At 44.5% G+C, this 52,031-nt stretch overlaps 1 protein-coding gene across 2 annotated transcripts; it reads left to right on the forward strand.

Moving 5' to 3' along the window:
* The first annotated feature begins 723 nt into the window (after positions 1-723).
* KCNJ1 (potassium inwardly rectifying channel subfamily J member 1) lies at positions 724-30,669 on the forward strand. 2 transcript variants are annotated; one of them, XM_082273502.1, is made up of 2 exons: positions 724-868; positions 29,509-30,669. In XM_082273502.1, the coding sequence occupies exon 2, from the start codon at positions 29,531-29,533 to the stop codon at positions 30,653-30,655; it is 1,125 nt and encodes a 374-aa protein (XP_082129628.1). In that variant the 5' UTR covers positions 724-868; positions 29,509-29,530; the 3' UTR covers positions 30,656-30,669. The 2 variants fall into 2 exon arrangements, with proteins under 2 accessions (XP_082129628.1, XP_082129627.1); XM_082273501.1 differs by lacking the exon at positions 724-868 and adding an exon at positions 3,353-3,483.
* The last annotated feature ends 21,362 nt before the right edge of the window (positions 30,670-52,031 follow it).

Below are 52,031 nucleotides of genomic sequence, written 5' to 3' on the forward strand. Positions count from 1 at the left end.
TTCATCTAATTCACCAACATTTGTTTTGGTAGGTGAGCAGCCTCTAGTGCTTTTAATAAATCACCTATATTGTTTAAATACAGAATCAATAAATGCAACGGGCTGTTTACTTCAATGACAATGGGATAGGAGCAAACCCTTTTGATCGCAAGCTAACAGGACACCTTACACAAAACATGACAACTTGAATTACATAATAGGAATGCAGGCAGTTTTCTCTGTACACTGTGAGCTGTGCCACTCTGCTGGGAAAAGAAATTTAGACTGCTGTATGCTTTGACATTTAAGGCCATCATACAAAAATAGACAGACATGGTTAGAAATTATAATAGGGTCATGTTACGGGCATTATAAATGTAATTAAGGCTTAGAGGTGTTTGACACAAACTTACACTTTCAGTGCCAACATTGGGTGCCCTTTGTGCCACCACCCTATGGGAAGGTAAACAGGACAGTGAACAAGTCTGCAACATATGTTATGATCAAATGTCAGTAAAAAAAAAAACCACAACATTTACCATCGAAACTTTGCAAAGTATCACTAGTGCCAGATTTAATCCACAAAGAAAAGAACATGTGGGAAAACAAGTTGTGCATGCAATGAATACACTTTTTTTTAGCAAAAGATTGTGAGAAAAAAAAAAAAAGTGATACTTCCTTATTTACCCACTGGAGTAATATCCTAATCAAGGCATAATCTATTGTACACAAAGTCAACCAAGGAAAGCTAGACTTAACGATCTGAGAGCAAAGGTGTGATTCAGCCTCTACTTACAAGGCAGAACTCAATGAGCCTTCTCAAGACCTGTTGGTGTCACTTACACGGGCCAGAGGATCTTCTACTGAGGGACAACTTTGGGACTTGCAGGTAAGCACAAAATGATTCTGGTGACACTCAGGGGTATTGGCAACAGTAAAACATCAAAGACTAAATACACTTATTTTCAATGCAGGTCAGATATTGAAAGAATATTGGGGAACATTTAGCAAAACTGGAACAGCTAGAATCTGGAGCAGCTGTTCATGGCAACCAATCTGCTTAGCTTTCATTTTCAAAGCTTAAATGAACAAGCTGTAGACAATTATTGGTTGCCATGCACAGCTGCAGAAGATTCTGGGGGTTTCAGTTTTGGTAAATTCGCACTTATTGTTTTTATCTGCAAACATATAGTTCTTCCTTTTTTAAATATGTCCCAAAATCTAAAGGACATTCACCAACATTAGCAACAACTTTGAATAGCGTTGAAACCCTTCCCCACTCTATACTTAATGCAAAAGCTTTTCACAATTGCTTCAGCTTATTTCAAGGCTGTCTATGAGCCATTAGGCAACTGTAAAGTGCCAAGGACCAAGCACTTTAACCAACACAAAAGAGCCCAGAAATACCAGTCACTGGCTGTATTGTATTAGGTACATTGGCTACCTACAGTCATGGCCAAAAATATTGGCACCCCTGCAGTTTCTGTCAGATATTACAGCACTTCGCCCAGAAAAATGTTGCAATTACAAATGTTTAGGCATTCTCATGTTTATTTCTTTTATATGTATTGGTATGACAAAAAAAGTGGAGAAACAAAAGCCAAATCTGACATATTCTATGCAAAGCTCGAAAAATAACTGAAATCAATGTAAATCCTGTAAACCATTAATGAGTTTCTTACACCTCTCTTTCTCCAACTGCTCCAAGTCGCTCAGATTGGAAGGGTTCCTTTTCCCAACTGCTGTTTTGAGATCACACAGGTGCTCTATGGGATTTAGATCTGGATTCATTGCTGGCCAGTCAAGCACTCTCTAGCACTTTGTCTTAAACTATTTCTGGGTGCTTTTTGACGTGTGCTTCGGGTCATTGTCCTGCTGTAAGATCCATGACCTCTGACAGAGACCCAACTTTCGGACACTGGACCTACATTGCAATGCAGAATTCTTTTGCAGTCTTCAGATTTCATAACGTTATGAATATGGTCAAGACATCCAATGCCCGAAGCAGCAAAGCAACCCCAAAACATCAGTGAACCTCTGCCATGTTTGACTGTAGGAACTATATTATTTTATTTAAAGGTCTCATTTCTTTTTCTGAAAACCAAAAAAACTGTAGAATGTTGAGCTTTACCAAAAAACTGTAATTTTGTTTAGTCTGTCCACAGCATATTCTCCCAAAAGCATTTTGGCTTCCTCAGGTAAGTTTTGGCAAACTCTTGATACATTTTTCTCTTTTGTCCAAGTCCAGGGAGATTAGCTACAGTGCCGTGGGCTGTAAACTTCTTGACAATGATGCACACAGTGGACACAGGAACATTAAGATCTCTGGAGATGGAATTGTATCCTTGAGATTGTCCATGCTTTGCCACACTTTTTGTTCCTAAATTCTCAGACAATGCTTTGCTGCTCTCTCTCTTACCCATGTTCCGTGTGGCACACAGAGACACACAACAGAAAGGTTGAGTACATTTTTCAGTATTTAAACTGGTTGCCGTTGTGATTTCTATATTGTCAGCACCTGTTAATTGATACAAATTAGTTTAATTACAAACTGCAGGAGCATCACAAACTTGGAATGCAATTATTTCTTACAATTTTGAAAAGGTGCCAATATTTTGTCCAGTCCATTTTTGGAGTTTTATGTAGAATATGTCAGATATGGCTTTTTGTTTCTCCACTTTTTTATGTCATACCAATACAAACAAAAGAAATAAACATGAGAATACCTAAACATTTGTAATTGCATCAATTTTCTGGGGGAAGTGCTGCATTATTTGACAGAAATGCAGGGGTGTCAAACTTTTCGCCCATAACTGTAGGTAGCCAACGTACCTATAAAATGCAACCAGTGACTAGTATTTCTGGGCTTTTTCCTGTTGGTTAAAGTGCTTGGTCCTTGGTACTTCACAATTGCCTAATAGCCGACAAGTCCACCCCTGCCTCCACAGGTCTTAAAAATGTGCTACATTATAAATAAAGCAATTCATTTATCAGTAACTTGCCAATCAAGCAGCCGACTAATAATCAAATGTTTCTATTTCAAAATTAAAAAAAACGGTATGTTGTGGTGAGAACTATAGCTCATTACTTCCAGTCTGTGTTTAATAAATATCATGGTGTAATAATGTTCTGCAGACACTAAAAGCACTGGTCCCTTGGAACCTATGGATGGTAAGCAACTGAAAATGACTGTCTAAAAAAACAGTTAAGGTATACATGAAATATATAAACAATATAACATTTCCAAAAGGTAGTATAACCCTATGTAGGTTTGGTAGAATTAAATAGTTAAAGTAAAAGCCATAACATTTGTTAAAGCCCGTCCCCTCCACCCTCTGGTGCTGCCATGGACATCAAGCACAGGCTAGCATATAAAACAGGGTCAGACCTTGTGACACCTGCATAGCAGGCAATCCAGTCTAGCCTGGTGTGAGTAAACCTTACACACCTGAAAAAGCGATCAGAGGGAAGAGGCACAACGATCTGTTCATACTTGGCAAACAGGTATGTGGCTCCACAAAACTTCATCAGATAGCACAAAATGGGTATACACTCATACATTATTTAGAAACAACAGCGCATGATAAAATATGGTTGTTTATTGGTACAAGGCTTTTCAGATCAATACTGTAACACATAAATACACATACTATTTGGAAGGTCATAACCCAGAACACAGAGTTTCTAATGTCAAGCAATAAAAAAAAAAAAAAAAAATGATGAACATTTTTTGTGACATGCTATCTGTTGAGGAATTTGGCTGAAACGTTTTAAGTGTGAAATTAAGTTTCTTCTAAAAATGGTGTGACAAGTGCAGCTGAGCAAGAAGCATCCACAGATTGGCCCACTGTGATCTAAAGACTCCAAAATCACAAAAATCAAATGATGGACCTTTTTATGTTTATGGTGCTTTTAGTTGCATTACTTGAGAGTCATTTGGGAACTTTTCATGGCAAAAAATTGGTTTTGGTTCCATATTGCAATCTAAAATGTCCTCAATGAGTTGATGCTTCTAGTATCTGAACGGGCAAACTACCTCACTCATTGGGCGCAAATTTTTCTGTACTGTGTGGCAGAATCATAGGCATGTCACTGGAGGCAATGAAAGCAATATGTTGGAATAGAAATCTGGCTTTCTAATTTATTTACTATTTTTTTCTAATTTTTTTCTAATTTGTTACAATTACAGCGATTGTAGACATATTATTACAATTGCACCAACACAGTTAGGTATTTGTCTGTGATACTTTATTTACACTAATAGTTATCACGGACAGTACTCAACTGTGTTTTTGAAGGTACAACCTTTGGGACAGACATTTTATCCTTCACCTTGAGCAGATTCGCTGGCCGTACATCCAGTGAAGTCAGGACACCAAATACACACATGTTCCTCCGGCTCAGTGGCATACTTAAATAAGGAAGGATGGATAAGCAAAAATGCCTAAGGCATGCACCTTTTAAATAATGCCAGCCAGGACAGATGCAATCTCTATCCTGACAGATTTTATTCAAGGTTTGTTCACACCATGTCTGTTGAGCAACATTGATCTGCATAGATCAACGCAGGCTCAATTCAAAAGCACATAGAAAATAATTGTTTTTTAGATTTCCTGTTCACAATATACACTATATTTCCAAAAGTATTGGGACTCCTGCCTTTATACGCACATGAACTTTAATGACATTCCAACCCTAGTCTGTAGGATTCAATATTGAGTTGGCCCACCCTTTGCAGCTTTAACAGCTTCAACTCTAGAAAGGCCATCTACAAGGTTTAGGGGTTTGTCTATGGTCAGGTTTGACCATACTTCCAGGAGCGCATTGATGTTGGAAAGAAGGCCTGTCTCGCAGTCTCCGCTCTAATTCATCCCAAAGGTGTTCTATCGGGTTGAGGTCAGGACTCTGTGCAGGCCAGTCAAGTTCCTCCACCCCAAGTTCACTCACCCTTGTCTTTATGAACCTTGCTTTGTGCGCTGGTGTACAGTCATGTTGGAACAGGAACTGTAACCACAAAGTTGGGAGCATGAAATTTCCAAAATGTCTTGGTATGCTGACGCCTTAAGAGTTCCCTTCCTTGGAACTAAGGGGCCAAGCCCAACCCCTGAAAAACAACCCACATCATAATCCCACTCCACTAAATGATATGGACCAGTGCAGAAAGCAAGGATGAGCGGGTTTGTGGTGTAGAAACTTGACTGGCCTGCACAGAATCCTGACCTCAACCCGATCGAACACCTTTGGGATGAATTTGAGTGGAGACAGAGCCAGGCCTTCTTGTCCACATCAGTGCCTGACATCACAAATGCACTTCTGGAAGAATGGTCAAACATCCCCATAGATACATTCCTAAACCTTGTGGACAGACAGTCTTCCTAGAAGAGTTGAAGCTGTTGCAGCAGCAAATTGGGGGGGGACACAATATTGAACCCTATGGACTAAGACTGGGATGCCATTAAAGTTCACGTACGTGTAAAGGCAGGCATCCCAATACTTTTGGGAACACAGTGTATGTGTGTGGTGATGCATGCTATATGAAAATGCAGCATGTATGTTTTTTTTTTTCTTTTAGGCAGTGCAAATCACCACAGCATGTTGCAAAGTGCTGCAGTGAATAGAGTTGAATGAAGGGTCGAAAAAACAAGAAAACAAAAACAAACAGTGTTATGTGTTGCAACAACACCATCACACCACCCCTACACAAGACACAACAGTGTGCACACATTGTAGGCTTTAGTGTGTGGGCTGCTGTGAATGAGCCTCTAACTGTTTGACCTCGGGAAGATTTACCCCTCCTTAAGGACCAGGCCATTTTTTTGCGATACGGCACTGCGTTACGTTAAAGCAGGGCTCCACCCAAAAGGGGAAGTTCCGCTTTAAGGACTCGTCCCCTGCTTCTCTTGCACATTTGGCACTTTTGGAGGAGCAGGGGGGAGAAGGTACCCGATTTTTCCATTGCCGCTGTGATCGGCAATGGAAGTTCTCCTTCCTACCCCTGCAGTCTTCTGGGACTTAGACAGGTCCCAGAAGACTGCATCCACCATTCACAAGGAGTAGCCCGACTCGCGCATGCACAGTGGGCACCCGGCTCTGAAGCCGCAAGCTGTTACAGCCGGGTGCCCAAAGTAAAGATGCCAGCGCAGCCGGGAGAGGACAGAGGATGAAGACAGCTGCACCGCTGGATCCGGGGACAGGCGAGGGGCTGCTTTTTTAAAAGTCAGCAGTTACAGTTTTAGTAGCTACTGACTTATTTTTTTTTTTGACAGGTGGCTGGGACTCCTCTTTAAAGTAGTACTGCAGGCAAAATTATTTTTTAATTTTGGATAGAGCAAGGGAAGACGATGACCTCTGGTCATGTTTTTGTTTTCGCCATCTGTGTCCCACTGCAGAGATTTCCCATAGCCTGGTGCATGGTGGTTGCAACAGTGCCATGTGTGTAGGAAGTTCAATCTACACCTGCCTACATATTGGACTTGCAAAATATTACCCAATATGATTGATAAATTGTTAAATTAAAAACTGTTATTATTAACTATTTGCTAAACAAATATAGTCACCCCTGAAGTCCCTAATCAGGCTACATAGAGTTTAAGGTTTACTCTGTGTTCCGGCACATGTTGACTACATTCCTCAAAACATAGCAGCAGGTTAACTGATATATGATCAAACTGTCCCATGAATATTAGGCCCCTTTCACACATGAGGACCATTTGACTGTTTTTTCATCTTTTGACTGTTGAAAAACAGACATCAATGCATCTCTATGGAAAAACGAATGTAAACTGATTATCATCCATTTACATCCACATCCATCAACATCCTGTATTTTTTAAACCGATCGAAGCCCTATTTTTTCGTAAAAAAAATGGAACGGAATTAAAAAAACGGATGTATACAGACAAACGGTCCTTTTTTTCATCCGTTTGTGCATTGTTAGTGGATGTAAAAAACGGAGGTCAAAACTGTTGAGAAACTGATGAACAGCTGATGAAAAACTGCTTTAAACTTCATCCGTTTTTTCTTTTAAAAATGAAAAGTTATTCTAGCAGGAAAAGATATCAACACCCTACCAACTGTCAGTGACACAAACCACAACCCTCCAAATTTTCACTCGCCTGCTTATATTTGGTGAGCGGAAAAAGACTGAGGGCGAGCGTGGTGCTGCCTCAGGGAAGGGTGGCGAGCGCTGCCCACAGGCCGGGTTAAATGGGAACTGTTCTCACAGCGATTGGCCAGAGGAAGGGAAAGGGCAGGAAGAGGAGAGCCACCGGATCATCACACAGAGCGGGAATCGTCGGGTGTTCACGGCGCTCGCAGTCACACAACGTCCCGCCTCCTGGTGGATCTGCTTCGATGATAGACAGAGCCCTGGTCCAATGCAGGATTGATGAGCACTGTTGAGGTGGCACTGACAAGCAGCACTGAGGATGCTGGACTGATAGGCTGCATTCATGGGCATTGGTGAGCACCAATAGGCTGCATTGATGGCACTGATAAAGTGGTTGTTAATATTTATTTTTGTAACTTAATTCTGCATAAAACATTTAACAGTGTCATTTCATGAGCTAATTTATGAAGGTGTGTTTAGGGGTGGAATTAAGGAGCGGGGCAGGGTAGGGTTTGGGTGGGGGCAACTGGTGGCGAGTAACCCTTAAAGCCTGGCTAGTAGCTCAGGACTTGAAATTTTGAGCCCTACAAACTGCGTTATTTAAGCACAATTAATTAGATCAGTGTTTCTCAACCTTTTTTCAGTTAAGGCACCCATTAAAATTATGGCTCGAGACACCCCATTCTAAAATATAAAAAACAATTTTAATAGCTTTAAACAATGCAGCAACATCCACACATAGGACACCCCCAATGTTAGAGGTGTCTTATTCTTCCAAAGCAAATACACTTTTGCACACTGGTACTGACTAGTATTCCAATATTTCTCTTCTCCCTCAATTTCTCTCCATCAGCTAATGTCTCCCCAGTGCTGAGGGGGAGGGGCTTTGTGTAACTAAAGGGCAGACTTGATATGCTGGCTTGTATACAATTATGGATACATTTTTTGGCATTTTGCTAAGGCACCCCCGAAGAAACCTCAAGGCACCCTGGTTGAAAAAGGCTGAATTAGGTAATAGTAGTTCGCTATAACTGTAATGACTTGTTGGATATTTAATCTCAGATACATACAACAAAATCCTCACTACAACTAACATTCAGATTGTGAAACATAAAGCACACAATGTGTACCATTGGTTGCACTATTTAAGAGCAAATTATGAAAACAACATCCTTGTGTTCCAAAACGTATTTTAAGAAACGGGAACAAATCTTGCAAAACACACTACGGTGTTGTTTGGAGAAAAAGTGTAAATAACATTTTGAGTACAACAATTGCAGAGATTAATGTATCCTTGCATTGAAGCACAACCTTGGCCAGTTCAGGGAGCATCAAACATTAGGGGCTCATAAACATGCAGATTGTCTGACTACGAAGGCATTTTTCTGGATGTAATCCACACAACAGTTCCAAAGTCAGTCAGACACCCCCAGAATCAAGAAGTGGTTATACAATGTGTTAGCATGTACAATCTCTTCCACCGTCTATCAAGTATAGGCGTTTAGTTCCCACCCAACTGCCCATGTGAGTCAAGACTTTATATTTATACAGTTTCCTAGAAGAAAAAAAAAAAAATGGATTTTTGACTTCCCGTAAAATCCTTTTCTCTGAAGTTCGTTGACGCACACAGCTCCATATTCTTCTTGACCATTGGGTTGCGCTCCCCCCTACAGGAGTTGGACACTGAGCAGGAAAAATCTTTACCACAATTATGGGGCAGTCCTTGCAGGCATACACCCACTCACTCTGCTATAGGATTCAGTTTTGTTGCAAGCAGTGTTTAGAAGGAAAAACCCCATCCCACTAAGAAATAGAGGGGCAGGTGCTGCGTCTGTCAATGAACTTTAGAGAAAAGGATTTTAAGGTAAACCAAAAATCCAGTTTTCTCTATCGTTCATTGACAGATGCAGCTCCCTATTCTTCTTGACCATTGGGATGTCCCAAAGCAGTATTTGCATGAGGGGGTGGAAAAGAACGTAATTCCCCAAAAGGCTAAACTTAGCCAACCAGTGAACCTGGAGCTCAACCAGGAGCAACTGGAGCTCACCTAGAAATAATACAATCTCAAAGAGCCTCAAAGAGAATATTTTCTCTTTTAAACAGCAGCCTGCAAAACCTTGTGGCCAAAAGAAGCATCAGAGGATGCCAACACATACTGTATACTCTGTAGAATTTTGTGAATTTGTGCACAGACGACCAAGTTGCTGCCCTGTAAACTTGCATTACCCACGTCTGAGGGCGAAAAGCCCAAGAGGCACTCAGCGCCCTAGTGGAATGCGCCTTCACAAGGAAAGGTGGAACCTGGCCCTTCAGTGAATAGGCCTGTACCACCGTCTGCCTGATCCATCTGGATATGGTCACAGCAGACAGCCAATCCCTTTCGAGGTCCTTCCGTGAGGACAAAAAAGGGAGTCTGATTTCCTGAAAGATTCAGTAGCTGCCCTAATTGCCCGAACCACATCCAAAGAATGCAAGGCAATTTCCTTGGGATGCTTGGGCTTAGGATAGAGGGAAGGCAGCACAATGTCTTTATTTAAATGGAAATAAGAAACCCCCTTAGGAAGAAACGACTGATTGGGTAAAAAGTACCACCTTATCTCTGTGGAAAGTACCACCTTATCCGCCGCCAATTCAGATACTCTGCGAGCAGAGGTAATAGCCACCAAAAAGGCTACCTTCTAAGACCGTGTAAGCAGAGGAATCTTCTAATGTTCTCAAAGGGAGGTTTTTGAAGAACAGACAGTACTAATGTTAAGATCCCACGGACGTAACGGGGATTGTCTCGGAGGAGCCATTTGGCCAACCCCTTGAATAAAAGTGTGAATCAAATCATGCGTAACTAAAGGGCATTGGAAAAACACAGCCAAAAGCCAACACTTGATCTTTTATAGTACCCAAGGCCAACCACTGTTCAACCCCTCTTTGGAGAAAGGTCAAAATCCTAGCCACTGAAAAAAGGAGAAGATGCACATTCAGCGATTCACACCATAAGATGTACGAGTTCCACGTACGATGATAGATCTTCCTGGGAGGTAGATTTTCTAGCCTTCAACAGCGTAGGAATCACTGAGTCAGAAAGACCCCTGTCCTTCAATACCTGGCTTTCAACAGCCACGCCGTTAAAACCAGCGACTGTAAAAGCAGGATGGAAGATCGGCCTTGAGACAGCAGATCTTCCCTGAGAGGAAATCTCCAAAGAGAATGGGCGACCGACCTTACCAGATCTGCGTACCAAGACTGGCGGGGCCAGCCTGGGGCCCCCAGAAGGATCAGAATCCCTTCCACCTCTATTATGTGCAAAAGACCTTGGCAGGAGTTTCAGCGGAGGGAAGGCATAGAGCCGATACTGACCCCAAGGAGTCACCAGTGCGTCTGTGGCATCTGCCAGAGGATCCCGAGTCTCGGCTACAAACCTCTGTACCTTCTTGTTGAGTCGAGAAGCTAACAGGTCATTGTTGGGTGTCCCCAACCAAACACACAGCAGGTTAAACACCTCCGGGTGCAGGGACCATTTCCCCTGATCCAACACCTGTAGACTCAGGTAATCCACCTGCCAGTTCTCCACTCCTGGGATATGCACGGCGGAAAGGGCTGGAACAAAATTTTCTGCCCATTTCAGGATCTCGGCCACTTCCCGGGCTGCCAAGACACTCTTGGTGCCCCCCTGATGATTGACGTAAACCACAGTCGTGGCATTGTCCGATTGGGTCCAAACTGGACAACCCTGCAGAGGATTTGTCCAGTGACTCAGGCAGAGCTTTATCGCTCTGAGTTCCAGGATATTGATCGGTAGTCTGGACTCCTCCACGGTTCAGGAACCCTGGACACACAGCTTCCCAAGCACTCCTCCCCAGCTGGACAGGCTGGCATCCGTGGTTACCACAGTCCAATACTATGGGAGGAAGGACTTGCCCTAGCGTAAGGCCAACGAGCGAAGTCACCACAGAAGAGCACTCTTTGTGCTGTGACTCAACCGAATCATCGTGTCCAAGAATTTTGTATCTTTGTTCCACTTGACAAGAATTTCCCTTTGTAAGGGTCTCGTGTGGAACTGAGCAAACAAAACCCCCTCAAAGGTTGACACCATCAAACTGAAGGCTCGCATGCAAGTCCGCAGAGAGAACAGGTTGCTGGATAACAGCAAACTAATCATCCTCTGCAACTTTTGCAGCTTTTCTGGGGGAAGGAAAAAACTTGCCGAAGCAGAGTCAGGCACAGATTATCCAGTTTTGAAGATGGTACCACAGCAAATTTTTTGAAATTGATGTTCCAACCAAACTCTTGCAGGGTCCGTACAGTGACTGTCAAGTCGCCCAACAGGACTGAATGTGAGTCTGCTCACCAGTACCGCAATCACCCATTGTCGCAGTAATGACAATACGGGAGCCAACACTTTGGCGAAGACCCTGAAAGTGGAGGTGAGACCAAAGGGTAACACCACAAATTAATAATGCTCCTCTCCTACAGTGAAGCGAAGAAAATGCTGGTGTCCAGCCTAAATAGGGTTGTGTAGATATACATCCTTGATATCGATGGAGGCCAAAAAGTCTACTTGGTGTAGGGACACCACTACCGTGCAAATGGACTCCATTTGAAACTTCTGTACCCGCAAAGCGGTTCAGAGCCTTGAGGTCCAGGATTGGACGCACTTTGCCTTCTTTCCTGGGAACAGTGAACAGGTTTGAATAGAACCCCTGAAAGCGTTCCCAAGAGGGAACCGGCACAATCACTCCTTGTGACAGCAGATCTTGTACTGCCTCTTGTAGATCCCTTAACCGATCTGGAGATATGCGTAGATTGGACGGGAAGAATCTGTCCGACGGTCAAGACCTGAATTCGATCATGTAACCCAATAGGATCAGTTCGTGGACCCATTTGTCCTGAATCAAAGAGGTCCATAGTTACGGAAAGAAGCGAAGACCTCCCCCCACCCCACTTACAGATGAGGGCCTCCCTTCATGCAGACAGGGGATTTGTCTGTAGATCTGGATTGGCCTGCTCTCGGCTTACAGGACCATGTCTTCTTGGAACCCACAGAAGACCTAAATGGCTTAGATCCTTTATCCTGCGTGGTAGAGGCACAAAAAAGCCGCCTGTGGGCTGTAAAATAAGACCTCCATCTATTACAACTTGCCCTTGGAGGATTGAGGAAGAGTACTCTTCCCACCTGTAAGACCCTTGATTTAATTCATCTAATGAGGATCCAAACAAACGGTCCCCCCATAAAGGGGAGCTCTGATAGAGCCTTTTTTGAAGCCTGATCCGCATACCAGCTTTTTAGCCACACCATGCGTCTAATAGCTACCCCCACCGCTGATATTCTGGCTACAAGAGGGGTGCATCACAGCGATGCATCACATATATATATATATAGTAGGGCTTGGACCATTTGGTCCGTTAGCTCCCGTTAGCTCTACCAGGCCCGGAGGGAGCTGTTCAGTTTCTAAGTCACTTTTTAGTAACTTTGCCGATATGGTCTGGAACACCAGAGTGGTCAGGAAGATCGGTTTAAGTGTTGAGCCCGCTATCACATGTAAGTGGCGGGAAAGAGACTCAATCCTTCTATCCACAGGGTCTATAAAGACCGGGGACTCCTCCACTTGTACCACAGTAAATTTGTTCAGTCTGGAAACCAGATGGTCCACCTTCGGTGGAACAGTCCATTTTGTGGATACTGCATCCTTGAATGGATAGCGCCTTTTAAAACGCTTTGGCACCACTAACATCTGTTTGAGGAGCCCCCATTGGTCAGAGACAATTTAGTCAAAAAGTTCCGGACAAGGGAAAACCTTGCCTGATTTCTGGGATTTGCGAGTGCCAAATGACAACTGCGTCCCTGACGCTGCAGAATCATCCGCCATTTTTAGAGTTTCCCACACTGACACTATAAGTGCCTCCACCTGTGCGCTTTCCTGCATGGCTGCAGGCAAGGATAGGTCGTCCTTGCCATCTGAGTGCGATGACGCAGAACCCTCAGGGGATACTGGAGAAGCAGGGGAGGGCAAAGGGTGCTTTTTACTAGTGGTATTTTTAAAAACCAAATCCCCTTTTGACACCAGGTTTTCCAAAACCGCTGTTAAGGCAGACAGGTGTTGCGAGGTCCCCGCAACTGCAAGGAGGTGATCTGTAGGTGCAATTTGTTCCTGGGACTCCATATGAACCCTGGAATAGCGGAGGGTCACTTTAAGAAAACTGCTAAAATTGGACCCACACCACTGCACCAGCGGCACTACAAGTCCCAGCCACTAGCACTGTAGATAGCAAGGTGAGAGAGAGAGAGACCTACAGGGAATCCAATAGACATACCACCATTCGTTGTGCAAAGAAAACAATCTTCACAGGAAGAGGAAGTACCTGGGTCATCACTAGAGTAAAGGCCTAGCTGCTCTCTGCTGTCCAGCATTCGCTGACTCAGAGAAAATGGCCGCCCAATGCATTCCTATGGGGAAACCAAAAAAAACATGGCCGCCCATGCATTTCAATGGGAACTTCAGCAAAATGAGGCTGAACAGTCCTACAGTTTAATGGCAGCCCCCTTGGTGCGCCATGCGGTCTCCAGGACCCCCTAAGAGGTCCAAACGATTAGCGGCATCGGGGGTCCCCAGGAATACCCCCCCCAGCAGATCCGCTATAGCAGCATTGGCGCATCCACTCCCCAGGGGACTCCCGTCGCTGGTAGGAACCTCTATGATGGTGGGGAGGGAGGCTTTGGGGGAGCCTGGTACATACAAAGAGGCTAGGGGGAATGAGGGGTACCCGAGGGTCCGACCTTCCCAGGGAAAGGCCAGGTCTGCTCCGAGACTACCAGAGCTATGGGGGACACTACTCACCATACCAACGACATTAGGTGGGTGCCACTCCGGACAGACTACCTCTCCACTCAGGGTGGGGGGTGCTGACGGCCAAGGGGTACGCTGTGACTCAGGCCGAACCAGGTCGTGCGCATCCCGGCGAGGTGTTTCACTCGCGGGCCAGCCCCCGTTTATTGTGGCTCGGCACAGCGCAGGGTTATAACCTGCACACGCTCGCTGGCCGGGCTGGGAGACCTTAAGGATTTAGGATATCCAGTCCGAAACCTAGTCCGGCTGTTGACTCAGGAACAGAACTAGCTAAAAAATTAAAATTTTTTAACAAAGGTTCCCTTTAAAATAAAAAAGACAAGCTAAGACCGAAGTCCCAGCCGGGAACTATGTCCTACTCCTAAACTAGACAGAAACAAACTGAATCCTATATGTGTGGGTGTATGCCTGCAGGGACTGCCCCATAGGTGTGGTAAAGATTTTTCCTGCCTAGTGTGCTACTCCTGTAGGGGGCAGCATAACCCAATGGTCAAGAAGAACATGGAGCTGCGCCTGTCAATGAACGATAAAAATCTAATGTCTTTATCAGTTTAGGCCAATATGTATTCTGCTAACTATGGGAAATAAATAGGCCAATATGTATTCTGCTAACTATGGGAAATAAATATTTATGGAACTATTTTTTTCCTTTCCTAGCAATGGCCGTGATCCGTGACTAATTCTGGCCAAACACTATACGAAAAATCGGCCGAAATTCGGTCATTTGGACAGTTCTTTCATTTTTTCGGCCAGTTAATGGGCACGAATCAGTAATCGGCTGTGATGTTTCTGAGCCGAAAAAAGAAAGGACAAGTTTGGAAATTTTCTGCTGAGCGAACGATAAATTGAAAGGATAATGTGTTCATCATCCAAATTGTTTTCACTAGGTATATGTGAAAAAAACAAACAAAAAAACGGATTAATTTTTTGTCCATTGAACGATTTATCAGTCATTATATGATGACACGATCATTAGCTCTCACGGCCGATTGTTTGTTTTTCAGAAAATAGTTTGAACGATTTTTTATAGAGTATGCCCAGAATTAGGATGGCTATACATGGGTTGAATTTCGAAAGAATTTTCTTTTGAAAATCTTATCTAAGAATTTTTCGTTCGAATTTTGCACCATTAGTCAGCAACGGGTCATTTTTGTGCGGTCATCGAATTTGAGTGATCGAGCATGTTGGATAATTTTTTGTAAAACAATCAATTTTCCAATCAATAATTGCAAGAAAAGAAAATTCCTGGACATGAAAGAAAATTCCCGGAAAGAAAAGAAGATTCCCAGCCCACAAAAATTATTTTCTGTAGCAATAAGAGGTGAAATTGAAGGCTTGGTTGGTCGAATTTCGAAATCAATGGTGGCACAATCGGATAACAAAACGCACAAAATTTCTTATTTTCTTAAGAAAATTATTTTGGAATTCGACCCATGTATGGCCGGCCTTGTAACAGGACTGCGATATTGCAGTGGACTAAAGTTAGATAGTGCAAAATTAGTCACAATTCTGCAGAGAAACCAATAAACTTCTAACAGCTTGTTTATTTAGGCTTTAGCAATAAACCTGGAAGCTGATTGGTTTCTATGCAGAGTTGTGACAAATTTTGCCCTCTCCAGCTTTAGTAAATACACCCCTAGCTAACACTTTTGACACTTTTTTGGGGACCAGTGACACCAATACAGTGATCAGTGGTAAAAATATGCACTGTACTAATGATACTGTCTGGGAAGGGGTTAACATCAGGGGCGATCAAAGGGTTAACTGTGTGCCTAGCCGGTGTTTGTGTACTGTGTGGGAGGTGCTTTTAGTAGGGGAAGGCACGACTCCATGTCCCTGATTTGCAGGAACACAGGATCTATGCCTTTCCTACTGAACGTCAATTTGCCTTGTTTACATAGGCAGACTGCCATTCTGCTTTTAACGATCGATGGGTGCTGATCAGCTCCCACTGTGAATTATCACAGCAGTTGCGAGCGGCCAGCAATGCGCATTTGGGCCCGCTAACTGGAAGTGCAGGATCATGTATATTATATATATACACACATATACACACACACACAAACACATGATTCTGCGCAAAGCAGCCTCCCTGTAGCAGTAAAACTGCTATAAGGTGGTCGTAAAGTGGTTAAGATAAAAAAAACCTTACATGTGAAGCAGACCCCCTCAACCCCCCTACCTGAGCTAGGTTTGGCTACTGAGTCACTGATTCAAATCAGTAAATCAACTCACTACAGAGTTTGAATGAATCAAATTATGAAAGTGAATCTGCTTAAATTCATTGTCAAAGGAGGGGCGTGGCCGGGATGTAGCAGGCGCCGGACGTGTTCTTTTAGAGCTCCTCTCCATCCTGATATTATCCGGCTCCATCCGCGGCCCCTGTGCCTCGGATCACGGCGGTTTTGCCCTCATCCGCATCGGGCACAGGTGGGGCATGAATGCCGGGGAGAAAATCCGGGGTTTCGATACCGACCCAGCGGCCTCAACGATCGGTCCCACCACGAGGCGCGAGAGCGGCCGCCGCCATCTTGCCAGTGCAGGCCTCCTCCTCTCCATCAGCTGCCACAGGCGCCCGAGCCTCCTCAAAGTCGGGGAAGATGTCTGCGGGGGCTGGGAATCCTCCTCTGGAACAGCCTATGGACTCAGGTACAGAGGGGTCATTACTGGGGGCCGCTGGACAGACTGGGGGGTCATCTGGAGGGGGGGGATATCACTGCTCCCATCCTGGCTGCTATAGATGCCTCTAAAACTGCCTTGATGCTCCGGATTGACAACCTGGCCTCTGAATGTACCCTGAACCGACATGATTTGGATAAGATAAGGGGGCGCCTGACTGAAACGGAAAGCCGCATTTCTGAGGTGGAGGATGTCACTGCATCCCATTCGGCGCAACTCATTGCTATGCAGGCCCAGGTGAATGCTATGGCAGACAAAATGGAGGATGCTGAGAATCGGCAGCGTCGCAACAACATCAGGGTGGTCGGATTGCCGGAGAAGGCTGAGAGATCCAATTCTACACTGTTTGCTGAGAAGTTCTTTTGTGATCTGCTCAAACTGCCTCCCCCGACATATGTGGTGGAGAGGGCCCATAGGGTTCCCACTGGGCCTCGCCCGCCCGGGCTCCACCGTGCCCTTTTCTGGTCCGCTTTTTGAACTTCCGTGACAGGGACCGCATTCTCTCTGAAGCCAGGAAACAGGAGGAGCTGCAGTTTGAAAACAGCAAGATAATGTTGTTTCCTGATTTCTCTGTGGAAACGCAGAAAAAACGCAGATCCTTTAATGAGGTGCGCAAACTCCTGAGAACCAAGGGCTTGAAATATGGCATGATGTACTGTGGATTATAAGGGGTCCGTCCTTTTCTTCAACTCGGCTGGGGAGGCTGCGAACTGGTTGGAATCCATTTAATCTCCTCCCGTGACCCTGCTCTCCAGGATTCTCTGGGGCTCTTGGTGTCCTGATCCGCTGTGCCCCCTACTTGGAGCTACTGTCTACTAATTGTTTGGCTCTTCAATTGCTGCTGGGGGGGCCTTTACAGTTCCTACATTGCTGATCCTGCCCTGAAGTTCCCTGGATTGCCCTGGGTTGGATCCTCTGCTTCTTTCCCTGGGGCTGTGGAGTGGCCTACAGTTCATCGGAGCTCTGTATCATACACGTCGTTGAACTTGACTTTTTTTTAAGTTTGACACTCCTTTTTTTTTGCCTTTTCTTCAACCAAGAATTTTTTCTTTTTGTTTGGAGGGTTTTTTTGACTCTGGTTTTTCTTTTTCTCCTTTCCCTTTTTTGGGACTAATGATCAGACGGCCCTTTTTTTAGGGCTGCCTTTGGTGGAGTAACGCCGGCTGCAGTTCTATGTTGCAGCCATGCCTTTGAATTTTTTGCTGGGTTTTGGGATAAGGCTGGATACCCTGTTGTGTTTTTTCTGTTTTCAGTTTTGGGTATCACAGCAGGGACGTTTTTGTTCTTGGCTCCAGGCTCCATCCGGTGGTCAATATTTACTTTACTTATGCATGTGTATTGCTAGATGTATGGATGGAGTCGGCGCCTTTTGTCTGGGTTGCTGGTTCCAGTCTTGGAGGGTGAGGACAGTGCCTTGTTGGACAATGACATCACGTTGAAAGAAATTGAGAAAGCCATCTCGTCCTCCCCCCCCCCCCCCCCAATAAATCCCCGGGCCCTGATGGGTTCCCGGTGGAATGGTATCAGCAATATGCGGACTCCTTGGCTCCCAGGCTCCAGGCTTTGTATGCTGCGTGTTTCAATCAGGGGGCCCTGCCGGGATCCATGCTCGAGGCATATGTTGTTCTCCTGCCCAAACCGGGTAAGGACCACACCCTGTGTTCCTCCTACCACCCCATTGCCTTGCTCAATGTGGATCTCAAGATACTCACGAAGGTCTTGGCTACTAGACTGGCGGTGGTCTTGCCTTCCCTGGTAGATATTAATCAGACCGGATTCATGCCGGGCAAGTCCACGGACACCAACCTTTGACATTTGTTTACACATTTGCAGGTGTCCCATGCCTCTGTTGGCACTAGAGTGGTGGTGTCCCTGGACATTGCCAAGGCCTTCGACACGGTGGATTGGGTGTACATGGGGGTGGTGCTGAGGCGCATGGGGTTTGGTCCTAAATTTTGCAAATGGATTTCCCTCTTGTATTCTTCCCCGCGTATGGCGCTGAAGATTGGATCGTCCCTGTCCCCCTTTTTTGCGGTGGGTAGAGGGACTAGGCAGGGCTGCCCTCTTTCGCCCTGTTCTCCCTGATGATAGAACCCTTGGCTATTGCCTTGCGTGCGTCTCCAGAGGTGGGTGTGCTGGAAGTGGGCTCCATTAAAGAGTGTCTGGCGCTTTATGCGGATGATATGCTTTTATTCTTGAAGGATCCCAATGCTTCCCTGCGGGCGGTCTTCACTATCCTAGATACTTTTGCAAAATTCTCCGGCCTAAGGGTTAATTGGGATAAATCCACCATGCTCCCTATTGATCCCGGTGCTATTGCTGCAGCTGATGGAGCATTGCCATTGAAATGGGTGACGGAGTTTACCTACCTGGGAGTCAGGGTGTCGGCGAGGGTGGCGGATTACCTCACTCTAAATCTTCACCCATTGCTGGATGTCTTTCAACGCAGGGCGGAGGTGTGGCGCAACTTACCTTTGTCGGTTCTGGGGCGCATTAATTTGGTGAAGATGAAACTTCTCCCTGTCTTTCTGTATTTCCTTAGAAATTCTCCGGTGTGGGTCCCACGTTCGTTCTTCCGCCGCGTTCATGGCCTGATAGGTTCCTTTATCTGGGGCAACTCCCCTCCTAGGATTGGTATGCAGGTGCTGCAGGAGCCTTGGGGTCAGGGGGGACTGGCTTTACTCGATCTTTATAAATATTTCCTGGCCGGGCAGGGAGTGGTGGCACGTCGCTGGCTTACGGGGGACGATGGGGATTCTGCCATGGTGCTGGAGGTGGCTGTTTTGGGCTCCTACGAGAGTCTTCGTCTTCTGCTACATTGTGGGGTCCAAGGCTCAATTTTAGCTGACAGGTACGATGCGTTCCACCATCAAAGCCTGGGACCATATGCAGGTGCTGGTGGAGCTGGGAGCAACTGTTGTGTCCCCAGCCTCCCCACTGTGGTGGAACCCCAGGTTTCCTCATTTTGCCTCGATCCCTGATCCTGCCATCTGGGCTGTTAAAGGGGTGAAGTTGCTGGGGGACATTGTCTCCGGTGGGGAGCTGTGCACCTTTGATGCCCTGAAGGCGCGTTATGATCTACCGAATCAGTATTTTTTTTAGATATCTTCAACTCCACCACGCATTTGTGGCGCAGTTCGGTTCCCCCCCGAGTGGTGATTAAAGCCTCGACTCTTGAAACGGCGATACAGGTGGAGGATATGCGGAAGCCCCTCTCGGAGTTGTATAAGGAATTGTTTGCTACCACTCCGCTAGCTGTACGTAGGTGTAGGGAACGCTGGGTGGAGGAGGTGCCTGACCTAGATGGTGATGACTGGGATGATATGTGGAGTTCCCCCTTTGCCTACCTAGTCTCTGCGAGGGACCGCCTGATTCACTTTAAATTTTTACATTGGATCTATTACACGCCGGCGAGGCTGGGACGCATTTATCAGACGGCTTCGGCGGAGTGCTGGCGTTGCTCGCATTCTCCGGCGGACTTCAGCCATGTCTTCTGGAGGTGCCCGGTGGTCAAGGACTATTGGGCATCTGTGTTAGCTTGCATCGTGGTGGTGGTTAAGATCCCGGTCCCCAATTCCGTGGAGGTCTGTCTCTTGGGGTTGGTGGGTGGCTTGGCCCCCACGAGGGCCATTCGTACTCTGGTCAGTCTGCTTCTTTTCTATGCTCGCAAGGCCCTGCTCTTACACTGGAAGAGCCCCTTAGCCCCCACGATCCTCTTTTGGAAGGTTCTGGTTAATAAAGTGACTCCGCTCTACAAGGCTACGTATCTCAGTAGGGGATGTCCTCACAAATTTGATAAAGTGTGGAAAACATGGATAGACTCCCCGGCCTCGACCTCCGTTGAGCAGCCTTAGAGTTTTGTTGTGGTGCTGTTCAGGGTTACCTGGGGGGGGGGGGTGGTCACGACCGTTGATGATATTCTCATGCTCATTATGTGCTAGCTGAATGCTTAGATGCTTCTCCGATTTTTGAATAAGGAATGGGGTTGTTGATTACTGTTTCTGTGCTGGACTAGTCTCTATGTTCTATGACCTTGCTCTTTTTTGCTGGGACGGTATTGAGGGGTATTTATACTACTTCTGGAGGCTTTTGTTTCTGTGCTGGACATACTGGGTGGAGCCTGGGGAGGGAGGGTGGGTGGGTGGGGGGATGTATGGTGGGGGGGGATGTATTATTTGACCTGTTGTCTTGTTTGTGAGTGTTGCCCTGCGTGGCATAGTGTTGTCTGTTATTTTGTGCAAAAAATTTCAATAAATACAAATTTTCAAAAAAAAAATTCATTGTCAAAGATTCTACCCTTTCAGGAAGAGTAAAAGGGAGAGCCTAAAGCGGAGTTCCGCCTCCCCCTCCAAACACTTTAAAGTAAGCAGCTACACATACTGTGTATATAAATATTTTTAATATTAGGACACTTACCTGTCCAGGAGTCCACGCAGTCCTGGAGTTCCCATCGGCTGTCGGGTGCTGCCACCGCCATTGCCGGTAAGGGAACCCGGCAGTGAAGCGGCTTCACGGGCTGGTCCATACTTTGCATGCGCTAAGCGCGCTGTGCATTCCTACTGGCTCGGCAGCGGAGGAGTGGGAAGAGCTTCCGAGGGTTGGCGCCGCTGCGCCATATCCCGGAAGTGGGGAAGGGTACCGGTCAAAAACAGGTACCCGTTCGCTCCCCCCCCCCCCCCGAAAGGTGCCAAATGTGGCACCAGAGGGGGGGAGGAAACAAAAAAGAGCGGAAGTTCCACTTTTGGGTGGAACTCCGCTTTAAAACAGCAGCCTCAGCTCATGGTTTGTAAAATAAGCTATAACATGGTTAGTTGTGTGAGCCAGCAAGACTCCAAGTCTCTGAATATATTACAGAGCACACAATATTCTCTTTTGTATCCTGAGCAGTCTGTGTGTGAGGAAGGCAGCAGCAAGACTGAGTCTGTGAATGACTCAAAAGCTCAGAGAACACACAAGAATCAATCCTGTTTTGTAACATGAGCTGTGCATGTATAAGTCTGCAGCATGACTCTGAGTGTGAATGACTCAGACCACATAAGATTCATGAGCTGTGTGAAGGAACAAGAAGTCTCTGAATAAATCAGAGCACACAATGATTCTGTTTTGTATCAGCTGTGTGCAGTACGGGGACAAGGTCATCCAGCACGCAGGGCAAAGATGACAAAACTACACCACCCCTTAATTTAGCTTTAGAAGGGTAAGAAGTGATGTCACTGTCACTACTCCTGTAAGCTTTGTAACAGAAGCATCTGGCACAGGACGCCCCCATTCCTGCAATAAAGCATTGCGACCAGGGCAGCTGGCCCCTCCTGCCACCCCTTGTCCCGGCCCTGGCCATGTGATGCATCCAGACTCTGAGTCTGTGAATGACTTAGAGCCTAGAGAGCACACAATGATTCTGTTTTGTATCATGAGCTGATGCAGCTAGACATCCAGTCTGTGTGTACTTAGCGTATCACAGGACAGGAGTTCATGATCCTAGCTTAAGCTTAGCTTGGAGGAAAGGAGCCGTGATTCGATTCAGTGATTCAAATAATTTCACTGAACTGATCCAAACTATTCAAATCACTAAAAAGAAATCACTCTACCCAAGGCTAACCTGAGCCCATCCAGCGATGTTGTATGAGAGCCTCTACTGTCCAGGACTCCCTCTTCTGATAGCGGGCGCAGCTGGCTCCCACTGCTAGGAAAGTCAGTGCATCAATGAGGAGAGAGAGGGGGCGAGGCTGAGCCACAGCTCCGTGTCTGAATGGACACAATGAGAAGTGGCTCGGCTCGGATGCCACCATAGCAAGCAGCTTGCTGTGGGGGCAGGGAGCGCTGGCAAAGGACCCAATTAGAGGAGGATCTGGGCTGCTCTGTGAACAGAGCAAGTAAGTATAATATGTTTGTTATTTTTAACTCAAAAAAATAGTTTTTATTTTACTTTATTCGAACACTATCACCCTAGGCCTAATCAAGGAAACCCCATATCAGCACAAAAGTTACACCGCCATGTTAATGTTAACATCAAAGTTATAAGAAACTCTTTACAGAAGAATGGAACACTCCCAAGCCTGAAAAAGAATCCATTGCCCAAATGATTGTGCTGTGAGTCAGTGACCCAGCAAAGTTATGACATGAATTAAAAACCCAATAGAGGAAACCTGCTTGGAGAGAAGCAGCACAATAGGGGCAATTGTGTAGTATGGTTGAATAAAAGGGAAAAAAAAATAAACAAAAAACACACTCACAAAGATAAAATCTTGGGTGGCTTGAGAGTCAAATGTTAAAGGAATTACTATGCTTCTGCTATGGCTAGAATAGAGTTAATGTATGCAGTATGTCACACTGAGGAAGTTTTCAAGTGCTTTGGCACTAAAAAAAAAGCGCCTGAAAAGCTTACAAAAACCTATTCCCATCAAAATCAATTCATTATTTTGCACTGGGGCAGTGTGCTGGCAGGGCGGCGAAAAAAATCCTGCAAGCAGCATCTTTGAACGTTTAAAAAAGCGCCTCAAAAACGCTCCTCTCCATTGAAATGAATTGGAAGTGCCTGAAAATGGTTCTTGAAGCAGTTTGAGTCACGTGTCCTTAAAAGAAGTGGACAGCTAACGCCTCTAAAGCACCTGAAAAGCTCTGCAAAAGCGTTCAACCTTTTTTGGGCAGTTTTCAAGTGCCTCAGTGTGAAAGAGCTCTTAAAGCTGATTTCCAGCTTTATTGTCAATTTAGGTAGTTTGTTTGGGCCAAGCTGGTTAAATTATTCAAATCGTCCTATCACACTTGATAAACTGGCCAAAAAACGCTTAACGCTTTTCAGGAGTTAGCGGTGCCCTTTTGTTTTCAGGACGCGTAACTCAAAAACTGCTTCAAGAACTATTTGAGGCACTTTTGAAGCACTTTTTAGGTGCTTCTCATTCATTTCAATGGAGTTGGGTGTTTTTAAGGTGTTTTTTTTTAGCACTCCAAATGATACTGCCTGCAGGATTTTTTTTCTCCCCCCCCCCCCCCCACCAGTGCACTGCCCTGCCCCAGTGTGAAAGCATTCACTGATTTTAATGGAAATAGGTTTTTGTGAGCTTTTCAGGACATTTTTTTTAGCGCCAAAGCGCCCCAGCGTCAAAGGGCTCTATGAGGAGAAGAAGATTTAGGGCCGGTTCCCATGCTTGGCACTACATTGAAAAATGTTGAAGGGGGAGCGGGGATTTCCACAGCGGCTGCATCTAGCCACTTACAGCCCCAGCAGGAAACTGAAGATTCCTGCCTCTACAATTTGGACCGGCCTAAGTCACCAGTGTGAATGTAGCCTTACAATTTGGCGCTGGAGCTAATATGGCTGGATATACTGTGTTTGAACTGCATGATGCTGTACAAATCTTAATAAAACCCCACAAAATTTCAAGATTTGTTCTACTTTTTAATCTGCTCCAATTCGGAGCTGGGTTAGGGTTTATCAATCTGCACAATCTCAGTTACAATTACTATACTGCACACATAAACAGCACTGAAGGTAAATTGTGCACAGCTTTATTTAGATTAGTGCTGTAATGTTTCTAGCAAAAGGCTAAATACACAAAATCACAAATCACACAGTTCTATCTTTTCTCTACTGTAAAACTTGGCAGTAACATAGTTTGGCCAAGGAAACTGTGCCAAGACAATCTCTGTCTTACTGTAGATATATGTAAATATATAAAAGACACAAGACTGTAAGGCTATTTATTAACCAGAGCAACATTTGGAAAAAAAAAACAACAAAAAAAACTGCTCAGTAATGGTTAGGGGCTCCTAGACTGGAATTTAAGAAGCACCAGAGCCTCTTAGCAGAGGTACTACGTGGGCCCCTAGGATTCCATCTCCAGTAGAGTACAATAGTTCATTCTGCTCTTCAAATTTTCCATGGTAAAATAGAGTTAAACAGAGGTTAGCAAGAAAAACTACGCACCATTAACTGGGTTAATAGTTCACTCTTTGGACTTCCAATTTACCATAATAGTTTTTTTTTGTAGTGATTCTATTTATTGTGTTTATAGTTCTTAAGACCTTAGAGCTGCAATAGTTCTGTAACAAAGATAATTAAAATGTTCCTAAAGGGCAAAACTCACCCTACCCCTCCATTGGATTTTTACAGAACAATTTTCCACCCACCCTTTTTCATCTGTGGAGTCACACAATGAGATAATTTTGGAAAACTGGAATGCTGGGAAAACAGGGCTTTTCCCTGCAGCAACCAGACATTTGGTCTGAACTGGAAAGCTGCATTGGTAAAGTCAATGTTTCCCCCAAAAATACTTAATAAGGGAAAACCAGTTAGCATCCCTGGCACCAAGAGCAGGTGTAGACAGGAATTCAGATTTATTCCTAAGGATTGGGCATGGGAGGCATACAGACACCTCTAGCACTCTACTTACATTAAAGAAAAGGTGATTGGATAAAGCCTTTTCCAACCTGTCCAATCCGCATTCCAACTTTTAATCAGGCATGGCCTGGGACCAACAACAGACAGGAGATTATAAGCACAAAAATGACGGTTCTTGCACCCGTATTGGCACTTTTAGATTGGAAGATTAGGTGTACATCTAGTGAAAAAGGTTTTTTTTAGCTTTGGATGGAGTGGTAAAGGGGTTGGGACCCCTGTCAATTTTTTTCTGCCATCTAGAGCTCCATTAGGGCTCATTTACACTTTTGGTTCAGGATGGGGATGGGAGGAACAAGGTAAAAAATGGCAGCTGAGCTGTGTTTTTATCTCTGCTCCCCTTTAAACTGCAAAGGCAGTGGCCGGGGGTGTTTACATGCCATGGCTGCCAAGCTTTTTTCTTTTCCTTGGCCACAGCAGGAATTATACCCCCTGTTGTTTTTAAGTGAATAGGGCTGCCCTGCTACAATGTGCAGTAGTGTGGCATTTAAGGGGATAAAGGTGCTGGTAAGGAGATGACACATTGATTCCTCAACGCCTGTCAGGCACCTCTCAAAAACAGTTTGATTATGGATCAGTTTTCAGAAGAGCAGCAGTCCTGGCCACAAGTGTATATGAGCCCTTCGAGTGATTTCCCCAGCTGACACTGTTATACTAAACAAGACGTGAGAAAGAACCTGCAATACAGACAAAAATAAAAAGGCTTTTCTTAGAGTTGGAGAAAGTTTGGACCCATGGGGGATTTTTATTTATGTGTCCCGGTTACAGATTATTCTTCACTTCCTAGGTGGGAAATACTTTCTATTGGAGCACCATGTTAATACATTTCATTATTGCTCCTCCCAAATGTAACTTGGATAAAACTGTATATCTCATCTATGAGCAGCCACTGCGACCATCCGAGATGAAGACCATCATCTCGGACAGCCCAGGTTGTGCTGGCTTGTGACAATCATTTTCCCATGTGGAGTATGTATCACAATACACCAGATTTTATATTCCTACACAAGGATGATCTTTTTATGCAAATCTATAATGCAGTTCATTTGTGCCCTTCCCAAAATCATTTCAGATAAAACTGCCTATCTCATCTATGAACAGCCGCCAAGATTAAAGAAAAAAAACCAAAAAAAACCACACACACCCCTTTACCTTAGCCTGCGCAAGCTGTTCTAGCTTCTGATATAACTAGTCGCTGCCAATATTTATATTCAGATATATTCTGCACCAATTTAATTTAAGGAACTGCATTCTCTGCCCAAGGGAAGAACTAATGGGACATATTGTGAAGTTGAACACAAGTTGAAAAAGGAAAATTCTCTTATGGTCTGAAATTAGAAAGGTTTCTTTGTTGATACATTTAAGAACTACTAGATTATTCTTCTAACTTTCAACATGTCTGCTTTCACCCTTCCCTTCCTAAGCCTGTCCAATACATGGGCTTTGCTCATGTCAGAACTGCTTTTTTTCTCCATACAAGCTTATGATAATGATAAAAAGGAGCTTAAAGCAGCTTAGAAGTCAACTGCATGAAGTCAGGGCTACTCAGGAGCTGGTCCACTACGCTATTCTTACCCCAAAGCCCAAAATAGACCAGTACTGTGAGCCTTCCTGCACATGGATGGCAGGTTCGAAACCCCGCTACGCCATACCCCTGGTCCACCATGCACTGGCCCCTTAGTTTCTCTAGGAGCTACTCACTTGCAAAGCTTTGCCCAGTCAGGGCACAGAATGCACTGTGCAGCTCTCAGTGCATTGCAGGGTGTTCATTGGGGTGGACACCCTACAAATTTGGGTATTCAGTGAATGGCCGAACAGGCAAATGTTCGGCCCAAACTCATTCGTCTATCCCTGCTTAGCATTGTCAGCCTGCAACAGGAAGTGCTGTTACTGGCAGGATCTGCAGGAAAGACACTTTGGAAGAGATTCACCAAAAATGATTTGTTTATGAAAACTGTATAGCAAGACATGATGACAAAAATACCTACCGAAAAATAGACTTTGGGTTTGCATATGCTGTAATTCTGCACTTAATGAGAAAATGTGGCAAAATATACTACAATCCATAAAAATACAAGGTTTGTCTTTATTCATATTCAATAAAATCACACGGTCAAATCCAAAAAACACACGATAGGATAGCGGATTACATAAAACCATACAAGGGTTTTGAATTAATTGGATTAAACAGAAATACCCATTCCTCCCAACCCGGGCAGATTTATAACAACATTTTCGTTATGAACTTGAACAGTGAATCCCCAATGATGGGAAGAACCCAATGCATTTAGATTATTGCCACCTGGCCAACAAGATCCACCCAGAAGGGGAAGATACACTAATAATATACTACTAGTATACAATTACTATTAGAATATTTATTGCGCTGTCATCCCAGCAGCAATATAGTACAGCATTGTAATGTGATTTGCCTATAAAGTCCCATGGGAGTTGATTATTTTGTTCATGCATTGAACATGCACAATTAGACCTCTACCACTGATTACAATAGCCCAATAAAAACTAGGAGAGTTATGTTGTCTGTCAGATTACAATGGCTACCTGCCATCTTGTTGAGGTATCTTGGGTGACATATTTCTATCTTTTTAATTTATGCCACTTCAAGTATTTACAGTACATCCGGAAAGTATTTACAGCGCTTCACCTTTTCCACATTTTGTTATGTTACAGCCTTTTCCCAAAATGGATTCATTTCATTATTGTTCCTCAAAACTCTACAAATACCCCATAATGTCATTGAGAAAGAAGTTTGTCTAAAATTTTTGCAAATTTATTAAAAATAAAAAATGACCTCCAAGACAGGATCGTATCAAGGCACAAATCTGGGGAATGGTACAGAATTTTTTGCGGCTCAGTGGCCTCCATGATCCGTAATGGAGGCAGAAGCTTGGAACCACCAGGACTCTTCCTAGAGTGGGCCTCTGGCCAAACTGAGGCAGAAGGGCTTTAGTCAGGGAGGTGACCACCATCCCCATGGTCACTCTGACAGAGCTCGAGCTTTTATCTGTGGAGAGAGGAGAACCTTCCAGAAGAACAACCAACTCTGCAGTGGCCAGATGGAAGCCACTCCTGACTAAAAGGCATATGATAGCCCACCTGGAGTTTGCCAAAAGGCACCTGAAGGACTCCCAGACCATGAGAAACAAAATTCTCTGGTCTGATGAAACAAAGATTGTACTCTTTTGCTTGAATGCCAAACGTCATGTCTGGAGGAAAGCAGGGACCACTCATCTCCTGGCCAATACCATCCTTACAGTGAATAATGGTGGTGGCAGCATCGTGCTGTTGGGAGGTTTTTCAGCGGCAGGAACTAGGAGACTAGTCAGGATCGAGGGAAAGATGAATGCAGCAATGTACAGAGACATCCTTAATGAAAACCTGCTCCAGAGCGCTCTAGACCTCAGACTGGGGTGAAGGTTCGTCTTGCAACAGCACAACGACCCTAAGCACGCAGCCAAGATAACAAAGGAGTTACTACGGGACAACACGGTGAATGTCCCTGAGTAGCCCAGCCAGAGCCCAGACTTGAACCCAATTGAATATCCCTGGAGAGATCTGAAAATTGCTATGCCCAGACACTCCCCATCCAACCTGATGGAGCTTGAGAGGTGCTGCAAAGAAGAATGGAAGAAACTGCCCAAAAAAAAAATTGGTGCCAAAGGTGCTTCAACAAAGGATTGAACAAAGGCTGTGAATACTTATGTACGTTGGATTTTTTTTTTGTTTTTTATTTTTAATAAATTTGCAAAGATTTCAAACAAACTTCTTTCACATTGTCATTATGGGGTATTGCTTGTAGAATTTTAAAGAAAATTAGCGAATTTATTACATTTTGGAATAAGGCTGTAACATAACAAAATGTGGAAAAAGTGAAGCACTGTGAATACTTTCCAGATGCACTGTATGTATTTCAAGCATTGGTTTTGCAACACAGATTCAATTGTCAAAACAAAGATTATGCAACCAACAGTTAGATATGCCTTTAACCCAAATTCTAATGTAGATTACCTACCATAATTTGGTTATTCAGACGCTCAGCAATTTTTTATAAACACAGTTATTACTCTGTTTTCTAATCACCTCTCAAACACAGACAAGAAAAGTGTAACCTAAGCAATATTTTAGCACTGACTGCTCAAATATGCTTTGACTTGGAAAACTCGCCAGGAAACTGTGACTCAACAGCCAATTAAACCAACATATTCAAATGATATGCTTGATAATTACTTTCAATTCAAAAGCAAGTTAAGGAAACGAATGGAGCACAATGCATTTACACGCAGAATGCTGCTGAGGAAAGTTTGATGTTGTAGGGATTAAAATACTTTTCTGGACAGACAGGATGAGTAGCACTGGCTGGCATCCATCCAGGTAGTTATATATTGAGCACACTCAGTGAAAGAATCACTGATCCGTCAACAGACTATGCTGGACTATTGTCCAGTGGAACTAATAGACATCAACCTGACATTTCTCTTCTATTTCAGGTGAATTAATCTCCATGTCAGAATGCTTTCCTACCTGCGGAAGAAGCTAAATCTTCATTTTATGGAGCATCACCGTCGCAGGTCAAGGCTAGTGTCCAAAGATGGAAGATGCAACATTGAATTTGGCAATGTGGAAGAGAAATCCAGAATTGCCTTTCTGGCGGACATCTGGACCACTGTTTTAGACTTGAGATGGAGGTACAAGATGACAATTTTTATTTCAGCATTTCTAGGAAGCTGGTTTTTATTTGGCTTGCTTTGGTATGCTGTTGCCTACTTGCACAAGGACCTTCCAGAATTCAACCCTCCAAAAAACTATACCCCTTGTGTTGAGAATATTAATGGTTTGACCTCTGCCTTTCTCTTCTCTCTGGAAACACAAGTGACTATTGGTTATGGGTTCCGTTGTGTGACTGAGCAGTGTGGTACTGCCATTTTCCTACTCATCATTCAGTCCATCTTGGGAGTGATAATTAACTCGTTTATGTGTGGTGCCATTCTAGCCAAGATCTCTAGACCCAAAAAAAGAGCAAAAACCATAACCTTCAGCAAAAATGCGGTCATTAGCAAGCGGGGTGGGAAACTTTGCCTTCTTATACGAGTTGCAAATTTAAGGAAAAGCTTACTTATAGGAGGCCACATATATGGAAAATTGCTAAAAACCACTGTTACACCTGAGGGAGAGACCATTATCTTAGATCAAGTAAACATTGATTTCACAGTGGATGCTGGAAATGAGAACCTCTTCTTTGTATCACCATTGACAATATACCATGTTATCGATAAAAGCAGCCCATTCTATGAGATGTCAGCTGAGACTCTTCTACAGCATGACTTTGAATTGGTGGTTTTTCTAGACGGAACAGTAGAAGCGACAAGTGCTACCTGTCAAGTGCGCACATCTTACACCCCCGAAGAGGTGCTCTGGGGGTATCGCTTTGCTCCCATTGTGTCTAAAACCAAGGAAGGCAAATACCGCGTAGACTTTAATAACTTTGGAAAGACTGTGGAGGTGGAAACACCTCACTGTGGTTTTTGTCTGCACAATAAGAAGGATGCCAAAGCCAAGCTGGACCAAGGATACGATAACCTAGCCTTTGTCTTGGAAATTCCAGAGGCCCCCGAAAACAGGGAAACAAAAATGTAAACAAGGAAAAATAACATTTTTTTATTCATAAAAGATCCAAGAGATCATTCTAAGTCCAAAAGGACTGTAAAATGTAAATTCTCTGTGAGAAAATGCATATACATATGGTCTATAATGACATTGCTTTGTCAAAAATCCGTTATTTTTAACTTTTGGGTATACAGAAACTAGGTGAAAATTAAACTGGAACCATTTTTTCTTGTTCAATATTTTTATTAAACAATAGTTTTCAGAATTTAAAACATGGAAGGAGATTGCAAAAGGAGGGTTACAATCAACAGAGTCGTAGGCAGAGACATTACAATCTAAAATGAACACGCGCAAAGAGCCTCAACTAGACAAGTTTGTAAAGTAATACAGTTTGAAAATAGAATAGCAAAAAGGAAGGAAGGTGGAAGTTAACTACCTCCAGTAGTGATGGGAAAGATATCATGCTATCATAAGGAATTGATGGGGGCAGGTTGTGACTGTTACAATCCAGTGTTTGAAAGCAGCAGGGGATTCAAGGGGTTTAGAAGGAGAGCAGTGGAAGGTAAGGAGATAGGGGTATTGAATAGTATTGAATAGTTAAAAAAAAAAAAAAAAAATGGAGTGCAAGACAAAAGAAAACTTGACCTAGGTTAAAACTCCCCTGCAAGCAAAGCAACGTTTTTGCAGTAATTACGCTTAAAGCTAAACTCCAGACAGATATAAAAGATACAAGATAAAACAGTTATGTAACTATGAAGACATCATTAAAATGTTTAATTCTGCTAGTTTATACAACCAGTGTGAGTAACCGATTTCGACTTGGTATTAGCTTCTTGCAATCCCTGTACAACATAGCTCGGACTAGGAGAGGGAGAAGCAGCACAAGAAGCAAATCTGGTGTACTGGAGTGGAAGGAGCATGTTCAAAGAAGGAGAGAAGAGAGTAACAGAGAGATAAGCTTATCGGTGTGCAGCTTCTCTTTTCACTTATCAAAGGATGGTGGTAGAGAGGGGACCTGTAAGTAAGTGGGAAAGATCAGGATCCCTCTCCTGCTTGAAAGGACTTTGCCTGTGGCAGAGCTGTGTAAATTTCAGGACTGGATCAACAGAAATACAAATTGTTTAGCTGGTAAATCAGCTCCCATATATCTATCTATTCTGTGTATTTAGCGGAGTTCAGCCTTACGTTACAATAGAGGTCATCTTTTGAGATACTGGAAGACATTAGGATTTTTTATTGTAAATCATATATTGTTTATGTTGGATCGAAAACAGATGTTTTACTCCTTATGAAAAGAAATGTCATTTACATTACAAAATTAAAAATGTAATTAAAAAATGGCATTAATTCTTTCTGTTGTGCTAAAATATTACTGCATAATGTAACTGTATTTTATTATTTACAAACACCAAACCTATCTCCATTAAGAGAATCCCATTGGGGCAGTTTAAGACCATTCATGACCATTCCGAATAAAACTGATGCACTGTACATTGAGTATCTGTATAAAGTGTAACACCATCCAGGCAAGACAGTAAGACCAAACAGTATATTTACCATGTCTTTATATAGAGTTTTAATACATCATTACAACAGATGCTTATTAAAGCTGAACTCCTTGATAAGTAAATATTGTCTAAATCTATGTGTATTATTTACCTGAATCTTGGTGTGCTTTATGCATTCCATCCAGATCTGTGTAGTATTCCAGTGTGTATTTGACACTGTAGGAGTTTTCTTCAAACACGACCAGTCACTGCTGCCTTCACTCCTTTGTGCAGGGCGACTGGTCTGGTCTCCGCCCCTCCTGTAGTTTTCTGCAGGCAGCTTGTAGTGGGTGGAATTGCTGGGCCCCTCCCACAGTTCTGCTGTCTGCACAGGCTATGTACAGCACATTGACAAGGTAAGAACTGCAAAAGCATTTGGTGCACACAAAGGGAATTTATAACCTTTGAATCTACTGATATACATACTTTTTGAACCTGAAGTTCGTCTTTAAAATTCTTACTTACAGTGTAAATGTTATTGAAGTTATATACAGTAAGTGAGAAGGCAGTACTCAGGGCATCTTACCACCAGCTAACGTCCATGTTATGCTTTGGATGTATGCATGTATGGTTTTATGTTTTTTAGGTTTGATCCTTCACTTTTTCATTCTGCAACTGACCACCTCTATGACAAAATCTTACCCCTGTCCTGCTCTGACCTGGCTAATTCGGTCTACAACAGTTCACTCTCACCCACACAGGACTCACTTGCTCCTCTCATTACACAAAGTATCAGGCCCCGGCCATTACAACCCTGACAGACTGATGACACTAGAAATCTTAAGAGACATAGCCACGCACTATGTGACGTAAAACCAAATCCCACCAGGACTTCACCCCATATACAGTGCCTTGCAAAATTATTCGGCCCCCTTGAACTTTGTGACCTTTTGCCACATTTCAGGCTTCAAAACATAAAGATATAAAACTGTAATTTTTTGTGAAGAATCAACAAGTGGGACACAATCATGAAGTGGAACAAAATTTATTGGATATTTCAAACTTTTTTAACAAATAAAAAACTGAAAAATTGAGCATGCAAAATTATTCAGCCCCCTTAAGTTAATACTTTGTAGCGCCACCTTTTGCTGCGATTACAGCTGCAAGTCGCTTGGGGTATGTCTCTATCAGTTTTGCACATTGAGAGACTGAAATTTTTGCCCATTCCTCCTTGCAAAACAGCTCGGGCTCAGTGAGGTTGGATGGAAAGTGTTTGTGAACAGCAGTTTTCAGTTCTTTCCACAGATTCTCAATTGGATTCAGGTCTGGACTTTGACTTGGCCATTCTAACACCTGGATATGTTTATTTGTGAACCATTCTATTGTAGATTTTGCTTTATGTTTTGGATCATTGTCTTGTTGGAAGACAAATCTCCGTCCCAGTCTCAGGTCTTTTGCAGACTCCATCAGGTTTTCTTCCAGAATGGTCCTGTTTTTGGCTCCATCCATCTTCCCATCAAATTTTAATCATCTTCCCTGTCCCTGCTGAAGAAAAGCAGGCCCAAACCATAATGCTGCCACCACCATGTTTGACAGTGGGGATGGTGTGTTCAGGGTGATGAGCTGTGTTGCTTTTACGCCAAACATAACGTTTTGCATTGTTGCCAAAAAGTTAGATTTTGGTTTCATCTGACCAGAGCACCTTCTTCCACATGTTTGGTGTGTCTCCCAGGTGGCTTGTGGCAAACTTTAAATGACACTTTTTATGGATATCTTTAAGAAATGGCTTTCTTCTTGCCACTCTTCCATAAAAGGCCAGATTTGTGCAGTATACGACTGATTGTTGTCCTACGGACAGAGTCTCCCACCTCAGCTGTAGATCTCTGCAGTTCATCCAGAGTGATCATGGGCCTCTTGGCTGCATCTCTGATCAGTCTTCTCCTTGTATGAGCTGAAAGTTTAGAGGGACGGCCAGGTCTTCGTGGATTTGCAGTGGTCTGATACTCCTTCCATTTCAATATTATCGCTTGCACAGTGCTCCTTGGGATGTTTAAAGCTTGGGAAATCTTTTTATACCCAAATCTGGCTTTAAACTTCTCCACAACAGTATCTTGGACCTGCCTGGTGTGTTCCTTGTTCTCCATGATGATCTCTGCGCTTTAAACGGACCTCTGAGACTATCACAGTGCAGTTGCATTTATACGGAGACTTGATTACACACAGGTGGATTCTATTTATCATCATTAGTCATTTAGGTCAACATTGGATCATTCAGAGATCCTCACTGAACTTCTGGAGAGAGTTTGCTGCACTGAAAGTAAAGGGGCTGAATAATTTTGCACGCCCAATTTTTCAGTTTTTTATTTGTTAACAAAGTTTGAAATATCCACTAAATTTGGTTCCACTTCATGATTGTATCCCACTTGTAGATTCTTCACAAAAAATTACAGTTTTATATCTTTATGTTAGAAGCCTGAAATGTGGCAAAAGGTAGCAAAGTTCAATGGGGCTGAATACTTTCACAAGGCACTGTAAATCTGCCTTCTTAAAATACAATTCCTCCCTCCATGCTGCCAAGCAAGTCTTCTTTGTCACTCTCTTAATACTCTGTAATCCAGTCCTCATTGTCTCTTCTCTATTTTTAAAGTGGTTGTAAAGTCAGAAGGTTTTTTTTATATTATTGCATTCTATGCATTAAGATAAAACCCTTCTGTGTGCAGCATCCCCTTCTCGATCCAGCGATGTTGCACGAGCGACTCGACTGTCTAAGACTCTCCCTCCTCATTGGCTGAGACAGCAGAGGGACGCCATTGGCTCCTGCTGCTGTCAAAGTTAGCGAGCCAATGATACTAGGCCTCTCTGCGGCCCTTGATACTGTTGACTATCCCCCTCCTCAAAAAACTTCACTGTCTTGGGCTTCAAGGCTCTCTCCTGGTTCTCCTCCTACCCATCAAAGCACACCCTCAGTGTTACCTACAACTCAGTTTCCTCCTCTCCGCTTCCTCTTTCTGTAGGGGTCCTCCAAGGTTCTGTGCTTGGACCCCTCCTCTTCCCCATCTACACCTCGTCACTTGATAAACTCCCATGGCTTCCATTACTATCTCTATGCTGATGACATACAAATCTATCTCTCTACTCCTCACCTCACTACTTCAGTCTCCTCGCATTACTAAAAACTGATAAATCAGCATGGATGTCACACCACTTTCTCAAACTCAATGTTTCTAAAACTGAGCTCATAAAATCCCCCCTGCCCGTGCCCCCTCCCCTGACTTCTCTATCAAGATCAATAATACAACCATCAGTCCCTCCCCTCATGCCAGGGTGCTAGGTGTAATCCTGTACTCTGACCTGTCCTTTCAGCCCCAAATCCAATCACTATCCAAATCTTGTAGACTTCACCTCTATAACATCTCCAAAATACACACCTTTTTAGCCGTTGACTGTTGTAACTCCCTGCTTATTGGCCTACCTCTCTGCATGCTATCCCCTCTTCAGTCTATCGTGAAAGCTGCTGCCAGACTCATCCACCTTGCCAACCGTTGAGTGTCCGCCACCCCTCTCTGCAAATTTCTCCACTGGCTTCCCATTGCCCAACGAATAAAATTAAAAACCAATAATATACAAAGCCAGTTACAACTCTGCTACATTACCAATCTTATTTCCAAATATCACCCAAACCATCCTCTCTGCTCCTCCCAAGACTTCCTACTCTCTAGCTCCCTTGTCTGCTCCTCACATGCTCATCTCCAAGACTTCTCCAGAGCTGCTCTCACCCTCTGGAACTCCCTACCTTAATCTTCTATCTCTCCCATCAGTTCATCCCTCACAGTTATTGCCTTTTGTTCCACCAGCCCCTCCCTATTAGGCTGTACATTTGCAGGAGCAGGGCCCTCCTAGTCCTAGTATTGAATTATGTTGTTGCTGTATTGTCTCTCCTTATATTGTAAAGCTCTGCAATATAAATTCTGTATAATAAGGAGTATACAAGCCACTGGTGTGTGAGTGTGGAGAGCCTAATGTTCTACATTTCTCACATCACAACCATCTCCTAAATCAACAGGCTTTTAGGAAATACATTAAAAAGACCAAGGTCTGCAATAGGACATTGAGATTCTAAACTTCACAGAGCACTAATCAGGCATTAGAGACTGGGATGAAAATTGTAGAGCCGCAATTTGAACAAGAGCCACATCTTGATATAAGAGCGCCAGTTTTTTTCCTACATTATAATGCAGGGAAATTGCCATTTCAGAACATATACAATGTGCAGATTTGCATTAAAGTGCATCTAAACCCATCTAAAACCAATGGCAAAGATGGAATATTTGCAGCTTACCTGTCCTTGGGGTGGTGGCTGCTTTTTTTTTTCCTTCTCCTTTAAAGTGGTTCTTAAGTCTAGGGTTTTAACTTTCATGAATTATCTGCATTAAGGCATAAAGTCTTTTGACTGTACGCTTTCCATCCCTTCCTTACACTTACTGGACTCCTGTATCGAACCAGTGCTGTGCTCCGCTGCAGCTCTTCACTCCGCCTTCCTGCATCACAAGCTTTGCGAAGAACAGCGTAAGCCATTGGCTCCTGCTGTTGTCAATCAACCCCAGAAGAGGAGGTTCAAGCAGGTAGGTATAAACCAGATTATTTTAAATTTAAAAAAACATATTTTACCTGAAGATCCTGCCAGTAAAGCCTTATTCACACAGTTGCTGAGGCCCATACACCCTGGGTGCTGTGTCCAGGAAGTCTGTGTAAGCGTATAGGGACACGGCAGTGGCACAGACACAGCCACTCACCCTAATTTGACAGGAGTGCAGGGGAGTGGCCCCTAGCAAGCACTGCCTGGGTTGGGGGCCGGTTACCGGTATTTACAGAGATTAAATTATTAGTGGGAAACTGCACAGCTGCAGTCATCAAAAAGGTCATAGAAAGCTTTTGGATGCCTCCCAAATTTGTAAGGTACAGTACACTAATAAGCTAATGATTCATTCTTTTAAATACCATAAAAAGCAGCAGAACTGCAGTAGTTCTGACTCATCAAAAACCTAGCAACCTGCTATGACAGCAGGCTATGGTGCTCAATGGAAGCACTCATGTTTAGGGACATATAGCCTTTAAATTATTGCACACAGTCTATTGCGAAGGAATGGAAAAGGAGTTCTTAACAAAAAAAAAAGACACACAAATATATCACAAAAACGTTTTAAAAGAAAAAAGTATACGTGTTGTTCAATGTAAATAGAGGATTCATTTTGTTTGTCTACTGCAGGTTTAAAAGTGAAGGAATAATACAAAAGTAGAAGAAACTCCCATTGCGCATTATGGTTTTAGTCATTTAAGTCATTGTGCGCAGTACTGGAGGCCATATCTCCAGAAGGATATAGATACTCTAGAGAGAGTTCAGAGAAGAGCTACTACACTAGTGCATGGATTGCAGGAAAAAAACTTACCAGGAAAGGTTAAAGGACCTTAACATGTATAGCTTGGAAGAAAGAAGAGACAAAGGGGATATGATAGAAACTTTTAAATACATAAAAGGGAATCAACTCGGTAAAGGAGGAAAGCATATTTAAAAGAAGAAAAACTACCACAAGAGGACACAGTTTTAAATTAGAGGGGCAAAGGTTTAAAAGTAATATGAGGAAGTATTACTTTACTGAGAGAGTAGTGGATGCATGGAATAACCTTCCTGCCAGTGTTAATTTCGTCTACTAAAACCGACTAAAACGTTTTCGTCGACTAAGTTAACACAATTTTAGTCGACTAAAATACGACTAAAACTAAAACAATTCAGATGACTAAAATACGACTAAGACTAAAATAAGACTAAAACTAAAATGGCATTTTAGTCAAAAGACTGTAACTAAAACTAAATCGAAATTTGCTGCCAAAATTAACACTGGTGCATGCTGAAAGCTTAATACCACCATAAATAATAACATATTCGATTTTTCACTCCAGGACCAGCAGTAGTATATAATGAGTTTGGAAATTGTAGAGAAATGCTTAAATAATGCATTACAAATTACAATAGAACTACACCCATTCGATTATAGATGACTAAAATGAGTTTTAGTCGACTAAAATGAAGGACGTTTTAGTCGACTAAAATGAACTGGAGTTTTAGTCGACTAAATACGACTAAAACTAAAACACTTGCAGAAGACTAAAATGGGACTAAAACTAAAATGCCATTTTAGTCCTAAGACTAAAACTAAATTGAAATTTGTTGCCAAAATTAACACTGCTTCCTGCAGAAGTGGTAGCTGCAAATACAGTGAAGGAGTTTAAGCATGCATGGGATAGGCATAAGGCTATCCTTCATATAAGATAGGGCCAGGGACTATTCATAGGATGCAGATATATTGGGCAGACTAGATGGGCCAAATGGTTCTTATCTGCCGACACATTCTATGTTTCTATAATTTAAAAAAAGGATTTTTTTTTTGTTACTCAATGAAAAATCCTTTTCTCTGAGTTCATGGACATACACAGCTTTTCTATTCTTAACTAGGGGTATATATCGCCACCAACAGGAGTAAGATACTCGGCAGAAAAAAAAAAAAAATAGCAACGCCGATGGGCAGTCCTAGCTGGTATAAACCCCCTCTCTGCTATAGGCAAGCCAATTAGTCACAAAGCAGTGAGCATGACCAAGTGTCATTGAAAAACAAACAATTGTCAGGGCAGAAACCTGGCCCTTATTAGTATTTAAAGGAAGCTTTTGTTCAAACGCCTTGTTGAAGAAAGACCAACACCCAAGCCACTGAGAAGAGGGGGCTGACTCCCAGAGACTTTAACCAGGTGATATAAGCCTTCTGGGTGTGAAGATAATTCTACAAAAGGAGGTAGACTTGCATGTTTTCAGATCATAGGGGTCACCAAGCCCAACGACCCGTGTCCCAGAATCTAGCTTTAAAAAAAAAAAAAAATAAAAAAAATAAAAAAAATCGCCAAGCTGTCAAAATCAGAGACAGTAAAGTAGGAAGAAAGATCAGTCTTTAGGGCAAAAGATCTTCCCAAAAGGGTCGGCTGCCAGGGGGCGTCAGTATATCAGGATTGACGAGGCCAGAACGAGAGACCATGGGGAGACACCAGAAGATCCACACCCAGGGTCCCCCAGTGTAGGCAGCCTGCCAAAACATGTCCAGTTGTAGGGACCTCCCTCCCCAATCCTACGTTATACAATTGAGGTAATCTGCCTGCCAACTCTCGACAGAACCCACACAATGGAGAAAACCAGTACTTAGTTCTGCCCACTAAGAAAGGGGTAAGGTCTCCAGCGCCTTTGTTGCACACCTCGGCCTCGCACCTCCTTTTAGGGTGTCATAGACCACTGCAGTGGTGCCATCAGCTTGGATCCAGACCAGGCAACCTTGGAGAACGTCCTCCCATTGCTCCAGATGCAGCCTGATAGCTCATAGCTCCAGGACAGAGGGGCAGCTGAGATTCTTCCAGCAGCCAATGACCTTGAGCTAATCTCGATCCCAGTACCTCTTCCCAGACAGACAGACAGGCTGGCATCTGGCATGACTACTGCCCAGTGGAAGAAGATTAGAAAAAAAAATAAAAGAACTTCTTGCTCTACAGGAAGGGAGACCAGAACCACCAAAGATGTACAAAAATGCAGTCAATTAAGAATGCTTTTAGAAATAGAAGTTTTAATTGTTTATGTCAATCAATTAACAAAATGGAAAGTAAACGAACAGGAGAGAAATCCAAAATCAAATCAATATTTGACCACCCTTTGCCTTCAAAACAGCATAAATACTTTTAAGGTAACCAGTTTTTGAAGGAAGTCAGCACTTTGGTTGTTCCAGTATTGCCAACCTATCAGATTGAAATTTACTGACCTAATAACCAAAATTACAGGCACAGCCAAGTTTTACTGGCATTTGCAAAAGTTACAAGAGCAAATTTCAGTATTTAGGCCACAAACAAGTACAATATGCAATTAGCAATGTGATTTAAGGTAGATATTGATGCAAAAAAACATATTTCTGATTTTACTTTCAATATAGTAAGTAGATAGCTCAGGGACAGGACTCAGGAGGGCAAGAAATTAGAATGGGCAGGCACACACACGACTTGACTCAGTGACACCGAGAGCAGTGTGCAGCAGCACAGATGATTATGACACCTCACCGACACGTTCCCTCCTGAGTCACAGCAACAGTTTCTCTCCAGGCCAAGTGGTTCCCTCAGTCTACTCCAGTCAGGGCCGGTGCAAGGATTTTGACACCCTAGGTGAAACCTCCTTTTGCCGCCCCAAATGGCTTCGCCCCTGACTCCACCCCCTTTGCCCTGCCCATGAATACCCCATCTTTTTAAATGACTGCTACCATTTTGGGGGTGGAGTCAGTTTCAAGCCCAGGGCATGATACGTATGCAGCATATGTAGGAGCCTAGGGGTGTCAGGGTGGAGATTTTTGTGGCGCCTCTCCACCCCCAATCCATCCTCCCCAACCCCTCCATCCTGATCACACCCCCCAGATATTTCCCCACCCTGATCATACGCCCAGATACCCCCCCCCCCCCCACACTGATCACATCCCCCAGATGCCACTCCATTCTGATCACACACCCTCAGATACCCCCCACCCTGATCACACACCCAGATATCCTCCCTCACTCTGATCACACCCCCCCCAGATACCCCTCTATCCTGATAACACACCCTCAAATGCCCCCCCACCCTGATCACATGCCCAGGTACCCTTCCCCCCTCTGATCACAACCCCTAGATTTCCCCCACTCTCAAACCCCCCAGATACCCATCCCCGCTCTGATCACACCTCCCTAGATATTCTCCATGCTGATCACACCCCCTAGATACCCGCCCCCACTCTGATATCACCCCCAGATACCCCCATCCGATATCACCCCCCAATTACCCCCCACTCTGATCACACCCCCCAATTACCCCCCCAATGTGATCACACACCCCAATTACCCCCCACTCTGATCACACCCCCCCATTTACCCCCCCCCCCACTCTGATCACACCCTCCCACTCTGATCACACCCCCCCACTTTTATCACACCCCCCAATTACCCCCCCCCACACACTTATCACCCCCCAAATTACCCCCCCCCCCCACACTCTGATCACACCCTCAGATAACTCTCCATCCTGATCACACACTACAGTCTTGCTTTACATTACAGTACCTTCCCTGTCTGGGGACACTTACTTGGGCTCCAGAGAGGGGACAAGGCAGGGGACAGCTGCAGACATCAGGCACACTACAGGCTCCTGAGGGAGGAGCCGAGTGCAGAGGGGTGGAGCCTTGTGTATAGCTCTGCATGTCGCCTCCTGCGTGACTTGGTGTCGGGCTCCAGAGAGGGGAAACTACAAGGGACAGCTCCAGACACCGAACACACTATGGGCTTGCAGGGGGAGGGGAGGTGCTGAGTAAAGAGGGGTGGAGCCTTGTCCAAAATGCTGCATGTGGCTCTTCTGATTGATCCTCCGCTGTGGCCAATTGGGAGGGAATAGGAGTGGACAGAAAGCTTTTGCGAGCCGCTCTCTCTTCTCCCGCACTGTCGACAGGAGAGGGGGGGGTGAGCGAGGAAACATTGACAGCCTGCAGCTCGCCTCTCCCCTGTGTCACAGCACCACAGCCTGAGATCTCTGATAGATTGAGCAAGGGAAAAGAGCGCGCCGTATGTCACCGCTTCACTCACGTGGGGTGGGCGCCCCTGACTGATGTGCGCTCTAGGCTGGCGCCTACCTTGCCTATAGGTAGCGCCGGCCCTGACTCCAGTCCAAACAGCACTGACAGTCCCGCTCCTGGCTTGCCTTGCTACAGTTCCGCAGACCTACACACGAGGCTCCTGCTGCTCTACTCGGCACCATGACATCCCACGACATGCACCACAGATCTTGTGTGTATATAGGTCGCCTCATTCCTTCTGTCTCTTCATGTAATCCCAGACAGACTCAAAGTCAGGCCAAATCATCACTTCCAGGACTCCTTTTTGAGAACACAATTGATCCTGACCAAATCTTAAACACCATTTTCAGAAATGCAGCCCCACACATGCAAAGAAACTCCACCATGCTTCACTGTTGTCTGCAGACACTCATTACTATACCGCTCTCCATTCCCTTGGCGAACAAACTGCCTCCTGCTACAGCCAAATGTTTCAAATTGTGACTTATCAGTCCGAGTACCTGCTGCCATTTTGCTGCACCCCAGATCCTATGTTTTCGTGCATAGTTGAGTCGCTTAGCCTTCTTTCCACATTAGGGGGGGGGGGGTATGGCTTTTTGGCTGAAATTCTTCCATGAAGACTACTTTTGGCCCAACTTCTCCACTGATGGGACTGCTGGACATCTTCCAAAGTGTCAAAGAGAAGTAAGCATGATGCGTCTTTCACCTGTTACATTAGGTTTTCTTGGCCGAACACATTGTCGTCTACAGCCATTAATGTTTTCTGTTTTTTTTGTGTTTCCTCATAAGAGCTTGAGCAGCACATCTTGAATCCCTGGTCTGCTTTGAAAACTTTGCCTGGGAGAGACCTTGCTGATGCAGTATATCTTCCTTGTTGTCTTGTTGATGTGAGTTTTTACATAGTGTATGACCTGTGACATGAAACTGCCTTCCACAACTTCACCTCATTAGCAGAGTTTGGGTGTTCCTCACCTAGTTTTTTTTTTATTTAAGGATTTTGCACAGGCACAATGAAAAGACAACTTCTCATAACATACAAACAATGTCAAGCGTATAAAGCACAACCCTAAGCTCTATTGCGAAAGACCGAAGCTAGCACAAACAGAAACAAAACAAGTGTACATAAATGTGTAGAACCCTTCATTCAGGTTGTGCTGAAGACAGGCATGTTTGAGGGAAGATATCCCTAGATTTACAGAAAATAAATCACGTCGTAGAGGGAAGTCTAAGATGGGGTAAGTAAAACATGTCTGTGTACACCATGTTTTTTATTATTTTTACTGGAAAGAAATAGAGAAGAAGCAAATCAAGGACGAGAGGAAAGGAGACAAAAAGAAAAAAAAAGGGGGGGTGTTGGGGGGATACTGGGGAGGGTGGTTGGGGAAGGGGGATGGGGGGGGGGTCACCTCAGGGAGCAAGGGTCGACCGCATCAGTCAAGCAGTTATTTTGTACATAGTCTCCTGATATTTACTACGTAGGGAGGATTTCAGCGCAAAAAAAAAAGAAAAGAGAATGCGTTCTTTTTGGGGTTCAGTACCCTCACTCAGTTTTAACCACTTAAGCCCCGGAAGATTTTACCCCCTTCCTGACCAGGGGGTATTTTGCGATTCGGCACTGCGTGATTTTAACGGACAATTGCGCGGTCATGCAACCCTGTACCCAAATGAAATTGACGTCCTTTTTTTCCCACAAACAGAGCTTTCTTTTGATGGTATTTGATCACCTGTTCGATTTTTTGATCATGCGCTATAAACAAAAAAAGAGCGACAATTTTGCAAAGATAACAATATTTTTCACATTTTTTTATATAAAATTCCCCTAAAAAAAAAAAAAAAAGTAAAAATCTAAATTTTTTAACATTTTAGGCCAATTTGTTTTCTGCTACATATGTTTGGTAAAAAAAAAAAAAAAAAAAGTTATTGCAGTAACTAACTAAGGGAAAGATTTTTGTCATTTTTATTGTTTTTTTTGGCGGCGATCTGCGATTTTTCTGCGGGACTGCGACATTGCGGCAGACAGATCGGACCCTTGACTGACATTTTTGACACTTTTGGGGGTACCAGTGACATTACTACAGTAATCAGTGCTATACATATGCACTGTTACTGTAAAAATTACACTGGCAGGGAAGGGGTTAACTTTATTGGAGAAGGAGGGGTTAAGTGTGTCCCTAGGGGCGTGCTTCTAACTGTGATTGGATGTGACTTTTCATGTAACAGCAGAGATCTACGGTCCTACATAGCAGGACAGTATGATCTCTGCTGTTACACAAGGGAGAATGACAGGCGGCTTTGTTTACATTAGCCGCCTGCCTTTCTGCCGATGTAACCGACGATCGCGAGTGAGCAGCGGACATCGGGTCCGCCGCTCACACGCACGGGGGGGGTCCGTGAGCGAGCGGGCCTCCGGCGGCACGTGCTCGCTCCCTAGAGCCTCACAGGCTAGCGACGTAGTACTACGTCACTTTGCCTGTGAGGGGCTGACTGCCGACGTAGATAGTTGTTAGGCAGTCGGCAAGTGGTTAAGCCTACACATCTGTTTCAGTTCATTTTTTTAACTCGCAAATGAAACTGATGATTATTAGCACCTGCTTGGTATAATTGGTTAATGATACACCTGCCTCTAAACTTACAAAATCCCTGACTTTGTACAAGTTTACAAAGTGTGTAAGTGTTATGCCCCATACACACGTGCAGATTATCTGCACACTTTTGTCTGCAGACTTACCTTTTCTATGTAGTGCAAGGGCCTGCCGGATTGCATACAAATTGAAAGTGTTTAGGTTTGACCTCATATTATATGGTTTTGGTAAGTCTGCAGATAATCTGCACGTGTGTATGGGGCATAAGAATGATGCTGGTTGATGCTGGTTTGAAGCCAAAAGGTAGTTGAACCAAATATTGATTTGATTTACATTTTAATTATTTTTGCTCGCATTTTGTATGTGTATAAAAATATATATTTCAAATGTTTTATTTTTGAAAGCATTCCTACTTTACAGCATTTCTTCACGCCTGTCTAAAACTTTTTCAGAGTCTATATATATATATATATATATATACACACACATATATACACACACACACACACACACACATACACACATGCCAGGAAAGGCTACAAAGTTAAATAATGAAAAAAGTAAATAAATAAAAATCACTTTTAATAAATCTGCTTTTTTGTTTTTTTCTACATGGCAGATATCAAAAATATATCTTGGGGGCCCAGCAAGAAATGTATATAACAATCAAAGTCATCAAAACAATAAAAATTCTTAATCACCAAAAACACTGTTTATGAAGTCTTTCCTCAATGGAGGTGAAAAAACAAAAATAATACATGATCGTGGAAAATGAAAATACTATTAAAAACGGTCAAATAATCAGTAGCTGGAATACATCCAAATTAAACTTATCCAAAAAATGTATGTATAGCAAGACCATCACAGGAAATCTCAAGATGTTATAATTGACATAATTCCACAGGAGACCATGTGGAAGATTTACAAAAATTGGTGCACTCATAATCTGGTGCAGCTGTGCATAGTAACCCATCAGCTTCTAACTTCAGCTTCTTCAATTAAGCTTTGACAACAAAACCTGGAAGCTGATTGGTTACTATGCACAGCTGCACTAGAATCTGTGTGCGCTCATTTTGATCTTGTGTCTTCCATATTACATGTGCATTGTAGCACCTATAGCACTATATTCAATTGTAATAAACAGCCACAAGCAGTACTTCCACATAGTATCAAAGTAAGGGTTACCGAAAGGGATAAAAATCATCTGATTGTTATTTGATGTTACCTGTATCCAGTCAGTGGATTAGTATCTTCTCTTGTACCCGATATCTTTCATTTTGTGCATTGTGGATACTGCCTTGCTGTAATAAAATGAAAAAAAAAAAAAAAATAGAAATCTTCCACACAGCTACGGTATACAGTATATGTGCAAAGTATTGTATATATACCACTGTATCAAAAATGGGTAATGAAATTCTGAGCATACTCCCTATGGAGGAAGCTGTCTCATGGACAAAACAGGTCAGTGTACATGGCGTTCTCACTAGGCCCCCAGCTTCATCCCGTTTCCGGTTTGCTCCTCCTGGCATCACACATGACCAGCAAACCATCCAGGAATTCCCCTACTGCCACAGGGTTTTTGTGAGACTTGCAAGGCTTTTTTTTTTTAAGTGAGACCTTTCTATTTTTCACTCTTTATGCTGGATGCCTATCATTTATAGGACCTGTATAGAGCTTTATCCTGTTTTTTACAGGCATGCACACAATGTTAAATTGCTTATATGGTAATCCACAGTTATTACCACTGATTAAGGACGCCCTGCCCTTGTAAGGTCAGGGAGTTATTAAGACCCCTTGTAATATACACAGATCAGTTTTAGCTTTATGACTACCCACCTAATATTGGGTAGGTCCCCCTTTTGCTGCCAAAACCACTCCTTTTGCCACCAAAACAGCGCTGACACATAGAGACATGGATGCCATAGACCTCTGAAGGTATGCTATGGTATCAGGTTTTTGTTGGATTATTTTGATCTTTCTTTAATATTTTATCCATATTTTGTTTTTATTGATTCTTTTGGTCTGGTTTTGAATTTTTAGGCACTTTATTTCATCTAACATATTTTGTTGTTTTCCAAACCGTTGCATTAAGTGGTTATAGCTCATCATTGTCTGTCTGGCGTGATGTGAATGGCCTGTTAACCACACAGCCTGCCAGAGGAGGAAACATTATGTGTACCCCTCACATTGTGACATTATGTGCACTTAGTTTGGGAGGGTGTCCTGCTGTAGTTGGCTGACTATCTCTTTCCCTGTGCTCTCCTGCACGGTCATCCAGCAGTGACTGCTGGATCTGTGTTGGTGGGTGATGGGTTGGAGGAGATTTCTGTGGCTTGTTTTGTCATTTTTTTTGTTTTTTGTTTTATGTGTTTTATGACATGTTAGTATTGGAAGACAAGGAGCATAGGCTCTTAGTAATGCAGTGGGAGTGCATCTTTAATTGATTTATTGGTTAATTGTTCAATTGCCATACCATACTTGTATCATACATATATATTATTTAATGCAATGTATGTGTATATGAGGTTTGAGTAAGCACTGACTTTAGCGCAAAATGCGTTACCTTTTTTTATGTTCCTGTCATACCTGTGATGTGATTTTTTTTTTTGAAAAAGATTTTTATTGAAGTCCAACTTAGGCACACAGTGCAACAGAAACATTACATAACCAGCATAGCACAACAGCCTCCAAGGGGTAAACATCCAGAAACAAAAAATGTTCCATAACACATATGGTATACAGTAAAAAAGGCAAAAACCCCTCAGACAGCCGCCGATCAGCTCGCACTAACCATGCGCCCAGTAGGACCCCAAGTTTTGCATTTTTAAAGAAAAACAACATCCCGGAACCCCCCACCCCTCAGCCCAGAACCAAGAACCAGGCCTCCCCACCCACACTCCCTTAGGAGGAGCAGGCGAGCTGGCCATCTGAACAAACCCCCCACAGGTGACAACCCAGAGAAACCCCCCATACCAATCCACCAGGTCCGTGGCAGAGCACACCAATCACTCAACAGTCACACATCAGGGGAATGATCTAAGCCTCAATCCGCCCCCCATATCGCTCCAGACCCATCCTAACCATTAACCTGCGGTTCCACTAAAGTAGCCTCCGAGTCCACCCATCGGTACCACACCTTCCTAAACTTCTTAGGTGACCCCCTAGCCTCATAAGTCATCCTGTACAGTACAATGTCGGCATTCACCACCCGTATCCACATCCCAAGAGTCAACTCCGCAGTATAGATCCAACTCCTGGCGATCAATTTCCTAACGCAGAAAAAAAGAATGCGGAGAAACAGCTTGGTGGCCATATCTAGACCCTCCACCTCCACGACCCCCAGTAAACACACCAGGGGAGAACAAATATTCGGGAGACCAAAGCTATCCGCAATAAATTTCGTAACCTGAGACCACAGTGGTCGCACCTTAGGGCAGTCCCAGACCATATGCAGAAAGGAGCCTCGATCTCCCGAACACTTGTGGCACAAATCAGTATCCCTCTTACGCATAGAGAACAGACGAACCGGAGTATAGTAGGTCTGGTGTAGATATCTCAGCTGTATCATCTTGTCGGTCGAAGAAATAACCGTGCCCAAATAATTCTCCAATACCTCCTCCCACTGCTCCTCGGTCAAGTCAGGAATAAAGGTCACCCACCTAGCCCTGGCCCTATCCACTGCCCCAGAACCCCCAGGACACAGCGCCCCGTAGTATCTGGAAATCCGTTTCATCGGCTCCGGATCCATTAACAGAGCTTCGAGCGAGGGGTTAGTCAAAACCACAACCCCCCCCCCAAACTGCACCCGCACCGCGTGCTGAAGTTGTAAGTACCTGAAGCGCCACGTCCCGGGGATCCCAAAGGTCTCCCTCAGCTGTGTGAAGGACACCAACCTACCCTGATAGAAGAGCTGATGTAGGTACTTCAGACCATATCTAGCCCAACTACCCCCATCTTGCATACGGACAAACTCCTTCAGCGCCGGATTAAACCACAAAGGGCTATTCGGCGAAGTCACCAAAGAATCGTCCCCGATCCGCGCGGCACAAAGCCGAAAGATTTTCCCCGGCAAACGCATCACCGACCCCAGGTCCCGCCCAGGAGCCCCCCCCCGATATAGGACATTAATCAGCGATTCAAAGGAGGAGGCCAGGGCCGCCTCCACCTCAACCGCTGCGTTAGGCACCTGCGGAAAATATCTCCAATGTAGGAAAACCAACTGCGAAGCAAAATAATAAGAACGCAGATCCGGCACCGCCAGTCCCCCTCTCGCCACCGGGCATTTGAGCACCGACAAGGCCACTCTAGAAGGTTTATTACCCCAAAGCAGAGTAGTAAGAATAGCATCTATCCTCCGGAACACCCCTCTAGGAACATAGACCGGGGCATTAGAGAGTACATACAAAAATTTGGGCAAAAATATCATTTTAAAAATGTTAACTCTGCCCAGCAGCGAGAGGGGGAGCGACCGCCACCGCTCCACTCTATCCCTAAAAGCATTCACTATCGGAACAAGATTATTCTCCAGAAACCTGGAGATCGGGAGCTGAAACACAATCCCCAAGTACTTAAACGAATCGGTCAAAGGGATGGGGCACCCAGCCGGAGCCACAACCCCTTCGTCCAAGGGAAACAAGGAAGATTTGGTCCAATTGATACAAAAGCCCGAGAACTCCCCGAACTCCTGAATCACTCGGATGGCATAATTCAAAGAAGGCCCCGGATCCTGCAAATACAAGAGCATGTCGTCCGCATATAGAGAAACGCGCTCTTCCATGTGACCCACCCGCAAGCCACGAAAGACCATACTCTCCCTCAACCTCATAGCCAAAGGTTCCATAGCCAGGGCGAACAGCAGGGGCGACAAAGGGCACCCCTGCCTGGTCCCCCTATGCATCCGGAAAGATTCAGAGATCTGCCCATTCACCCTAACCCTCACCGTAGGCTCTGTGTACAATAACCGCACCCACGACCGAAAGATAGGGCCAAAACCGTACGCCTCCAACACCCTAAAAAGATATTGCCATTCGACGGAGTCGAAGGCCTTTTGTGTATCCAGAGAAGCCACAACCCTCTCCCCAACCACGTCGTGTTTTGCCTGAAGGTTAACAAAAAGTCTCCGCACATTCATTTGCGCACACCGCCCCGGCATAAACCCCGTCTGATCCGCCTTAACCAATTTCAGGATAACCGTCTGTAACCTTAAAGCCAGGACCTTCGCCAAAATTTTGGTGTCTACATTAATCAGCGAGATTGGTCTGTACGCCCCACATTCCCGGAGATCCTTCCCGGGTTTCGGAATAAGGACCACCAGCGCTTCCCTCATAGAAGGGGGAAGAACCCCACCCTCCCTCGCAGAGTTATACAGAGACAGCAAACGGGGAGACAAGACATCCCGGAAGGTGTGATACCATTCCGACGGCAGACCGTCCAAGCCGGGGGATTTCCTGGGGGAGAAGGACGCAACTGCCTTCTCAATCTCCCCCACCGAAAACCCCCTATCCAAAAAGCCCCTGTCCTCCTCCGACAACTGCGGGAACTCAACACCCTGCAGATAATCATCCAGCTCCGACTGCTCCCTAATCGAGCAGGACTTGTACAAGTCCTCATAATAGTTGGCAAACTCCCGGAGGATACCAGCAGGATCCGTCACCTCCCGTCCCTGTTCCCCCAGAACACACCCCACATGCACCGGAACCCGATCCGAGCGGGCCAGGAAAGCCAACAATCGCCCATTTTTGTCCCCAAACTCAAATACCCTCCTCCTCTGGGCCAACATCGTCCTAGTCGTCTGGTCAGTCAGGAACAGTTGTAAGTCCCTAGTCGCCTGTCTCCACCTAAGCAACCCAGCTGGGTCTGGAGCATCCACATAGTGCTCTTCCGCCCCGGAAACTTCCAACTCCTTCTCCACCCTCGTAGAGGCCAGCTGACGTTTAAAACTTTTTAATTCAGTCATGTAAACCCCCCGCAAAGTAGCCTTAAACGCCTCCCATTGAAGCGGGACCTCCCCATACCCCCCATTCTCCCCCCAATAGGCAGCTATGGCTTTGGAACAGGCTATTTTTATGTATTCCTCCTGCAACCAACTGGCCTCCATCCTCCACTGACGAACCCCATCCCGAAAACCCACCCGAAGAGAGAGGGCCAGGGGGGAATGATCCGAGTGAACTCTAGGTAAATATTCCACCGAGTCCACCAGGCCCAACCCCGCCTCTTCAGCAAGTACCGTGTCCACCCGAGACAACGATTTATGCGTCTCCGAGTAGCACGAGTACTCTCTAGCCAACGGGTGCGCATATCTCCACACATCCCGAAAGCCATAAGTGGTCAACCACCCCGCAAGGGGGGCCGGAGAACCAGCCACAGCTCTCAGCCTGTCTAGTTCAGGATTCGAGACAGCATTGAAATCCCCCATAAAAAACACCAGACCCTCCGCCACCTCCATAGCTGCTTGAAATATCTCGTCAAGGAGAGCCAGGGAGAATGGAGGAGGCAGATACACATTCACAATAGTTAGCACCCTCAGGCAAACCTTAAAAACCAGAACGACATATCTCCCAAACACATCCGTTTTAACAGTGCGCACCGTTATGGGCAACGCTTTTGTAACTAAAATGGAGACCCCCCTAGCATAGGAAGAATAAGTAGAGTGATACCCCTGAGCAATATGTGCCCTTTTTAGGGAGAGGATCCTGGAGCCCTGCAAATGAGTCTCCTGCAACAGAATCAAATGAGGCTTATGCGTTTTCAAATAATCAAAAATCAACGAACGTTTGAACTTAGAGTTCAAGCCCCGGACATTCCAGGACACCAATTTCAGCCGCTCAGCCATCATCTGAATGTACCGCAAGCAGAAGGCTCCCGCCCCTGACCCCATCCAGGGCCCTACCGCCAAGCAAAAGCTCCAGGAACCTCACCCCCGAGCCCCAGAGAACCCCCCAACACAGCATCACAGTAATCATATGCCCCCCCACAAGTCCTGGCCACAGTAAAGCCTCCCTGGTCACCTGAAATGAAAAAAACAAAAACAAAACAAAAACCCGTCCCAACTCCCTTCCCACCCCCCCCCCCTGCACCCAGCCCCAACCCGCCAAGTGCCTCATCCCGTAACACCCAACAGTACAAACAGGCAGAGTCCCTCTCCTAAAAGAGGACCATACACCCCAACTCCAGTCCCAAAGACCTAGTAACCCAACATAGGCAGTCTCTCAGTCTCCGAAAAAAAAAACAAAAAACACAGCCGGTCCCCTCCCCCCCTGCAAAAAAAACTACAGGGAGACCAGGGGCGGCAAAGGGAATGGCCAGGAAAAGGAAAAAAAAACCCTTCTCTTTTTCCCCGACCAAAAAATCCAACAATACAAACCCCCCCAAAAAAAAAGGGGAAGGGGAGCAGCAAAAATCGAACCAACCAAAAAGAGTCCGTCTGTCCGCCTGCAAAAAAGACAGTTCCACATGTAGGTGCACAAACTCCAGTTGACAAGCTTCAGTCCCAATCAGCCTCCAGACCAAAAAAACAAAAAACTCCTTCAGGATCCCCTCGCATCCAGCCACTCAGTCGCCTCCATAGGGTTGTTGAAGAAATGGGTCTTGCCCCCATCCAGCACCCGCAGCTTAGCCGGGTACAGCACGCTGTACCCCAAGTTGAGCTCCCTAAGGCGCCTCT

This window comes from Pelophylax lessonae (assembly GCF_965119305.1).
Source record: "Pelophylax lessonae genome assembly, chromosome: 12".
NCBI lineage: Eukaryota > Metazoa > Chordata > Amphibia > Anura > Ranidae > Pelophylax > Pelophylax lessonae.

Coding starts and splice junctions, on each gene's coding strand:
- KCNJ1 (XM_082273502.1), top strand. CDS start 29,531: ATGCTTTCCTACCTGCGGAAGAAGCTAAATCTTCATTTTATGGAGCAT.